Source organism: Malaclemys terrapin, chromosome 2 (genome assembly GCF_027887155.1).
Source record: "Malaclemys terrapin pileata isolate rMalTer1 chromosome 2, rMalTer1.hap1, whole genome shotgun sequence".
NCBI lineage: Eukaryota > Metazoa > Chordata > Testudines > Emydidae > Malaclemys > Malaclemys terrapin.
The window spans coordinates 158,817,334-158,888,856 of record NC_071506.1 but is presented as its reverse complement, the minus strand read 5'-3'; the positions used below and the strand labels follow the sequence as shown (position 1 = coordinate 158,888,856).

The 71,523-nt window shown below is 44.8% G+C and overlaps 2 protein-coding genes across 7 annotated transcripts; one reads left to right on the top strand and one right to left on the bottom strand.

The window, feature by feature from the left end:
- Positions 1-24,722: 24,722 nt before the first annotated feature.
- On the bottom strand, positions 24,723-45,520 carry ATPSCKMT (ATP synthase c subunit lysine N-methyltransferase). Of its 6 annotated transcripts, none has more exons than XM_054018089.1 (6): positions 44,782-45,092; positions 39,571-39,671; positions 36,214-36,511; positions 34,470-34,607; positions 32,420-32,470; positions 24,723-25,307 (listed from the first exon to the last, which is right to left on the bottom strand). In XM_054018089.1, exons 2-6 carry the CDS (start codon positions 39,582-39,584, stop codon positions 25,107-25,109), a joined length of 702 nt encoding a protein of 233 aa, XP_053874064.1. In that variant the 5' UTR covers positions 39,585-39,671; positions 44,782-45,092; the 3' UTR covers positions 24,723-25,106. The 6 variants fall into 6 exon arrangements, with proteins under 6 accessions (XP_053874064.1, XP_053874067.1, XP_053874063.1 ...); XM_054018092.1 differs by lacking the exon at positions 39,571-39,671 and adding an exon at positions 36,937-37,078 and having other exon boundaries at positions 44,782-45,091; XM_054018088.1 differs by lacking the exons at positions 39,571-39,671; positions 44,782-45,092 and adding an exon at positions 45,219-45,520.
- On the top strand, positions 45,459-57,661 carry CCT5 (chaperonin containing TCP1 subunit 5). The gene is made up of 11 exons (XM_054018087.1): positions 45,459-45,648; positions 47,852-47,912; positions 48,020-48,184; positions 48,638-48,836; positions 51,196-51,388; positions 51,609-51,758; positions 52,095-52,214; positions 52,691-52,876; positions 53,470-53,607; positions 54,498-54,678; positions 57,011-57,661. Exons 1-11 carry the CDS (start codon positions 45,544-45,546, stop codon positions 57,136-57,138), a joined length of 1,626 nt encoding a protein of 541 aa, XP_053874062.1. The 5' UTR covers positions 45,459-45,543; the 3' UTR covers positions 57,139-57,661.
- Positions 57,662-71,523: the final 13,862 nt, after the last annotated feature.

Here is a 71,523-nt window from a genome sequence, read left to right as displayed (position 1 = left end):
TTATTTAAGATGTAGCAGTATACAGAATGTGGTTTACTTTAAAAGTTTGATGAGTCCAAACACAATCCACTGGATTGTATTACAGTGACTAGATGGTGTTACACAGGCTGCATAGCACATCACTATGCTAAACCTGAAACATCAACACTGCACTGCACTTCAACAGGAAGTCTCTAAATAGACAGCTCCAAATTATATTTAAAAGGAAAATCAGCAAAAATCCACCTGAACAAATAAACCCACAAAACTACTAAATGGATAAAAATCCTGGATGAATTTGCCAACTGGTAAAATATAATAATAATAAAGTAAATTCATTAGGTACTTAAATTTCCAAAACACTCAGAATTGCTGTAGTCTGAAACTATTTTTTAGTCTAAATACTATGTGGGTGGATGTGTTTTTCTTTCATTTTCTGGAAACAAAGTGGTGCTGCATCAGCATATAGAATGCTAAATAAAACAGGGAGACAAGTTAAATACATGCTAAAATATAAAAAGGGACATTTCTAAAAATGTATTTTAACCTGTAAAAATTGCAAAGAAGTTAGTTGGCAGAAGGAGGCAGTTGCTTTATAGGAAAAAATAAAAGGGAATGAAAATGAGGGAGAGGAGGACCTGAGATGAGTCTATGAAGGAAAAGGACCAGTTCATAGACAAAGGAGTCCGAGAATCCAAATGAGATCCAAGTCAGAAACCAAATGCTGAAATAGGAGTGAGAGAATTCAGACAACAAAGGATGACATTGAAAAAAAGAAAGGTAGAAGTGGTAACTGTAGTTGTAAAATAATGGAATGTAATATAGATGAAGAGAATGAAAGAATGGACACAAAACTAATTTCTATTGAGAAAATAACTGTTTAATCTAAATATTAATTCTGCAGTTTTCACAACCCAGAAATAAAATCTCTCTAGGAAATTACTCATGTACCGGTATTATTATTCTTCCCGCACTTCACTCTAAAACACAAGAATCCTCTGTGCACTAAAACTGACCACTTTACTCAAAAAAACCCCATATAATGGCTGCAACATTAAACCACAGGCACAAAGCTTTCACGGGATTGGAAAATTCACACAGGGGAAACTAAGGAGCAGAATCGGTTCACTCAAATGGAAGATGGCAACACTAAACATTTTCAGTGGGAACTCCCAATATAGCAGAATTACTCAGGAAGGAAATTCAGAATCCTGAATTTCCATGGTTGGAGAGAGTAGAGGAAGAGTAGCCTGAATCAAAACATGAAGCTTCACATCCAACTGACCTACCCAGAATCAGGAACACACTGGAATTTAAGCAGATAGTCTGGAAATAAGAACTACTTTGAGTGGTTGCCTACACAGATTCCACTCTTGGTGCACATATGCCCTGTGCAAGCAAGATCCGAATTGTTTCGATAGCAGTGTCCGTTGGGGCCCCACCTACATCCCTGGATGCCTTGTGTTGCTCTCTGTAAGTGAACAAGGCATAGGCAGTCTGGCCTAGCAGTCACAGCAAGGCTGGGGTTCACACATCATAAAATATCAGGGTTGGAAGGGACCTCAGGAGGTCATCTAGTCCAACCCCCTACTCAAAGCAGGACCAATTCCCAACTAAATCATCCCAGCCAGGGCTTTGTCAAGCCGGGCCTTAAAAACCTCCAAGGAAGGAGATTCCACCACCTCCCTAGGTAACGCATTCCAGTGCTTCACCACCCTCCTGGTGAAATAGTGTTTCCTAATATCCAACCAAGACCTTCCCCCACTGCAACTTGAGACCATTACTCCTTGTTCTGTCATCTGCTACCACTGAGAACAGTCTAGATCCATCCTCTTTGGAACCCCCCCTTCAGGTAGTTGAAAGCAGCTATCAAATCCCCCCTCATTCTTCTCTTCTGCAGACTAAACAATCCCAGTTCCCTCAGCCTCTCCTCATAAGTCATGTGCTCCAGACCCCTAATCATTTTAGTTGCCCTCCGCTGGACTCTTTCCAATATTTCCACATCCTTCTTGTAATGTGGGGCCTAAAACTGGACACAGTACTCCAGATGAGGCCACACCAATGTCGAATAAAGGGGAATGATCACGTTCCTCGATCTGCTGGCAATGCCCCTACTTATACAGCCCCAAATGTCATTAGCCTTCTTGGCAACAAGAGCACACTGTTGACTCATATCTAGCTTCTCGTCAACTGTGACCCCTAGGTCCTTTTCTGCAGAACTGCTACCTAGCCATTCGGTCCCTAGTCTGTAGCAGTGCATGGGATTCTTCCGTCCTAAGTGCAGGACTCTGCACTTGTCCTTGTTGAACCTCATCAGGTTTTTTCTGGCCCAATCCTCTAATTTGTCTAGGTCCCTCTGTAGCCTATCCCTACCCTCCAGCGTATATACCATGCCTCCCAGTTTAGTGTCATCTGCAAACTTGCTGAGAGTGCAGTCCACACCATCCTCCAGATCATTAATAAAGATATTAAACAAAACTGGCCCCAGGACCGACCCTTGGGGCACTCCGCTTGAAACCGGCTGCCAACTAGACATGGAGCCATTGATCACTACCCGTTGAGCCCGACGATCTAGCCAGCTTTCTATCCACCTTACAGTCCATTCATCCAGCCCATACTACTTTAACTTGGCAGCAAGAATATTGTGGGAGACCGTATCAAAAGTCAAGGAATAACACATCCACTGCTTTCCCCTCATCCACAGAGCCAGTTATCTCATCATAGAAGGCAATCAGGTTGGTCAGGCACGACTTCCCCTTAGTGAATCCATGCTGACTGTTCTTGATCACTTTCCTCTCCTCTAAGTGTTTCATAATTGATTCTTTGAGGACCTGCTCCATGATTTTTCCCAGGGACTGAGGTGAGGCTGACTGACCTGTAGTTCCCCGGATATTCCTTCTTCCTATTTTTAAAGATGGGCACTAAATTAGCCTTTTTCCAGTCATCCGGGACCTCCCCCGATCGTCCTGAGTTTTCAAAGATGATGGCCAATGGTTCTGCAATCACATCCACCAACTCCTTTAGCACCCTCTGATGCAGCACATCCAGCCCCTTGGATTTGTGCTCATCCAGTTTTTCTAAATAGTCCCGAACCACTTCTTTCTCTACGAAGGGCTGGTCACCTCCTCCCCATACTGTGCTGCCCAGTCCAGCAGTCTGGGAGCTGACCTTGTTTGTGAAGACAGAGGCAAAAAAAGCATTGAGTACATTAGCTTTTTCCACATCCTCGGTCACTAGGTTGCCTCCCTCATTCAGTAAGGGGCCCACACTTTCCTTGACTTTCTTCTTGTTGCTAACATACCTGAAGAAACCCTTCTTGTTACGCTTAACATCTCTTGCTAGCTGCAACTCCAAGTGCAATTTGGCCTTCCTGATTTCACTCTTGCATGCCTGAGCGATATTTTTATACTCCTCCCTGGTCATTTGTCCAATCTTCCACTTCTTGTAAGCTTCTTTTTTGCGTTTAAGGTCAGCAAGGATTTCACTGTTAAGCCAAGATGGTCGCCTGCCATATTTACTATTCTTTCTACACATCGGGATGGTTTGTTCCTGCAACCGCAATAAGGATTCTTTAAAATACAGCCAGCTCTCCTGGACCCTTTTGCCCTTCATGTTATTCTCCCAGGGGATCCTGCCCATCAGTTCCCTGAGGGAGTCAAAGTCTGCTTTTCTGAAGTCCAGGGTCCGTATTCTGCTGCTCTCCTTTCTTCCTTGTGTCAGGATCCTGAACTCGACCATCTCATGAGCACTGCCTCCCAGGTTCCCATCCATTTTCGCTTCCCCTACTAATTCTTCCCTGTTTGTGAGCAGCAGGTCAAGAAAAGCTCTGCCCCTAGTTGGTTCCTCCAGCACTTGCACCAGGAAATTGTCCCCTAACTTTCCAAAAAGTTCCTGGATTGTCTGTGCACCACTGTATCACTCTCCCAACAGATATCAGGGAGATTAAAGTCTCCCATGAGAACCAGGGCTTGAGATCTAGCAACTTCTGTTAGTTGCCGGAAGAAAGCCTCATCCACCTCATCCCCCTGGTCTGGTGGTCTATAGCAGACTCCCACCACGACATCACCCTTGTTGCTCACATTTCTCAACTTTATCCAGAGACTCAGGTTTTTCTGCAGTTTCATACCGGAGCTTTGAGCAGTCATACTCCTCTCTTACATACAGCGCAACTCCCCCACCTTTTCTGCCCTGCCTGTCCTTCCTGAACAGTTTATATCCATCCATGACAGTACTCCAGTCATGTGAGTTATCCCACCAAGTCTCTGTTATTCCAATCGCATCATAGTTCCCTGACTGTGCCAGGACTTCCAGTTCTCCCTGCTTGTTTCCCAGGCTTCTTGCATTTGTGTATAGGCACTTAAGATAACTCACTGATTGTCCCTCTTTCTCAGTATGAGACAGGAGTCCTCCCCTCTTGTGCTCTCCTGCTCGTGCTTCCTCCCCAGATCCCATTTCCACACTTACCTCAGAGTTTTGGTCTCCATCCTCCAGTGAACCTAATTTAAAGCCCTCCTCACTAGGTTAGCCAGCCTGCTTGCGAAGATGCTCTTCTCTCTCTTCGTTAGGTGGAGCCCGTCTCTGCCTCGCACTCCTCCTTCTTGGAACACCATCCCATGGTCGAAGAATCCAAAGCCTTCTCTCCGACACCACCTGCGTAGCCATTCGTTGACTTCCACGATTCGATGGTCTCTACCCAGGCCTTTTCCTTGCACAGGGAGGATGGACGAGAACACCACTTGCGCCTCAAACTCCTTTATCCTTCTTCCCAGAGCCACGTAGTCTGCAGTGATCCGCTCAAGGTCATTCTTGGTAGTATCATTGGTTCCCACGTGGAGAAGCAGGAAGGGGTAGCGATCTGAGGGCTTGATGAGTCTCGGCAGTCTCTCCGTCACATCGTGTATCCTAGCTCCTGGCAAGCAGCAGACCTCTCGGTTTTCCTGGTCGGGGCAGCAGATAGATGACTCAGTCCCCCTAAGGAGGGAGTCCCCGACCACCACCACCACCACCCTCCTCCTCCTCTTGTGGAACCCTCATCCCTAGGATAGTGCATCTTTTGCCTTCCAATTGGTGGAGTCTCCTTCTGCTCCCTTCCTTCAGATGGGACATCTAGTCCACTCTCCGCATTAGTACCCATAGAGAGAACATGGAAACGATTGCTCACCTGTATCTCCATTGCTGGTACATGGACGCTCCTCTTTCTCCTTCTGGAGGTCATATGCTGCCAAACTTCTTCACCATCCTTCTGTCCCTGCTGCGCCTGCTCTGAATCTTCAGAACATTGTGGCCGTAGAAGCATCTTCTGACGTCTGTCCAGGAAATCTTCATTTTCCCTTATGCAACGCAGAGTCGATACTCGTTTCTCCAGACCTCAAACCTTCTCTTCCAATATGGAGACCAGCTTGCACTTGGTACAGACAAAGTCGCTTCAATATTAAGATGCAAAATGTAACCTTGTACCGAAATCACATGTGCTATGTAATGCAAATAGTGTTGTTCACAGTGAAAGAGTATAAGCATTGTTCTGTAAAATGTATCTTTTTAAATACTTCTCTCCTTTTTTCCTCCTGCAGCTGCAAATATTTCAAGCCTCCCTCCTTCGTCCCAAAGGCTATCTCAGATAAGGCAGCGAAAAAAAATGCACATGTGATGAAATGTTCTGAGCTCATGCAGGCGTCCCACACTGAAAGAGCTGAGTACAAAGGGTGGAGGGGCACAATAGCACAGGACAGGAAACCGGCCAGTGAACGTGAGGCGAGGTGGCGGCAGGAAGATCAGAGGATGCACGAAGCAACGCTGGGGCTACTGTGAGAACGGACATGATCCGCCGTCTGTGGAGGTTCAGGAATGTCAGCTGGAGAGACTGCTGCTGCAGCCCGTTTAACTGCCCTCCCTCCTCCCCATGTTCCATAGCTGCCTCCTCACCCAGATGCCCAAGAACGCAGGGGGGTAGGCTCCAGGCACCACTCCACCCCAGTGGACAGAAGGCTGCCATTCAACAAGTATTGAAGTGGCCTCTTCCTTCCCTCCTCCCCCACCCCACCCAGGCCACCTTGTGAGTTATCTCCCTGTTTTTATAATTAATAAAGAATACATGTTTTTTAAACAATAGTGACTTTATTTCCAATCTGTAATCGAAGGGGGGACGGGGGTTAGCTTACAGGGAATTTTAGAGTCAACCAAGGGGGCGGGTTTTCATCAAGGAGAAACAAATAGAACTGTCACACCGTAGCCTGGCCAGTCATGAAACTGGTTTTCAAAGCTTCTCTGATGTGCAGCACTTCCTGATGTGCTCTTCTAATCGCCCTGGTGTCTGGCTGAGCGTAATCGGCGATTTGCCTCAACCTCTCACCCGCCATAAACGTCTCCCCCTTACTCTCACAGAGATTGTGGAGCACACAGCAAGCAGCAATAACATTGGGGATATTGGTTTCGCTGAGGTCTGAGCGAGTCAGTAAATTGCGCCAGTGACCCTTCAAACATCCAAATGCATACTCTACCACCATTCTGCGCTTGCTCAGCCTATAGTTGAACAGCTCCTTACTACTGTCCAGGCTGCCTGTGTATGGCTTCATGAACCAGGGCATTAAGGGGTAGGCAGGGTTCCCAAGGATAACTATAGGCATTTCAACATCCCCAATGGTTATTTTCTGGTCTGGGAAGTAAATCCCTTCCTGCAGCCGTTTAAACAGACCAGAGTTCCTGAAGACGTGAGCGTCATGAACCGTTCCCGGCCATCCCACGTTGATGTTGGTGAAACGTCCCTTGTGATCCACCAGTGCTTGCAGCACCATTGAAAAGTACCCCTTGCGGTTTATGTACTGGCTGCCTTAGTGGTCTGGTCCCAAGATAGGGATATGCGTTCCATCTATCGCCCCACCACAGTTAGGGAATCCCATTGCAGCAAAGCCATCTGCTATGACCTGCACATTTTCCAGGGTCACTACCCTTGATAGCTGCAGCTCAGTGATTGCATTGGCTACTTGGATCACAGCAGCCCCCATGGTAGATTTACCCATTCTAAATTGATCCCCGACTGACCGGTAGCTATCTGGAATTGCAAGCTTCCAGAGGGCTATCACCACTCTCTTGTGAGCTGTAAGGGCTGTTCTCATCCTGGTATTCTTGCACTTCAGGGCAGGGGAAAGCAAGTCACAAAGTTCCATGAAAGTGTCCTTATGCACGCGAAAGTTTTGGAGCCACTGGAAATCATCCCAGACCTGCAACACTATGTGATCCCAACAGTCTGTGTTTGTTTCCTGGGCCCAGAATCGGCGTTCCACGGCATGAACCTGCCCCATTAACACCATGATGTCCACATTGCCAGGGCCCACACTTTGAGATAAGTCTGTGTCCATGTCCTCATCACTATCGTGATCACGCTGTCATCGCCTCCTCGCCTGCTTTTGCGAGTTCTTCACATACTATAGGATAATGCGTGAGGTGTTTACAATGCTCATAACTGCTGCCATGAGCTGAACGGGCTCCATGCTTGCTGTGCTATGGCGTCTGCGTGGAAAAAAGGTGCGAAACGATTGTCTGCAATTGCTCTCACAGAGGGAGGGGCGACTGACAACTAGCTATCCCACAGTTCCCGCCAACCATTAGAATTCTGGGTTGAGCTCCCAATGCCTGATGTGGCAAAAACATTGTCGTGGGTGGTTCTAGGTACATGTCGTCAGGCCCCCCCTCCCCTCCGTGAAAGCAACAGGAAAAATTTGTTTCTCATCTTTTTTCACTGTCACTGTATTTCTACTGGATGCTGCTGGCAGACGCGGTACTGCAGCGCTAAACAGCAGCATCCCCTTGCCTTGCCTTGCGGACAGCAGACGGTGCTGTATGACTGCTATCCATCATTGTCATCCTGTGGGTGCTCCTGGCCGGCCTCGGTGAGGTCGGTCGGGGGTGCCTGGAAAAAAAAAAAAAGGGAATGACTTTAGGTCATTCTCTCTTTAAGTTCTGTATAATGGAGATTCAGTCCTGCCTAAAATATCATGCCAACTGGAGGCTTCTGCCTAAGGCTGCTCTCCCAGTTGGCAGCACCACGTGGGCGCAGCTTACCCCTTGCTCCCATGGCTCATGAAGCCTGGACAGTAGTAAGGAGCAGTTCAACTATAGGCTGAGCAAGTGCAGAATGGTGGTTCACTCTACTTCCCTGTAAGCCAACCGCCCTCCCCTCCCCCCTTTGATCTCTGCTTGCAGAGGCAATAAAGTCAGTGTTGTTTCCAATTCATGCATTCTTTATTACAGGGGTAGGCAACCTTTCAGAAGTGGTGTGCCAATTCTTCATTTATTCACTCTAATTTAAGGTTTTGCATGCCGGTAATACATTAACAGTTTTAGAAGGTCTCTTTCTATAAGTCTATATTATATAACTAAACTATTGTATGTAAAGTAAACAAGGTTTTCAAAAATGTTTAAGAAGCGTCATTTAAGATTAAATTAAAATGCTGATCTTACGCCACCAGCCTGCTTAGCTCGCTGCCAGCCTGGGGTTCTGTTCACCTAGGCCGGCAGCTCGCCTCGTGGGGGTGCTCCCAGCCCCCTGCCCTGAGTGGCTCATGGCATGGGGCTGGAAGGGATATGCCCTGTTCCACCCCCTTCCCCCAGGCTCCATCCCTACCTCTCTCTGCCTCCTCTATGGAGCTGTGTGCATGCTGCTGCTCTTCCCCCTCCCCCTCGCTAGGGCCATCAGCTGATTGGCGCAGGGAAGGAGGGGCAGGGAAGAAGCGGGGGTTTGGGGGAAGCTTGGCTGCCACAGAACCAAGCTTCTGCCTCCTACCCCCGCAGGGGAGAGCAGTGGGCGGGGGGGGCTGAGGGCCAAGACTACGGCAGGGAGCTGCGTGCCACTCAAAATCGGCTCGCGTGCTGTGTTTGGCACGCGTTCCGTAGATTGCCGACCCCTGCTTTATTACTTCACACAAATGGGGGGATAACTGCCAAAGTAGCCCAGGAGGAGTAGGGGAGCAGGGAAGCAATGGGTGGGGTTGTTGTATAGGCACCCCCTAGAATGGCATGCAGCTCATCATTTCTGTGGGATGTTTGAGGCTCTGACACAGAGCAGTCATTTGCATCTGTGGTTCTTTAGTAGGCTTGCCTGATATTCTAGGCAGCACTGAATCTCCATTAGACAAAATGTAAAGAGAATGACCTGGGGAGTCATTTCCATTTTTGTCCAGGTGCCCCCGACTGACCTCACTGAGGCCGGCCAGGAGTACCCATGACAGCAGCAGATGGTACAGTATGACTGGTAACCGTCTTTGCTAACTTGCAAAGGCAAGGAGCTGAGCTGCTGCTGTGTAGCACTGGAGTACCGCATCTGTCAGCAGCATCCAGTAAACATATGAGGACAGTGAAAAAAGGCTGAACGGGCTTCATGCTTGCCGTGCTATGGTGTCTGCTCAGGCAATCCAGGGAAAAGGGCGCGAAATGATTGTCTGCCATTGCTTTCACGGAGGGAGGGTTGACTGATGACATTTACCCATAAGCACTCGTGACAAATTTTGGCCCCATCAGGCATTGGGAGCTCAACCCAGAATTCCAATGGGCAGTGGGGACTGCGGGAACTGTGGGATAGCTACCACAGAGCACTGCTCCAAAAGTCAACGCTTGACACGGTACTATGGATGCACACCGCCGCATTAATGTGCTTAGTGTGGATGCATGCACTCGACTTTATATAATCTGTTCCCAAAAATCGACTTCTGTAAAATCAGAGTAATTTCGTAGTGTAGACATACCACAAGAGTGGAATCTGAGTGGGCAATCACTTAAACAAGAAAGAGCAGTTAGAATAGCTGTGATTCTTCAAAATGCGTTGTCCACAAATATTCCACAACCTACCCTCCTTCCCCATTTATTCAGGGTCCTGCTCCTATGGGACACTATTAGTGAAGGAACTGAGTGGTGATTGAGCACACTCTGCCCTTTATGCCCTTAATCATGGGGTTGCCAAGACATCCAATGCACAGGGCAGAGTCATAAGAATCCAGGAGCCAGTATAGAAACACAGGGTCTCCCCAGAGGAAGGCATCTGTGCCTGCAGAGGTTCTCAAGGGCTCTGCAGTGTGTAGAGGCTGAGAACCAATGTTCCCTCTAATTTTTCCCCAATGTGGGGAATGAATTTTGTTATGTGCACCAATACCGAGGTACGTGCAGATGTGCGCCACAAGTCAAAACAAAAAAACCTAGACATCATATATATATTTTTAAAAGTTACCATTGGGATAATTACCCCAGTTTAGGCATTTTAGAACTCACTAGTCAAAGAATTAAATTTAAGTGTAAGAGAGAAATAAAAATTATGAAACGCATAGACCAGTCAAAACACTAAAATAACACACTTTAAAGAATAAAATTACAGAGAATATATGTACATTGCAGGAAGTACCAAGAAGTAAAAGCAACAATACAAGTATATGTTGGGAGGTGAGCGTGAAAGACAGTGTGTGTGAGAGAGATACAGTGACAGTGTGTATATGTGTGTGTGAGACAGTGTGTGCGCACACTGGCTGTTGGGGAAGTCTATGAGAGACTGTGCGCTGTCTCTTTAAGGTACTCACTCACCACCAGAAGGCTCGTTCAGACCTTAGACCACAGCAGCTCTCCTGCTCCTGAGCCCTGTTCCCCCTCCCCAACTCTGCAGAAATGGGGTACTTAGGGAAGGTAGCGGGGGAGAGGGACACCCTGACATCAGCACCTCCCTTCTCTCTCCACTCTGCACAGCAAGCAGGAGGCTCCTGGGAGCAGCTGGCCAAGGGTTCCAAGGCATAGGGCAGGAGCAACATGGCTGCAAAGCAGCGGGGGAAGGAGCACCTGAACACATGCTGCTGGATGTGTGCGGCTCTGCTAATGAAATATACGGCACTTGATTCACTCCTGGGTGGCTGGGCAACCACGCAGATTAGAGCAGGGGTGGGCAAACTACGGCCCAGGGGCTGCATCCAGCCCTCCAGATGTTTTAATCCGGGGGAGTGAGGTCTGGGGCTTGACCCGCTCCAGCCGGGGAGTGGAGTAGGGGGCTTGCCCCACTCCACATGGCTCCCAGAAGCAGTGGCATGACCCGCTCCAGCTACACGTAGGAGCAGTCAAGGGGCTCCACATGCTGCCCCTGCAGTGCCCACTGGCTGGGAACCATGGCCCATGAGAGCTGCAGGGGCGGTGCCTGCAGTCAGGGTGGCATGCAGAGCCGCCTGGCCGTGCCTCCATGTAGAAGCCAGAGGTGGAATATGCTGCTGCTTCTTGGAGGTACTTGAGGTAAGCGTCGCCCAGAACCTGCACCCCTGAGCCATTCCTGCATCCCAACCCCCTGCCCCAGCCCTGATCTCCATCCCTCCCTCTGAACCCCTCAGTCCCAGCCCGGAGCACACTCCTGCACCCCCAACTCCTCATCCCCAGCCAGAGCCCTCACCCCCACCGCACCCAACCCCAATTTCGTGAGCAGTCATGGCCCGCCATAAAACTTCCATACCCAGTTGTGGCCCTCGGGCCAAAAGATTTGCCCACTCCTGGCTTATAGGGAATCCCTGGTTCTTCCATGCGCTACCCACACAGATTTTCACATGGAAAAGTACTATTGGAGCCTGTTTCATCAGTGTGGGGGGGAATGTCTAGCAATAGCAGAAGCAACTTTACCAAGGTTATATAATCAATTAATCTAATTACTGAAGCTATTTACATTCAGATGGCTTTCTTTGCAATCATACTCCTGCCTTGCTCCTTCTGTAGCCAATAGCCCTGTGCAACATGAGCGTAAAACACTGCCAAATCAGAATGGTAGCATTTTGTACACACTTTGCACAGGAGTAAATGATGCCACAAGGAGCAAGGCAGTGGAGAATCAGACCCATACTTTATTTTTGTTGTAGTCTGGTATTAATCTAGGTTGCAAAGTGCATCTGCTGTTCTTTTTCAGGCAGCAAATTACAGTTAATTAAGGGCACGTCTTCACTACCCGCCAGATCGGTGGGTAGCAATCGATCTATTGGGGATCAACTTATCGCGTCTAGTGAAGACATGATAAAAATCGATCCCCGCTGGCTCTGCCATCAACTCCGGAAATCCACCACGGCAAGAGGCGGAAGCGGAGTTGACGGCGGCGCAGCAGCGGTCGACTCGCCGCCATCCTCACAGCCAGGTAAGTCGACCTAAAATATGCAACTTCAGCTACGCTATTCACTTAGCTGAAGTTGCGTATCTTAGGTCGACCCCCCCCCCCCATAGTGTAGACCTAGCCTAAGATGATGAAATTGATGAAGCACACAGTTAATGAAGTACAATTGAAGTCATAGGAAAAAAACAATATATGTAAGTGTAAGAATAAGATAGGTATAGGAAAGCGGTTTCCTGCATTGTTCAGACTTATAGTCTTAGATTCTGCATACTTCACAACCTTATAGGGACCATTAGAAGCAAAGATGGAGAAAAGTACATAAGCTCACCCCAAAAGAAAAACTTCCTACCCAGTTGTCCCATGTCATAGTCTTGGCATCCCAACAGATTGGATAGCCACATTTTTTTTATACACCTTTTCCTATTCCACTTATATGTCCAGGATCATATTTGATAAGGTTTCAGCTGCTGCCCAAAGAAGTGTGGTTTTCCCTCCATACCCACAGGAAAACTCAGTCTATGGGGAAACCCCTATAGTTGGCAGGTCTGTGAACATGGTATTCAACCCCCTCAAGAACATATAAACTTATGCTGACCATGCAGAGCAACTGAATCTGTGACATTTGCAAACTCCACCATCTGAAGTTTGGGTCACAGGAGTTCCCAAACTCTGCAGTGCAATTTAGTACCTATGCAAATTCCACCGGCTACACTGGCTGGATTGGAGGATTTTTTTTTTTTTTTTAAATTACACCATGCTTATTTCCTGACTTTCAGTCATTTGTTTTCTATATTACTATAACGTTCTAGTAAAGTTATTGCAAGTTAATGAGTTTCTATCTACAACCAGCCGTCTGTCAGGGTGATTTGCTTTTGTCTGTGCTATAGACATAGCAAGGGTTTCTCCATCATCCAGATACAGCATGGATTTCACTGCTGTTCCTCTAGAGAAATGCTTTTGTATACAACAGACACATGTGTGTGTTAAACTGTATTGGCATTTGAGTCTACAATTGACATAATGTATGATCTAATTGTGGCTGTCCCTGATGTGAGAGTAACATAAATGACTTGTATTCTTTTTAGTTAGTGAAAGCCAAAACATTGTTCATTACAATAACAGAGCACGTCTCAATGGATTTAATAGTTGATGAACAATTCCCCCCCCCCCCAAAAAAAAAAAATGAATAAAAAGCTGCTATAACTGGCTCTATTATTCTTCAATCCTGCAGCAACTAGATATTTCGTATTTGAATACCTTTACTTGGTTTAGTGTGGAAAATACTTTTCCCCTAGTATATCCACCAGTCACAGAAAAACATCATTATCTTTCCAGCTACTCTGCTCAGGAGTTGGGGGAGGGTACCTCAACACCCTCATCAAGGTCTCCAAACATTAGGCCTTGCTGTTAAGAAATTCTTACATATTTTGAGCATAGGAGGGGCATACTGGGTCAGACCAATGGTTCATCTAGCCTAACATCCTGTCTTCTGATAAAAAGAACAGGAGTACTTGTGGCACCTTAGAGACTAACATTTATTGGAACATAAGCTTTCATGGGCTAAAGCCCACTTGATCAGATGCATGCAGTGGAAAATACAGTAGGAAGATATATCTATCTATCTATACACACACACACACACACAGAGCATGAAAAAAAATGGGTGTTGCTATACCAGCTCTAATGAGACTAATTGATTAAGGTGGGCTATTATCAGCAGGAGAAAAAAAACTTTTGTAGTAATAAAACAAAAGTTTTTTTCTCCTGCTGATAAAACAAAAGTTTTTTTTCTCCTGCTGATAATAGCCCACCTTAATCAATTAGTCTCATTAGAGCTGGTATGGCAACACCCATTTTTTCATGCTCTCTCTCTATTTTATATATATATATATACACACACACACATATATATATAGTGGCAGAGCTGTGACCTTGTCCCCAAGAGTCCTGCACTTCTAGGCGGTTTATGCTAGCCTCAGTGGCTCACTGTAACCCTCCATGTAGCCCCCCTCTCTCTCTCTAGGGCCAGGGTTACAGTCTCCTGAGCCCTTTTCATCATAAGCCAGCAAGGAGGTTGGGGAGAGAACTCCCACAGTCTCTGTTGTCTCTAGGGCTTATTTCAGAACAGTTTAGCCTCCTGTCCTGACAGAGGACAGTCTTCCCTTCCCAGAAGATGTTTCTGTAGTGGCAGGTTGGGGGGAACCCAGGCCCACCCTCTACTCCAGGTTCCAGTCCAGGGACCCTAATGGTAGCAGCTGTTGGCAGCCAACCTTTCAGTGCCAGAGTTGCTACATTTCCCTGGGCCATCTCCTCCCCCCCCTCCCCCGCTCTCCAGCTTCTCCCTTCTTCACCCTTACCTTAGGGGCTCCCTTACCAGTGATTTGAGGGTGTCTTCATTAACCAGCCATACTTCCTCTCCTCTAGCTCCCTGGCTCTCCCCACTGTGACTTAAGTGAGCCCTTTTATAGTATCAAAAGGGCCTTAACTAGAGTCAGGTGTTCACATTACCTTAATGGACTCACTTGACTCTTTGTAGGTTAATTGGAGTCAGGTGTTCTCATTAGTCTGGAGCAGCCCCTGCTCTGGTCAGTCAGGGAACAGATGCCTTCTTCTCTAGTGGCCAGTAGAGTATCTCTTTTCGACTCCTCTGCTGTAGAGAGAAGGAGGGAGAGGGCTGCTGTTGCTGTTCCTGTTGGGCACTGGGCCCTCACTACTGCTGTTGTTGCTGCTCCAGCTTCTCCCCTGGCTGGGCTAGACACCTCTACCTTTCTCTGTTACCTGCTTGCTGGCTGGCTAGTGGACTCCCCGCCTCGGTTGCTGTCACTCTAACTACAGCTCCTTGGGGATGGGGGGGCTGCTGGCTTGCTCCCCAGAGGAGGGGAGTGAGGGACCCCAGCTCCAGCCCCAGCCTTTGTTGCTGAGGACACCATCACAACCACCACCATCTGAGTGGGGTCCCTCCTGCCTGGCCACCAGACCACCACCACCTGGAGCTGCTGTTTTTGCTGCTGGAACCCTGAGGAGGAGTAGAAGAGGAGCACCCACTGTTGAGGGAACACATGGAGGCTTTGGAGACCACTGTGGAGGGGGCATTTCTGGACTGAGTATTTTTCGAACTGTGCTCTTGTGGTGGGGGTCTAGACTGTGTTTGTGGGGACACTGGGGGTGTGGCGTGGAGCCTGCCCCTGGTCTATCCGTGTCCCCCTTTGCCCCCACCACCATCATTTGCCCCCTCCACCACCCCCACTAGCTGTTTTCCATCTGCCTCATCCTCCTGCCTCTGGGACTGAACTGCTCGCCTGGCTTGCCATGCCCACTTCCACCATTTGGGCCTGCAACAGCAGCCTGCATAACATTGACTTTGCGTACAAGGGCTCGTGGGCGCACATCCCCACCACCCCCCGGACTGACCCCCTCTCCTTTGCAACAAGCCCCCTGCTCATCTTATCTTGCTGCCTACCCCATTTACCCCTACAGCCTTTGCCCCTCCCCCGCCTCAGCTTCAGTTGGTTTGTCTGCCCCGCCCATTTCCCTCTGTAGCCCTCATTGTCCTGCCCCAGCCCCGAAACTAGCCCCTTGGTCCCTCCGCCCCATTCCAAGCTCGATTCTTGTTCCCCCTACCCCGTAGTTCCCCCAGCCCTGATTAGCTCCTCCCCTCGTGTGCCCATGCCCCCTCCCATGCACTTGTACCCTCCCCTATTTGAGTTTGCCCTTGTTCACTGCATTCCCTTATGCCGTTATCACCCCCAAACCCCTAGTGCAGCTAGAGGAGCCGGAATTCCACTCTGAGTCAGTGACTGACACCCTCCCCCCCCAAGTCCTTGATAGCTCCCCAAAACCCATTTAGCCCTCCCTTTCTGGCGCCCTCCTCCCCCTGCCCGCAGCCTAGCGGGGAGGAGTGGTTGCATCCTCCTTATGGCAGGGGACACGGTGGGGGAGACCCCCTCACGATGATCCTACCACCCCTCCTCCACCTGCCCGTGTGTCCATTCCCCAAGCCTCTACCTCAACCGCCACTGCCGACCCACCTGCTACCACCGCCCCCCTCCCCTGCTGGGGCAGCGGCGAGTACCAGGAAGACCTCCGCTGCTGCCTCACCCCTTCCAATTTGGGGGGAGCCCCCCCCAGCCAGCGGGAAAGGTCAGGGAAGAAAGAAGGGTAAGGGCCTCGCTAAAAAAATGGGGCCCTCCATGGCAGGGGCTACCCCCGCTGCCGCAGCCCCGCTACCGGCCGTGGCATCCCTCCCCGCTGCTCCCTCCACCAGCTCTGCGGCTGCCCCTCCCCCGGCCCCCAGGGCATACGCCCAGGTGGCGGCGGCCCCCCCGCCTGTTGCTACTCCTCTGACCACCACCTCCACTACCATCTATAGCGGCTGGGGCCCCTTCCCCACCTTGACCAGGAAGCATGGCGTCCGTTGCCTCCTGGTGCCCGCCTTGCCCCACATGGAGACCTATGTGCAGGCGTTGGCGAGGGTGGTGGGGCCCACGGTCATCGTGGCGGCCTCCAAAATGTACGGAAGGGTAGTCTTCTTCCTAGCATCAGAGGCCGCCACCCAGGAGGCGGTAGAGACAGGCCTGGCGGTGGGGTGTGTGTTCGTCCCCCTGGAGCCGTTGGAAGACCTGGGGGTCTGGTTAATCTTGACCTCCGTCCCTCCCTTCCTACCCAATGCTGCCCGCCCTTTCTACCCTGGGGCGACCTATCTCTGTTATCAACCCTCTTCCGTTGGGCTGCAAAGACCCCGCCCCCTGCCTTTGTTTGATCCCGCATCTGCCTCCTTGGGGAGATGGATCGCGGCTCCCACTTCTTCTACGCCCTGGAGAAACGGAGGGGGGCCAAACAGCATGTCACCTGCCTCCTGGCGGAGGACGGCGCCCCCCTCATGGATCTGGGGGAGATGCGTGGCAGGGCCAGGGCCTTCTACGCCGCTCTTTTCTCCCCGGATCCGACTGACGCCGAGGCCCGCAGGGTGCTCTGGACCGAGCTCCCGACGGTCAGCGCGGGCGGCCGAGACCGGCTGGAGCTGCCTCTCGCTCTGGCCGAGTTCTCGGAAGCTCTCCATCGCATGCCCACCAATAAGTCTCCGGGCATGGATGGGCTGACTGTGGAGTTCTACCGCGTGTTCTGGGACGTCCTCGGCCCAGACCTAGTCACCATCTGGGCCGAGTCTTTGCAGAGCAAGGTCCTCCCTCTTTCGTGCAGGCGAGCCGTGCTCGCTTTATTGCCGAAGAAGGGGGACCTCCGCAACTTACAGAATTGGCGTCCCGTCTCGCTCCTCAGCACGGACTACAAAATTGTGGCAAAGGCCATCTCGATGCGGCTAGGCTCCGTGCTGGCGGACGTGGTCCACCCAGACCAGACCTACACCATCCCGGGCCGCATAATGTTTGATAACCTGTATCTGGTCCCGGACCTCCTGGAACTAGGGTGTAGAGATGGTCTGTCGTTCGGTCTGTCGTTCGCCCTCCTGTCCCTGGATCAGGAGAAGGCATTCGACAGGGTGGACCACGGGTATCGCCTGAGCACTCTGCAAGTGTTCAGCTTCGGACCCCAGGTTGTGGGTTTTCTCCAGGTGCTGTACGCTTCTGCAGAGTGTCTGGTCAGGCTCAACTGGACCCTGACCGAGGCAGTCAGCTTCGGGCAAGGAGTACGGCAGGGGTGTCCCCTCTCGGGTCAGCTGTACGCTCTGGCGATCGAGCCCTTCCTCTGTCGCAGGCTGATGGGGTTGGTGCTCCAAGAGCCAGAGCTGCAGCTGGTCCTGTCGGCATATGCCGATGTGCTTCTCGTGGTCCAGGACCTGGGCGACTTGGCACGGGTGGATGCTTGCCAGGCCATCTACTCGGCCGCCTCCTCTGCCCGGGTCAACTGGGTCAAGAGCTCTGGCCTGTTGGTCGGTGACGGGTGGCAGGCGAGCTCCCTCCCACCTGCGCTTCAGGCCATCTGGTGGAGCGCAGGTCTGCTGCTCTATCTTGGCGTTTACCTTTCTGCCATGCATCCGTCTCTGCCGGAGAACTGGCACGGCTTAGAGGGCAGGGTGACTGAGCAGCTCCGGAAATGGACAAGACTACTCCGGTGCCTCTCTCTTCGAGGGACAGCACTGGTGCTCAATCAACTAGTCCTGTCCATGCTCTGGTACCGGCTCAACACCCTGGTCCTGGCCCTGGGTTTCCTGACCTGAATCGCTGTCCGGAGGTTGGAGTTCTTTTGGCCAGGAATGCACTGGGTCTCTCCAGGGGTCCTCCACCTGCCCCTGGAGGAGGGAGGACAGGGCCTGAAGTGCCTATACAGTCAGGTCCATGTCTTCCGCCTCCAGGCCCTGCAGAGGCTCCTGTATGGTACAGGTAGTCCGACGTGGAAAGTACTGGCGCACACCTTCCTGCGCCGCTTCCGAGGGCTCTGATATGACCTTCAGCTCCTTTATTTCCATCCGAGAGGTCTTCCGCGAGACCTCTCCGAGCTGCCGGTCTTCTACCACGACCTCCTCTGGACCTGGAAGCTGTTTTCAACGACCAGGTCCGTGGCGGCCACCAGAGCCCCTGCTACACAACCCTCAGCTTCGTGTGCAGGTGGCAGAGTCCCCTGCGGTGCACCAGAGGCTGGTCTTGGCAGAAGTCACCAGGGTCAGAGACCTCCTGGACTATGACTGGGGAGACTGGCTGGATCCCGACGCTCGCTCAGCGCATGGGGAATCTCCAGACCTCGCACTCCCCCGTGCACACTTTCAGGAGGTGAAGGCTGCTTTGCTGTCCGCTGCTCAGGCCTACCTCAATGGGGTCCTGCAAGAGGGCACGCCCCACCCACCCCAGGCCCAGTGGATCTTTTCATTTGGCCCCTGCCCTGTGGACCCAACCACCCCCCCCCCCTCGCCCTTCCACTGTGAGCTGGCTGCACAATCTGCAGCCAGTTCTGTTCCAGACTGTACCAAAGAAGCATCTGTACACGCTCGTGCTCCACACTCTTCACTTCCTCACTCTTGCATCCTGCCCCGACACAAAGTGGTGGGATCTCCTGCCACCTCTCGAGGGTGAGAAGCCCCAGTGGGTCAGCCTATACTCCACCCGGGTTCCAAGGCCCGCTGGGGATATCAGTTGGCGGCTCCTTCACGGGGCCGTGAGCACGGGCGTGTACTTGGCACAGTTTACCCCATCCCAAACACCTGCCCCTTTTGCAGCAAGAAGGAAACCCTGGCGCACATTTTTCTGGAGTGTGCCAGATTGCACCCCCTATTCTGGCTCCTCTTAGATATATTATGTTTTTGGTTGCACTTTTCCCCTCACCTGTTCATCTATGCACTCCAGCCGCACTCCTCTACACCAGAGGCTGCAAGTGGCTGGTGTGAAAACCAGCTAGGGAAGCTCTACTCTAGCTGGGGACTCCTCCATGCCAGAGCACCCCACTGGGAGAGTTCAGTGGCCTTTTCAGTGCATTTGTGCCACCAGATGGATGCACAGAGGTTGCAATGAAGAAAATAACCTGGTTCAAAAGAGATGCCCTAGTTATGAGCACCAGCCTATAGATTAGCCACCAGACGGAATCTAACATTCATTCCTGGACAGCAACTGCACATTTATCTTCCAGCAGCCTGAAAACAGGAGCCCTAAGTCTGCTCCTGTAACCAAATTTCCCACATAGTAAGAGTCATGCATTATATTTTATGAAGCTAGCTGACATAGGAATTGCAGGGGTGCATACAAGTAGACTTTGGTTCAAACATCAAAAGTAGAGATCAAGGGCTATCACAAAACTTGATGTGAAGAATAAAAGGTGAAGTGCTAAGTAAATATTGCACATTTATTAAGAGATTAGATAATCTGTAAAATCATATTTGATTAGAATATTAAGAATGAATTTTTAAAAATTATATAAGCTTTGTCTCTTTAAAAATAGTCTAAGATAACACTTTCATCCCAAATAATTAACATACGAAAGCATGGTCCTGAAGGTCAGCAGAAAACGCAGTCATCTTTGGGTAGTATTTTTATTTTATTTTATATGGACAGGAGGAACAAGAAAACAGAACTGAAACTCTTTATCCAAAGCCATGAGATAAAAAGAGACAAAGGCTTTTATTCTATTTCAACTAAACCAAAGGCAAATCTATCTGGCTTAGTTTTTGCTCAGTACTGTGATCTGACAGACACAGGTGGAAATAGGACCATAGATGAGAATCATGTTTAAGGAGCATAGTGTCTGATATACAAAGAAAGCCTGAATATTTTTGTGGGGGAAGAGTGGGAAGGGCTTCTGCTTGGTTTTTTGCAGTAGAAATACCAGGTCTTGTGCTCCCTTCCCTGACCTTGAAGGACAAGGAAACTAGTTTTTTGGGCCTCAAACATGCAGCAGTGCTGAGTCTTCCCCCCCCAAAAAAGCTCTTCTCTCAAATGTTTGCCAAGAGTTTAAGTTAAATAGGTGTTTTAGTTTGGTTTTATTATCGGTAGGGGGGGGGGGGGGGTAGCCGTGTTAGTCTGTATCCACAAAAACAATGAGGAGTCTGGTGGCACCTTAAAGATTAAGGGATTTATTTGGGCATAAGCTTTCGTGGGTAAAAAAAACCCACTTCAGATGCATGGAGTGAAAATGACAGATACAGGCAAATATAAGAGAATAAGTGAAAATTACAGATAGTAACATAAATTACATATATAATATGCCTGTATCTGTCATTTTCACTCCATGCATCTGAAGAAGTGGGTTTTTTACCCACGAAATCTTATGCCCAAATTCATAGATTCATAGATTCATAGATTCTAGGACTGGAAGGGACCTCGAGAGGTCATCGAGTCCAGTCCCCTGCCCGCATGGCAGGACCAAATACTGCCTAGACCATCCCTAGTAGACATTTATCTAACCTACCCTTAAATATCTCCAGAGACGGAGATTCCACAACCTCCCTAGGCAATTTGTTCCAGTGTTTAACCACCCTGACAGTTAGGAACTTTTTCCTAATGTCCAATCTAGACCTCCCTTGCTGCAGTTTAAACCCATTGTTTCTGGTTCTATCCTTAGAGGCTAAGGTGAACAAGTTCTCTCCCTCCTCCTTATGACACCCTTTTATATACCTGAAAACTGCTATCATGTCCCCTCTCAGTCTTCTCTTTTCCAAACTAAACAAACCCAATTCTTTCAGCCTTCCTTCATAGGTCATGTTCTCAAGACCTTTAATCATTCTTGTTGCTCTTCTTTGGACCCTTTCCAGTTTCTCCACATCTTTTTTAAAATGCGGCGCCCAGAACTGGACACAATACTCCAGCTGAGGCCTAACCAGAGCAGAGTAGAGCGGAAGAATGACTTCTCGTGTCTTGCTCACAACACACCTGTTAATGCATCCCAGAATCATGTTTGCTTTGTTTGCAACAGCATCACACTGTTGACTCATATTTAGCTTGTGGTCCACTATAACCCCTAGATCCCTTTCTGCCGTACTCCTTCCTAGACAGTCTTTTCCCATTCTGTATGTGTGAAATTGATTTTTCCTTCCTAAGTGGAGCACTTTGCATTTGTCTTTGTTAAACTTCATCCTGTTTAACTCAGACCATTTCTCCAATTTGTCCAGATCATTTTGAATTATGACCCTGTCCTCCAAAGTAGTTGCAATCCCTCCCAGTTTGGTATCATCCGCAAACTTAATAAGCGTACTTTCTATGCCAATATCTAAGTCGTTGATGAAGATATTGAACAGAGCCGGTCCCAAAACAGACCCCTGCGGTACCCCACTCGTTACGCCTTTCCAGCAGGATTGGGAACCATTAATAACAACTCTCTGAGTACGATTATCCAGCCAGTTATGCACCCACCTTATAGTAGCCCCATCTAATTTGTATTTGCCTAGTTTATCGATAAGAATATCATGCGAGACCGTATCAAATGCCTTACTAAAGTCTAGGTATACCACATCCACCGCTTCACCCTTATCCACAAGGCTCGTTATCCTATCAAAGAAAGCTATCAGATTGGTTTGACATGATTTGTTCTTCACAAATCCATGCTGGCTATTCCCTATCACCTTACCACCTTCCAAGTGTTGGCAGATGATTTCCTTAATTACTTGCTCCATTATCTTCCCTGGCACAGAAGTTAAACTAACTGGTCTGTAGTTACCTGGGTTGTTTTTAGTTCCCTTTTTATAGATGGGCACTATATTTGCCCTTTTCCAGTCTTCTGGAATCTCTCCCGTCTCCCATGACTTTCCAAAGATAATAGCTAGAGGCTCAGATACCTCCTCTATTAGCTCCTTGAGTATTCTAGGATGCATTTCATCAGGCCCGGGTGACTTGCAGGCATCTAACTTTTCTAAGTGATTTTTAACTTGTTCTTTTTTTATTTTATCCGCTAAACCTACCCCCTTCCCATTAGCATTCACTATGTTAGGCATTCCTTCAGACTTCTCGGTGAAGACCGAAACAAAGAAGTCATTAAGCATCTCTGCCATTTCCAAGTTTCCTGTTACTGTTTCTCCCTCTTCACTAAGCAGTGGGCCTACCCTGTCTTTGGTCTTCCTCTTGCTTCTAATGTATTGATAAAAAGTCTTCTTGTTTCCTTTTATTCCCGTAGCTAGTTTGAGCTCATTTTGTGCCTTTGCCTTTCTAATCTTGCCCCTGCATTCCTGTGTTGTTTGCCTATATTCATCCTTTGTAATCTGTCCTAGTTTCCATTTTTTATATGACTCCTTTTTATTTTTTAGATCGTGCAAGATCTCGTGGTTAAGCCAAGGTGGTCTTTTGCCACATTTTCTATCTTTCCTAACCAGCGGAATAGCTTGCTTTTGGGCCCTTAATAGTGTCCCTTTGAAAAACTGCCAACTCTCCTCAGTTGTTTTTCCCCTCAGTCTTGATTCCCATGGGACCTTACCTATCAGCTCTCTGAGCTTCCCAAAATCTGCCTTCCTGAAATCCATTGTCTCTATTTTGCTGTTCTCCCTTCTACCCTTCCTTAGAATTGCAAAGTCTATGATTTCATGATCACTTTCACCCAGGCTGCCTTCTACTTTCACATTCTCAACGAGTTCCTCCCTATTTGTTAAAATCAAGTCTAGAACAGCTTCCCCCCTAGTAGCTTTTTCAACCTTCTGAAATAAAAAGTTGTCTCCAATGCAGTCCAAGAATTTGTTGGATAGTCTGTTCCCCGCTGTGTTATTTTCCCAACATATATCCGGATAGTTGAAGTCCCCCATCACCACCAAGTCTTGGGCTTTGGATGATTTTGTTAGTTGCTTGAAAAAAGCCTCATCCACCTCTTCCACCTGGTTAGGTGGCCTGTAGTAGACGCCTAGCATGACATCTCCCTTGTTTTTTGCCCCTTTAAGCCTAACCCAGAGACTCTCAACACTTCCGTCTCCTATGTCCATCTCTACCTCTGTCCAAGTGTGTACATTTTTAATATATAAGGCAACACCTCCTCCCTTTTTCCCCTGTCTATCCTTCCTGAGCAAGCTGTACCCATCCACACCAACATTCCAATCATGTGTATTATCCCACCAAGTTTCAGTGATGCCAACAATGTCATAGTTGTATTTATTTATTAGCACTTCCAGTTCTTCCTGCTTATTCCCCATACTTCTCGCATTTGTATATAGGCATCTAAAATACTGGTTTGATCTTTCCTCCCAGTTTTTTCCTGACTCTCCTTTCTCTCTGCCAATATAGCCCACACTCCCTCTTGTTTCCGACTCATTTCCCCGGTCTCCATGTTCCCCACTTACCTGTGGGCTTTGCTCACCTGTCCCCGTCGAACCTAGTTTAAAGCCCTCCTCACTAGGTTAGCCAGTCTGTGTCCGAATAGGGTCTTCCCTCTCCTCGAAAGGTGAACGCCATCTCTGCCTAGCAGTCCTTCCTCGAATAGCATCCCGTGGTCTAGGAAGCCAAAGCCCTCCTGGCGACACCATCTTCGCCCTTAATCTTTAAGGTGCCACCAAACTAAATTCAAAGAGTTTTAAATACTGTGAAAAAAATTCTCTATCTCCTCTGATCTCACACTAGCTCTCCAGTCTTCCAAAATGCCCTTCGACAAAAAATGGAAGGGGTGTGTGTGGATTTTCAGGCCTTTTTGATATATGAAAGCAGCAGAAAGGACACATTTTTTCTCCCCAGGTCACCTTGAAGTCCTTTGTTTTGTCGCATTTGTAAACAGAGAGTGACTCTAGTGTAAGGAAAGTCTTGATAATTTGCAAACACCTATACCAGTAGAAGTCTCTCCTAAATCATCATTTCTGCAATTTAGCCTAAAATGATTCAATTTAACGAGGCTATCAGGAGGTGTATATGCCCTACTGAGTAGCTGGGTTAGCTTGATATTGTAACCCAGGTCCTTCCTCTTCCCTCTGACCCTCACTTGTTTGTCAATCTGAATTTAGAATGTAAGCTACTCAGGTGCAGGGCTATGGGCCTGATTCTGCACTGCCTTGCACAATTAAGTTCAGTGAGAGTAAGGTAGCTGCAACTTGCCATCAAATCAGAGTGCTAACATTTTACACTAATTTTATAGATGTGTTAATGATTCCACTGCTTTGCATTTTGAGTTTCAGACTCCAAGTCATTACTTGTTTCTGCAAAGCAGCTTGCCAACCACTTCTGGATACCCAAAAGTAATAAATAAGCTTATGAGCACCAATGATGAGAGCTCAAAAGAGGGCCAGACCAAAAACAGTTGAAAATAACTTTATTAGTAGAGCATTTAGTTTATACGTGTGTCCTTACCACTGAACCCTTTCTGCATCCTACCACTTTTCATGTAAAAGATAGATTTTAAAAAAAAAATACTAACTTTCTTTAATTTCTTCTTGTAATCAATGCATACAAGTCTTTTGCATTTTTCCATGGTATACCTTGTTTATTTTACTGGTCTTTGCTTTGCTGTCATAAAATAAGACTACAGTGCAGTTTTGCTTAACACCACAAGACATTCTGACAATGAAATGGGTTTGAGAAACATTCAGAGTTACTTATTGTTATCCTCCCACCACTTTCAGAACCAAATCAGACAGTCACCATTTAAAGTTAGCTCCAACATTTTTTAACCAGAAATCTTACAAAAGATGCATCTTTTGCACAGTTTCTGAGAGTGTCTTTTCATTTCCTTTGAAAGCTTTTGAATCATAGGCCCACACCACGTCTATTCCTTCTCCAGTAGTATGATCCGGCATCCAATGTGGGAAAGGAAAACGGCAGGCAACAACTCTGGCATTGTGATCAAGTTCTTCTTCAAGCTTCTTCTCCAACTGTGGCATCTGTGGAGCAACAACAAAAGCCCTTCAGATGGTGTGCAAGACAGAAGCGTTCCCACTTGAAACTACTTCAGGCACTCAAAACTAATCCAAGGCTTGAAGATCCCTGTTTTAGTCTTAGAAAGCTTCCATGATGCAGGGTCATATGAGAACTTTGATGTGCAGGTACATAGTATATGAAGCCAGATCACGGACTTTAATTTATTCTGATTAATGGTAAGATCAAGAAAGTTTTAAGTTTACATAACTTTTTAGAACTTATATATCACATTTATTGGGAGCTATATCATCCTCTACAGTGAAAAACTTCTGTAGGGGGACAGGATACTCCGCAAATTTTGACTCAATTTAATCCAGCTCACTGAACTGGGGGTGGGGTTTGACCCTCTATGGAACATCCATGTGGTTTCAGACCCCTAAAGTTTTATTATGTTCCAGGATCCATACACATCTTGGAGAGTGCCTCTAAGCTGCTTCATGCCCCTATGGCAGCTTTTGGAGAAGTCAACAGATCCCTGATGGCTAATGATCAAATCAACAGGAGTGGGGGTTGGAAGGTGGAGTTACTGAATAATATTGTGATTGAAGAGGAAACAATGCTACAGAAAGGCCAGTCCCCTTGGGTCTACCCTCTCACCTTGTGCAGGTTAATCCCTCCCACAATAGCACAGGGCCAATATGCACAACTCCCCTTACACCTACAACCCTCTGGCCCAAGATCCACTCAATCCAGCTTCCCTCCACTTGCAGAAGGCTGAGTATATAGTCAGGACAAAGAAAATAGGATTTGCCTGACCAGAACAGACCAATGGTTTGTCTAATTGGTCATTTTACCTCCAACAATAACTTATACCAGATGCTCAGAGGAAAGTGAAAAAGATCCAAAATGTACCTAGACCTAAAAGGAATTCCTTCCTAACCCCAGATGCTCACCACTTTATGACCTGAAGCAAGAATCATAGAATCATAGAATATCAGGGTTGGAAGGGTCCCCAGGAGGTCATCTGGTCCAACCCCCTGCTCAAAGCAGGACCAATTCCCAACTAAATCATCCCAGCCAGGGCTTTGTCGAGCTGGGCCTTAAAAACCTCCAAGGAAGGAGATTCCACCACCTCCCTAGGTAACGCATTCCAGTGCTTCACCACCCTACTAGTGAAATAGTGTTTCCTAATATCCAACCTAGACCTCCCCCACTGCAACTTGAGACCATTGCTCTTTGTTCTGTCATCTGCCACCACTGAGAACAGCCGAGCTCCACCCTCTTTGGAACCCCCACTCAGGTAGTTGAAAGCAGCTATCAAATCCCCCCTCATTCTTCTCTTCTGGAGACTAAACAATCCCAGTTCCCTCAGCCTCTCCTCATAAGTCATGTGCTCCAGACCCCTAATCATTTTGGTTGCCCTCCGCTGGGCTCTTTCCAATTTTTCCACATCCTTCTTGTAGTGTGGGGCCCAAAACTGGACACAGTACTCCAGATGAGGCCTCACCAATGTCAAATAAAGGGGAATGATCACGTTCCTCGATCTGCTGGCAATGCCCCTACTTATACAGCCCTAAATGCCGTTAGCCTTCTTGGCAACAAGAGCACACTGTTGACTCATATCCAGCTTCTCGTCCACTGTGACCCCTAGGTCCTTTTCTGCAGAACTGCTACCTAGCCATTTCGTCCCTAGTCTGTAGCAGTGCATGGGATTCTTCTGTCCTAAGTGCAGGACTCTGCACTTGTCCTTGTTGAACCTTATCAGGTTTTTTTTGGCCCAATCCTCTAATTTGTCTAGGCCCCTCTGTATCCGATCCCTACCCTCTAGTGTATCTACCACGCCTCCCAGTTTAGTAGAGAACAGCCCCACAATGGATAACCTACTATCATTTAGATTGTAAGCTGTTTGGGTCACGGGCCATCTCTCACCTTAAGTTAGCAAAGTGCCTAGTACAGGAGGGCCCCAGTCTTGGTTACCAAAAATCAAAAAATAATAAACTAGGTCTCTGACATCTCTAACATCTATCATTCAGTTTGCTCCTCCATAGCTATATTTCCTCTCCAGTGCTGACTATTAAAAACTTATTTCCTCAGTGAAGTAAATGGAAACAACAGAAAACCACCAAGGCAGCAGATCTGTTGAGTAAGAAAGGTCCATTTCTCTATCATAACTTTCCTGACTTTCTATATCTCTTTAAATTGTGGCCCAGGTCACAGAGGTGATACTAGCCAGTTGTGGCCTATTATGAAAGATTGGATCCTGACTTTGGCATACCAGAATTTATCAGGCTGACAGACCTTCTAATTTGTATCCTAGCTCAGAAAAGGGCTCATGGTATGCATATACCTATCCAAGTTTAACTGTTTAGATTTTTGCCTCAAAATCTGCTTGTAGTAGTGAGTTATACAGACTAGCTGTAGTGCTGTGTGGAAAAGTATTTCTTTTTATCTACTATAAATTCTTTTTATTTTTTAAAAAAATGACCATGTGTCAAAGAAGAAAAGACTAATTTATGCATATAAATAAGTTTAAAAAGCCACAAATCACAAATACAAATTCTGTTAAAAGGAACCAAAGTTCCTCAAAAATACAAAAAATGTTTTATATGGGATTCTCGATGTCATCAGTGGCCTCAGTCAGACAATAAAAGACATTCTTTCACTAGGATCAGAAGACAAATTTAGGGAAATGTTATCAAAGGTTGTAAATAGCGTCCACTATCAAAAACTTTTCTACAGCTGCAGAATACCTGTTATAATAATTCTATTAATAGCTAAATTAAAGTTTCAAATGGATCATTTCCTTTGAGGCAATGACATTAATAAATTTAAATGTACCAAAGAGAACTTTAAAATAATGTACTGTCCCATACTCTGATTTTGTCCATACAGAGAATGATTGTGAACATTCACGTTGATATTTCTTAGTTTCCATTATTTTAAAATGACATTAGAATCTCAGACTGAGCCAAGATAAACCTGAAAATAAAGGAGCCAATTCTGTATAGAAATTAAATCACTAAAGCATGCATAAATATGCAACTAATCTAATTCTTAATATACAGAATACGAAGTGGTTGTGTGTCATGTCTGCATATCAGGCATAATTATGTTTGACAGTTATATAAATTCATTAATTGTAACCCAGTTATAACTTTTATCCCTCAACTGACAAAGTACAGATATAAAAGAAATCGTAAAATAAACTGGAATTTACCCATAAAATTATTAGTAACAAATGTCTCAGACATTGATTGTTTAGATCAGGGGTCGGCAACCGATGGCACGCGAGCGGATTTTGAGTGGTACACTGCGCTGCCTGCCCGGTGAGAGGAGGAGGAGGGGCAGGAATGCACCATGCTGGGGGGGGGGGGGGAGGAGGGGGAAGCTTGGCTGCCACAGGACCAAGCTCCTGCCTCCTGCCCCCGCAGGGGAGAGCGGGGGGGGGGGAACCCGGCCCCCAGCCCCACTCAGTCCCGCGCCCACCGCTCTCCCCTGCGGGGGCAGGAGACAGAAGCTTGGTCCTGTGGCAGCCAAGCTTCCCCCCTCCCCTGCTTCTTCCCACAGCTTGGTGCATTCCGGCCCCTGCCCCTCCCCGCGCTGATGGCCCTTGCAAAGGGGAGCAGAGCCGAGCGGCAGTGTGCTTGCTGCTCCGTAGAGCAGGCAGAGAGAGGTAGGGATGGGCCTTGGGGAAGGGGGTGGAACAGAGCATATCCCTCCCAGGCCCCTGCCATGAGCCGCTCAGGGCAGGGGGCTGGGAGCACCCCCACGAGCCGAGCACCCCAGCCCTCTACCCTGAACCCCCCCACACACACACCCAGTCTTCTGCCCTGCACCTCCACACGCACCCCACACCCAGCCTTCTGCCCTGACTGCGAGTCCTCTCCACACCCTGCCTTCTACCCTGCACTTCCACACACACCCCAGCCCTCTGCCCGGACCTCCCCCCAACACCCAGCCTTCTGCCCTGAACTTCCATACACACACCAGTCCTCTGCCCTGAACCCACCCACACCCCCAGCCTTCTGCCCTTGCACCCCCCAGCCCTGACCCCTGAACCCCCCACCCCCCCAGCCTTCTGCCCTGCACCCCCCCCACACACCCAGCCTTCTGCCCTGAAGCCCCCACATCCCCACTGCCCTCTGCCCTGACCCCCCACACACACAAACAGCCTTCTGCCCTGACCCCTGAAACCCCCCCTCCCCCTCCAGGTCTGGGGTCCCGGCTGCCAGCCCTTTGCCAGCCGGCATCCCGGCTGCAGGCCCCGGTTAGCCCGCTGCCAGCCTAGGTGAACAGAACCCCAGGCTGGAAGTGGGCTGAGCAGGCTGGCAGCATAATATCAGCATTTTAATTTAATTTTAAATGAAGCTTCTTAAACATTTTGAAAACCTTGTTTACTTTACATACAACAATAGTTTAGTTATATAACAGACTTAGAGAGAGACACCTTCTAAAAAACGTTAAAATGTATTACCGGCACGCCAAACCTTAAATTAAAGTGAATAAATGAAGACTCGGCACACCACTTCTGAAAAATTGCCTACCCCTGGTTTAGATCATTGGGTTTTTATAGAAGGATGCTGATTTTTATTTTGTGCCAGCACATGCTTATAGATTTATTTACTTCAGCTTAACAGACACTATAGCAATAGGCACTATACAAATATATTATAAAAATATATACAAAATTTTCACTGGATTAACATGTTTAAAAAAATTTCCCCAACCCATCCCAAAGTTCTCTTTCAGTTCACCCAATATCACAAAACATCTCCATCCACCACAGATAAGACCCTCTCCCTTCAATCCACCCACACGCATATACTGATCGACCCTCTCCTTCAAAGAAAGCATGTGGGAACAAAGGTCTTGCTGTGTGGCCTGTGGATCACTAAATCCAGGCCCTGTCTTTGTAAGTTAGTCTTAGACATTAAATAGAAAAAAAGTAATATGCTCATGGCTTCAAACTAGGCCAACATTGTAACTGACCTTTCTATAAGTAATAAGATATATTCATCCACAGAAAAAATGATAGAGAAAATGTGTTACAAAGCATCCTGAGGCTGGGCTCTCACAACCACGATACTCAAGTCAATGGGGGCATTCCACAACCATAAGAAAGCCCTCAGCATTTACTTCAGACATTTGGGCCCATTGCATTTATGGCAACATTTGTGATCATACCAAAAAGTATTTTATTACTGGAGGGATTAAGAAAAAAAACAAAAACAAAAAAAAACTACACCACAATATTGGATGAAAGAAGTAAAATACTCTTTTCTTCGCAAATGTTGTGGCTCTTCCTTCTACCTTATTAAGCCAGATAGCAACAATGACTAATTTACCTCATCTTAGGCTGCTACTAATTCTGAAGTTTGTTCCAAACACGTATGTCTAATCAATTTGTTCACATTTGTTTTTCTGTGCAACTGTTAACTTCTTATTTGCCAAATAGTCTTCCTGCCTCTGCACCTTTGCCCTTAGAGATTCTGCAATGCGGCTACAGAATTTCTAATTGCAAATTCATATCTGTACTAGCAAGTGAACCAGAGTGTGATCATAATATCACTCAGTTCAGAAAGGGTGGTCTAATTTCCTCACAAATTAACTGCTTCAAAGAACAATTACTACATGACAGTCTTGTCAAAATCATGCAACTGAACACTTTGTTTGGTAATTACAGATAACCCTGTAACAAAGGCATCTGCTGCCCTCTCCTGGAACAAAGATTGCTACGCTGCAGTAAATCAACCAAAATGGCTGGGTTATTACCCAGTCTCTTGGGAATGCATACAATAAAACTGCTGGAACACTTGATAATGCAGACTTTCCTTCAATATGCCAACTACAGAAGTAGAAATAAAACTACATTTTAAAATACACAGTTCTCAAAATGAGAGTGCTGTGGTTGGTGTCTGAATAAGATAAGCTTTTAGTCCTACTCCCTACAAGAAAAAAAAAAAAAAAAAAGACAGAAAACAAAACAGAATGTAGGTATTATTATGCTTCCTACTGTGACTCCCTGTTTATGTTACAACAATATTTCATCACACGCTGTTCCCATTTTACACTATGACCATATAACACACTGTTCTGGCATAAACTCTTTACACATTCCATCCCACACAGTCGCCTGCCCTAAGGAATGAAACTACTTACAACCGTTAATGGGGGAGTGAAAGGGAGATCTCTCAGTGCATTCATAACACATACAAAGCAAGTGCTCTTATAATACTACTGTCATAAAAGTATGTAAATGGAATAAAGAAACCTTATTTTTACATTTTCCTTCAAAGGGAAAGAAAATACAACCAAATAGCACTTGAAAAAACACAAAAATGAATTTTAAAGTTTGAATAAGTCCATCTACTGTACCATAAAAGTGGTCTTTCTAGAAATACCATTTTCACAGTAATTTTAAAAAGCCATACAATTTCATCTGGAACTTGACATTTTATGGGTGATACACAGCTTTCTCAAAGTGAAAAAATTTCCCTGTATGCTCTACAAACTAGCAATTATATTAAAAGCAGCCCATCTTACTAATCTTTACAAAGGCAACTGAAGACTATTGCAGAACTACGAACTGATACACCACTGAGGTGCTTTCAGTTTTTGAAAAGTGCATAATCAAAGTTCAATACTCTGTTCTTTACCATATAAGTCCACAGAAGTGAGTTGAAACTAGTCAATACTCATCCTCCCTGAAAACTATTTTACTGAAAATCTGGAGAATGATCAATTTCAATGATCAAAAGGAAATTGGAATTTCAAAATGGAATTTTGAACATTCCATTAACTTTTCAAGCAGTTTAAGCTGTTTGCAAGAGTTCACAGAACTATGTTTCTGAACTATATTGGAATTTGGACTTCATGAGGCAGTGCACAAATTGGAATTTCAGAACAGATAGACAATTGAGATTTATATCATCTGCACAAGTTTCAAGTTGTAACAACAGGTTGTATTATTTAAATGTCTATAAACTATAATCAGCATTTTGTCAAACCAAAGACTTGAATGTCAAAGGTCCTGATAAGTGGACTCACTTTATCGATCAATATCTCTATGCTGAATGCCTTGCTATTATGGTCATAAAACACAACAAATACAATGAAAGAATGAAAAAAGACTTACCATTTGAGGTACCCCAAAAACAACAACATTTGTATACTGGGAAAAGCTAACCTATTAAAAAAAAATTATATATTACCGTCATTGTGGACAATTAATATTTATAATATGAGTGGATACTGGGGGGAATGTTAGTAATAATAGTCTTCCCTTTATTCACACCCTTTTTCACAGCCAGGCCTCCTACACCAGGGATGAGGACAGGAAATGATACAGAAGCCACTACGCCAGCTTAACATAGCCAAGGATTCCCCAACACAGGGTAGCTTTGCACCAATTGAGTAGCACAAAACTGCTTCAATGTCACCAAGGCTCTGGCCCTAAGTTCCAGAATATTAATCAATTCAGAGAAGTTGCACAAGTTTACTCATTTTTACTGCAGTTCTTATCCCTAAGGAAAACACTTATCATTTAACATCCTAACTTTGCCACCTGTCAATTAAGTCTTTAGCAATATATCTAGAGTTAAAACTGACTAACCATTTCTATTCCAAGTCTGTGTTTTGAGTCCCTCACAACTTTCTGCAGTTTTTAATTATTGGGAAGGAATTATCTGGGTCAGTTCTCTGCCTTAAGGTGAATTTTTTTTAAAAAACTCATTCAAAAATAGTTGATCTGGTTTTGAACATGGGGGGAGGGCGGAGATACACTTTTCCCATTCTATAAAATTCTTGCCATTCTTTTTCTTTATCACTCAATGGCTGAAATAGCAAGGGGTAGGTAAACTGAAATCTTGCAGACAATTAATTACTAAGAAGTGTTCGATAGAAAATTATTCTGATTCATCTGAATTATGAGGTTTTTGAAAAAAATCAAACCGTACTACTTTGCTTTAAAACAGCTCTGTTCAAAAATGGATTGAGTGCGCGCGCATGCGCACATATTATATACACATATAAAATGAAAGATAGTGCTACATGACATATATGCACAATAAGGAAGCTGCATATGAACACGCACTTCTTATTCAGTGCCCACTGAGGCCTGATCCTGCACTATTACAGAGAATAGCCTTGCCACTGATTTCAATGAATGCAGGATTAAGATCTGTCTAAGGCAGGACTTTGTAGCACCCAGCCTCATTCAGTAAGTACTTAAATGTGAGCAAAATATTCAATGAATCAGGGCTCCAAAAGAGCCCTTGCAAAGGGCTGAGGACAAAAAAAACAGCAAAGCATCTAAGCTAGTGAGTAGTCATAGTTAACATGTGCTTGTGTACTTTGCTGTATCAGGACTTGAAAGAGCACATTATGGGGGACAACATTCCAGTGGTGTCTAATAAAATAATTCCAGATTACGAAATTTTTTCTTTCCTTTTCTTTACAAGAAATACCTGAGACTTCCATTATTTAAAAAAAAAAAAAAAAAAAATACTGCAATAAGAGAATGTTGAGGCTGCACAGTAGCATACTCAAGTCAGTAAATGCTAAAGTTGAACTTGCCAGTGGAACCATAACTCTTTTCCCTTGTGCACATGAATCAGTTACATAATACTACACTATTCTCAAATAATACAAAATCATCTAGTTAAAGTTGTAGAAACTACATATTTTTATACATTAGCATAATTAAAGTTGTAGAAAATATTATATGGTATAGGGTATTATTTGAGAAACAGTATGATTATCTAATTAATATCTGCATCATAATGCATGAGCACATTAGCTTTGCATCTTTACCTTTGGTATTTCCTGACTTTTGAATGCCTATATGTATAACAACAACATTATTTTAGCATAGTTGGTTTTTTTAATAATTATACTATCTGCAGCGGTGTGTTTTCAAATTGATCACTTGTAATTCACCAGTGAAATTATTATTACATACACCTCTATCTCGATATAACGGTGTCCTCGGGAGCCAAAAAAATCTTACAGCGTTATAGGTGAAACTACGTTATATTGAATTTGCTTTGATCCACCGGAGTGCACAGCCCCGCCCCCCCGGAGCACTGCTTTACTGCGTTATATCCGAATTCATGTTATATCGGGTCGCATTATATCGAGATAGCGGTGTACTTTGATTTCTATAGGGTTTTTCACAAAACACATACCTTCCACAAATCTGAAATATAAAATTTGGCATTATGATGCATCCCTTCTCTCCAAGCACGATATCTGGAGTACCAGACTAGCCAGGGATTTAATTCATAACCAACAGCTTTGAATCCTTCTTTTGCAGCTGCTATCACCTACAAAAAGACGAAGTACTCTTCATTCAGGGCCAGAACAAACTACAGTAGGACACTATTTATGATAGAATTGTGCTTGCAGGAAACATAATAAAATTATACTATTCTCTTAACAGCAGAACCCCTCCCCCCCACACACACACACACAAAAGAGTGCTATATGTCTTTATTAGTTGTGTTTATCCACCTTTGGCTGCTTGAATACTAAAGCCCCAATCTGCAAACAAACACTTACACATGTGCTTAACTTGAGTATCATGAGAAGCCCCATTGAAATCAACAGAACTACTCATGATAGTGAAGTTAAGCACAGGAGTATTTGCTGGATCAGAGCATAAGGCCCCCATACTGCCATGACATATCCATATGCTCAATTTTAAGCATGCAAGTAGTTTAATTTACAGGTAAGTCACTGAAATGTACAATTGGCCAGGGGCATAGCAGTAAACACTATACACGTACATGCACTCACCTAAGATCAAAAATACAAAGTGACCTACCAACACAGAAAGTTCCACAGTGAACGTTTTTTGAATATATAATCTTTCTTTGACACAGGCAGTTATAACGTATTTTCCTAATTCATAGTATAGCACTCTGCAATGCCAGATGGATATGCAATTTTAAAAGTTAATTTTATCATAACTTCAAGCACACGCTAGCTGATGTTCAAACAGGTTGCTTTTTTTTTAAAAATAAATAAAATTTAGACAATACATTTTCAAGATTTAAAATTGCCTGATAATTTAGCAAATGTCTTTCAATGAGTTAAATTCTCCTTGGTGTACTGATATGAGTAATCCCATTGAACTCAGTTGGGCAAACTAATCTAGTAAGGAAAATACGTTTTGTTCCCAAGTCTGCTGTATTTATTGATCTGTAGCATGAATCACTCTCACTCTCCATCTAATTTTTTAAATAAAGAAAATATACTGTAAATCTCACACATAAATAAAGTCGTGCATCCATGCCCTCATTTTTCAGAGGGGGATAATTAAAAACAATATAGATTAATCAGGGGAATATATGGTAACAAAATTAGCAACTTTCAAGATATGCAATATGTAGGATTTAAACTACTTGACAAGTATCTTTAAATAATAAAATGACTCAAATCATGTAAAAATAAAATTCTGTATTAGAAACATATGGAAAAGTAGAAAAGAGTAAGAAAGTAAATATTTTGTTCCTGAATAAAACTAGTCAAATATTCAAATAGTTTATTCCACACATTTTGAAGTTTCCCATATCAATTAGTTAATGCAATTTTTTTCCATTATGCACTATAAAAAAAAAATCACAAACATATTCAAATAACCTGACACTTTCATATTATTTGAAGAATACTATTTTCATTATTTGCCCAAAGATATTCCTGAATAAGTGTCAAACATTCTGAAGCCTGTAATATATACTCTTAAAAACAGTCCAATTAATTTTGTCTGAATTTTTGTGGGATGGGGAGGAAAACTTAACACAGGGTACAGAACCTTCACAAATACCAGGAAAAAGGGGTGCATAATGGAAAATATCTACTACAGTAGCTCACTTCTTTAATGCTGTTTGATGTACATGAATTTAGAGGAGCCAGAGTTTTATAACTTACAATACGTCCATCGCCGCTACCTATGTCAACCAGAGATCCACTTCTGTACTGTAACATTTTCAAAACATTTTCAATCTGAGTTGAAGTTGCAGGTACAAAAGGAAGGCAAATTTTTCTCAGTGCTGGAGTTATGAATGGAGTGGCAACAGCATACAGTACCACCAATGTCCCACCAACAATGCCAGTGACCAACAATCCCCAATTTCTTTTTCTTGAGCTGTCATTATCAAGATTCATATGCAAAATGTCTTGGGTATGGCTTTCTCCTTGAAGTACTTTTGACATCGACAAAGTGTACCTGAAGAAAGGGAAAAACATATGTAACATGACTCCTTTGAAATGCCAAGTGCATATCTATTTATTTCTACAGACAAAATCTTGCTGGTAAACAGCATACAATAATAGAATCACATACTAAACTCTAAGGCTTAAGCTACACTTTATATAAAGCTTACCTCCTTTTGAGCTGGGATGTACTCACAAATCTTATTAACAAAATATTAAATGGCCTTGGAGAAAATCATCAGAAAATAATTGAATTTTAAAATCTGTTCTTTCTACCATAATTGACTTTTTTGCTCACCTAGGGCCCTCATAAATGTATTGGAGAGCAAGGAATACATACTAAGAAGCACACAGCCTATTTTCATCCAGACGACAGGGAAATTACATATTTACCTCCCATTAATGCAAATAGAAGTTAAGTACATAAATCCCACTTACACAGAAAAGAAAACAACACCTCCACTCAAAAAACCTGTTCTTGTGCATACTGATTGCAAAGTTTTTATTTTAAAGTATCAGTAGCGGTTTTCTCATCAAAATAGAACGGTTTTCAGTCATGAAAGGAGCAGGTTTTCTTCCACTTAGAACAGAGAAAAATAGGTAAAAAAATCAAGTCGTTAAGAAAGCACAGTGCCCAGCCTGCTAATAAACCTATGGTTCAACGTAAAGTGTACAACACATTCTTCATGTACTGTATTTAATATCCAAAGCTAGCCAAGCATTCTTTGGAATACTATGTTAGCACCCTGGTCCTTAAGGAACACAGATACATTATTTCTGTACAACTGTTTAAGCCTGATTATTTTTCTTTCAACTCATTGTAATAGCATATTAACACTCCAGAAACAATATGCCTTTAAAATCTTAGAGGGAATCTGAATATTGTATTTTTTGTGTGACATAAATATAGTGCTCATGAAAGGTGTTGACCTGACAACCCTGTCTTATATTTTGCTATATAATATAGCAAAGTCAGTGAAAGTACAGGCTTCCCCACATTGTCCCACTGGTGTGCTTCCATCTTGACCAATTTCTTTGAGAACATCAAAACAGTTCATACAATGTTGCTAAACTTACATACACAGGAGAGCCCCCCATATCATAAGGCATTGTCCATAAAAGTGTGACATTTACCACTCATGATCCAGTACCACATGGTGTTGAGAGCAAGCTGCTTTGTGCCAAAAGAGCTATGGCATGATAGAAATTCGAGTCCTTCACAGAATCAGTGGCCAAGACTTTTAAAAATGAGTTCCCAAAGTGCCTAAGCTCTATTTTCAGGCACCTAAATAACTGTCCTAATTTTCAAAAGTGATGAACAATTAACAGCTATTGTTGACTTAAAATAAGAACAGTCATACTGGGTCAGACCAAAGGTCCATCTAGCCCAGTATCCTGTCTTCCAACAGTGGCCAGTGCCAGGTACCCCAGAGGGACTGAAAAGAACAGGTAATCATCAAGTGATCCATTCCCTGTCGCTCATTCCCAGCTTCTGGCAAACACAGGCTAAGGACACCATCCCTGCCCATCCTGGCTAATAGCCATTGATGGACCTATTCTCCATGAATGTATCTAGTTCTTTTTTGAACCCTGTTAAAGTCTTGGCCTTCATAACATTCTCTGACAACGAATTCCACAAGTTGACTGTGAGTTGTGTGAAGAAATACTTCCTTTTGTTTGTTTTAAATTGCTGCCTATTAATTTCATTTGGTGACCCCTAGTTCTTGTGTTATGAGAAGGAGTAAATAGCACTTCCTTATTTACTTTCTCCACACCAGTCATGATTTTACAGACCTCTATCATATCTCCCCTTAGTCGTCTCTTTTCCAAGCTGAAAAGTCCCAGTCTTCTTAATCTCTCCTCATATGGAAGTCGTTCCATACCTCTAATAATTTCTGTTGCCCTTTTCTGAACCTTTTCCAATTCCAATATATCTTTTTCAAGATGGGGCGACCATATCTGCACACAGTATTCAGGATGTGGGCATACAATGGATTTATATAGAAGCAATATCATATTTTCTGTCTTATTATCTATCCCTTTCTTAATGATTCCCAACATTCTGTTAGCTTTTTTGACTGCAGCTGCACATTGAGTGGATGTTTTCAGAGAACTATCCACAATGACTTCAATGGAAATTAATGTAAAGTACTTTGAGATCCTCAGATGGAAGACCCTACAGAAGTGAAAAGCAGTGTTACTACAAATATGTTTTATAAACTTGACTGTAAAAATATTTCTCATGATGACCTGCTCAACAGTCTTCTGGCAATGCAATGAGAGATACCTGAGGATTGCAGAAGGGGCAAATTTAGTACCTATCTTTAAAAAGGGGGGGAAAGAAGAGAACTTAATGATTGACTGACGGGGCAGCCTAACTTTGATACCTGGAAAGATACAGGAACAAATTGCTAGACAATCCATTTGTAAGCACCTAGAACAGTGGTTTTCAAACTGCGGGTCGTGACCCAGTACTGGGTCACGGAAGGTAAGGCACTGGGTCACGGCGGCTCTGGTCAGCACCACCAACCAGGCCGTTAAAAGTCCCGTTGGTGGTGCTGCCCAGCTAAGCCAGGCTAGTGCCTACCAGTTCTGACATCGTGCTGCGCCCTGGAAGCAGCCAGCAGCATGTCTGGCTCCTAGCAGGAGGGTCACGGGGCTCCGCACACTGCCCCCGCCCCGAGCACTGGCTCCGCACTCCCACAGGCCAGGAACCAGCCAATGGGAGTTGGGGGGTGGGGGGGAAGCGGCGGCGCAGCACCTGTGGGCCAGAGTCACGCTCCTCCGCCTACCAGCCAGACCTGCTGCTGGCTGCTTCGGGGGCACAGCACGGTCCGCAGTGCCAGGACAGGCAGGAAACCTGCTTTAACACCTCTGCTGCGCTGCTGACTGGGAGCTCCACGAGGTAATCACATGCCTCAATCGACTGCCCCAGCCCAGCCCCCCCAAACCCAGAGCCCCTCCCTGCATACCAAACCCCTCATCACCAGCTCCATCCCAGAGCCTGCACCCCCAGCCCAGATCCCCTCCCACACCCCAACTCTCTGCCCCAGCCCAGAGCCCCCCACACACCTCAAACCCTTCATCCTCAGCTCTGTTGGGTCACGGGCATCAACAATTTTCTTCAACTGGGCCAAGCCAGCCTAATTTCTTTCTTTGACTGGGTTACTGGCCTAGTGGATTGGGGGGGGGGGGGGGGAGAAGAACAGTAGGTATGATGTATCTTGATTTTAGAAAAGCTTTAGGCAGTCTCATGAGACTCTCATGAGCAAACTGAAGAAATACAGTCTAGATGAAATTATGAAGTAGGTGTGCAACTGACTGAAAAATAATACTGAGTTATCAATGCACAGATACAAAATGAGGAATAACTAGCTAGACAGAAGTACTGCTGAAAAGAATCTGAGATTTATAGTGGATAACAAATAAGAGTCAACAATGTGATGCAAATGCAAAAAAGGCTAATATTTTGGAGTGTATTAAGAGGAGTATTTTAGGGGAGGGATAGCTCAGTGGTTTGAGCATTGGCCTGCTAAACCCAGGGTTCTGAGTTCAATCCTTGAGGGAGCCACTTAGGGATCTGGGGCAAAATCAGTACTTGGTCCTGCTAGTGAAGGCAGGGGGCTGGACTCGATGACCTTTCAGTTCTAGGAGATAGGATATCTCCATTAATTTAATTTTAATTTAAGACCTGGGAAGTAATTGTCACACTGTATTCAGCACTGGCGAGGCCTCATCTGAAGTATTCTATCCAGTTCTGGGCACCACACTTTAGAATACATGTGGATAAATTGGAGAGAGTCCAAAGGAGAGAAACAAAAATAATAAAAGGTTTCAAAAACCTGACCTATAAGGAATGGTTAAAAAAACAGGCATGTAAAGTCTTAAGAAAAGACGACGGGGGGGTGGAGAATCTGATAACAGTCATCAAATATGTTAAAGGCTATCATAAAGAGGATGGTGATCAATTTTTCTCAAAGTCCACCAAGGATCAGACAAGAGGAAATGGGCTTAATCTGCAAGACGACAGATTTAGGTTAGATACACCTCTACCCCGATACAACGCTGTCCTCGGGAGCCAAAAAATCTTACCACGTTATAGGTGAAACCGTGTTATATCAAACTTGCTTTGATCCGCCAGAGTGCGCAGCCCTGCCCCCCCGTAGCGCTGCTTTACCGCGTTATATCCGAATTCGTGTTATATCGGGGTAGAGGTGTATTAGGAAAAACTTTTTAACTATAAGGGTAGTTAAGTTCTGGAATAGGCTTTTAAGGAATGTTATGGAATTCCCATTAGTGGAGGTTTTTAAGAAGAGGGGAGACAAACACCCATGAGGGACAGTCTAGGTCAGTGGTTCTCAAACTTTTTTTTCGCAGTCCACTTGAAAATTGCCGAGGATCTTGGCAGACCACTTAATGAGCTTTCCAAATGTTGTTTGTATTGTTAGCTAATTATGGTAAAGCGCTTTGGATAAACGCACTATATAAAAAAACCTCTATAATAATTAATGTTTTTTGTTCTACAAATAAAAGCACACAACTCATCTTTTAATATCAGTAGTCTTACCTTTCTAATGCAATGGATATGCCCTCTCTCCCCTGCCACGGCAGCCCCCGAGCTGGGGCTGGGAAGGGGGCGGGTCACTCACCTACAACAGCCACAGAGCTGAGGCTGGGAAGGAGAGCCATCTCTCCCTGGCAGCCACAGCCCTGGAGCTGGGGAAAGTCACCTCTTTCTCTGGCCGCCACAGCCCTGCACATCCCAAATTCCCCCCATCCCTCTTCTCACCTTACTGTCCCCTCCCACCTACCCCTATTCCTCCCAAGGCCACCAACTCAGCTTAAATATGCATCTTTCTCCAGGGTCCAGGCACCTAATTAGTGGAGCCATGCCTGCGCCATGCCACTAATTAGGTGGGTGGCCCTTCATTCTCTTGTGTGCAGCTGCCCAGGTGCGCACCTTAGAAGGAACTGTCCACAGACCACTTGAATCGAGCTCATGAACCACAGTTTGAGAACCTCTGGTCTAGGTTTACTTGGTCCTGCCTCAGTGTAGGTAGCTGGACTTAATGACCTCTCAAGGTCCCTTCTAGCCCTACATTTCTATGATTCTATAATTTAAAACTACAGTAGAACCTCAGAGTAACCAACACCAGAGTTACGAACTGACCACTCAACCACACACCTCATTTGGAACAGGGAGCACAACATCAGGCAGTAGCAGAGACAAAACTTAAAAAGAAAAGAGTAAATACAGTACAGTATTGTATTAAACTACTAACCAAAAAAAAAAAGCATAGTAAAGTTTCAAAGCTGTATTAAGTCAATGTTCAGTTGGAAACTTTTGAAAGACCTACCATAATGTTTTGTTCAGAGTTACGAAAATTTCAGAGTTATGAACAACCTCCATTCCCGTAACTCGGAGGTTCTAGTGTATTTTTAGAGAGAAATTATGTGCGGATAATCATTTTGCAGGATTCAAGGTTTTAAAAAATATGCAAAGACAGTTATTTAAAGCTATAGATCTCAATACTAAAACCCCAACCAATTCAAAATCCTATCACAAACAAAAGTATGACGTAATCCCACAAATACAAATGAGCTGGCTTTGTCCAAGTTTAGAACCCTACCTATACCTAACAAAGCATATATTAAAGATATGGAGGCGCAAGTGATCTTCAGTAGGATACTACCTGTCCCTAGAGGAGAAGAGAGAAGGCAAGACAATTATGATTAGGGCCCTACCAAATCCATGACCATTTTGGTCAATTTCATGGCCAGAGGGTTTTAAAATTGGTCAATTTCATCATTTCAGATGTTTACATCTGAAATTTCACCTTGTTGTAACTGCGGGGGTCCCCTCCCAGAAGGGGGATCATGGGGAGGGTCCCAAAGCTGTTGTGGGATGGTCACAGGATTGACACCGTCACTTCTGTGCTGCCTTCAGAGATGGGCTCTGAAGGCAGCAGCTGCAGTTTCCTGCAGCTGGAGGAGGCTCCAGAGTTGGAAGTGGGTCCCATCTCCGCAATGCTGCTGGGAGCACCCCAGCCCAGGGCTCCTAGCTGCTAGTCACAGCCAGTGGCGGACTAACACAGGGGCTCCAGGCAGTACCCCGAGCCCTGGCAAGAACCGCACGGGGGTGGGCGGAAGCCCCAAACCCAGGTGTCCCGAACCCCGATAGGAGCCGTGTACCACCCTCACTTCTGTGCTGTCTGTGGAGGAGGGTCTGGGGAAGGATTTTGGGGAGATCAGATTTCACGGGGTAAGACTTTTTTCACAGTCCGTAACACGTTTTTCATGGCCATGAAATTGGTAGGGCCCTAATTATGATGATCAACAGATGGCTCTGGCAACGGTGCTATAAGGAGGGGTTTTAGATGTCTGAACATTCACTGGCCGATGGGTGTTCTCATGGGATGGACTCCACCTAAGTAGGGAAGGAAATAGACTTCTGAGATAGAGGGAAGTAGTTAGGGAAGTGGGCTGGACGGAAGAACTCAAGGATCTGAATGTGTACGAGGTTTGGAATTACTTTAAGTCAAACATGTTTTTACAAAATGGTAGATTATGCCAGACCAACCTGAATTCTTTCTTTAAAAAGATAACTGATTTTTTAAACAAAGGAAATGCAGTAGATCTAATCTACCTGGATTTTAGTAAAGCATTTGATATGGTTCCACATGGAAAATTATTAAACTGGAGAAGATGGAGATTAATATGAGAACTGAAAGGTGGGTAAGGAACTGGTTAAAGGGAAGACTACAACGGATCATATTAAAAGGGGAACTGTAAGGCTGGAGAGAGGTTACCAGAGGAGTTCCTCAGGGATCAGTCATGGGACAAATCTTATTTAACCTTTTCATTAATGACCTTGGCACAAAAAGTGAGTGTGCCCTAATAAAATCTGCAGATGACACAAAGTTGGAAATAATGCCAATAGTTCATTCTGGCCTTAAAATCTGAGTCTATGAGTACTGGTTATAAGAGATGGAAGACTCCGTTACCACTGCAACGACATAGAAGACTGGCTATCAGCTACTATTAACTAGCTACTTGCAACTTTCTTTACTTCACCTGAAGTAAAGTATACAGGCCACTATAATTTTAAAAAGTGACTTTTAGGTTTTCAGACTTTAAATAATCAATTTTAATCTTGTTTTACATTTGTACTTTTATATGTTCCCAAAGAAAGGTTGATTTGCACTGAAACATAGATTCATAGAAATGTAGGGGCTGAAAGGGACCTTGAGAGATCATTCATCCCAGCCCCCTGCACTTAGGTAGTAAACCTAGAACATCCCTGAGAGGTGTTTGTCCCACCACTCCTTCAAAACCTCCACTAAAGGGGAATTCCACAACCACGCTTTGAAGCTTATTCCAAAGCCTAACTACCCATATAGTTATAAAGCTTTTCCTAAACATCTACCCTGAATCTCTCTTGCTGCATGTTAAGCCCATAACTTTTTGTCCTTTCAGTGGACATGCAGAATTGAGCACCATCCTCTTTATACATGCCTGAAATTGGATGACTGTTATACCAGGTCCGCCCTCAGTCTTCTTTTCTCAAGACTAAACAACCCCAGTTTTTTAAAATCTTTCCTCAGAGGTCAGGTTTTTAGAACCTTTTATTTTTGTTGCTCTTCTCTGTACTCTATCCAATTTATCCACATCTGTCCTAAAGAGTGGCACCCAGAATTGGACAAAGGACTCCAGCTCAGGCCTCACCAGTGCCAAGCAGAGTAAAATAATTATCTTCTAATGTTTGATATATGACACGCCTGTTAATATGCTCCAGAATATTAGCTTTTGGCAACTGCATCGCACTGCTGACTCATTCAATTTGTGATACACTATAACTTCCAGATCCTTTTCAACACTACTACCACCTAGTTAGTTATTCTCCATTTTGTAGTTGTTAATTTGACTTTTTCTTCCTAGTGTAGTACTTTGCACTTGTCTTTATTTAAGTTTATTTTGTTAATTTCAGACCAATTCTCTAATTCAGGGGTGGGTAAACTGCGGCCCGCGCGCCGCACCAGCAGCTTCGCCCTGCTCCAGTGCTCCAGCCGGGGTGCTGGCTCAGGGGCTGCACCACAAGGCCAGGACAAGTAATTGGCTAAAACTGCAGCAAAGGTATATGCTACACATCAGAAGAAAAAGAACTTCCTGTCAGGGTGGTTAAGCACTGCCACAAATTGCCTAGGGAGGTTATGGAATCTGTCACGGGAGGATTTTAAGAGCAGGTTAGACAAGCACGTGTCAGGGTCACTCTCTAGAGAATACCTGATCCTGCCTCAGTGCAGGGGACAGGACTGGATGATCTACCAAGGTCCCTTCCACTCCTGCACCTCTCTGGCAGCAACTTCCACTCTTAGGACTTCAATAGACGTAATAAAGGAAAAAACCAGCAGCCGGAGCCGGCTTCTCCCAGCGCGTCGCTTCAGGGGCTGGCGGGCGGGTCCCTGTCCAACGCGCTGGGGCAGCTCCACCACTAGCCAAGCCGGAGCAGACAGGCCCTGCCCCCTGGAGGGGGGGGGTGGCACGGACCCGGTCGCGCATGGAGGGACCGTCTACGCTCACCGAGGGGCCGATATCGCGAGACTCAGAGGAGCAGGCGGGAACTCCGACCGACGCAGGCGCAGCGGAGTGGACGATACCACCTGAAACGCGGGGGGAGGGCTCACTTGTGGCAGGCTGTATAGCCCTATAGAGTAACGTACCCTGCCTCGCAGCGCGCATTTGCGCCGTCTTTTTTTGCTCTCACTGTAGTGCCGTGGACCCTGAGAATATGATGTGTGTCGGAGTTCCGCTTAGTGGTCTCTCCCACTCTGACTTGCGCCCTTCTTTCCGTCAGACGCTTCCAGAAGGGCTCAGTGGGGGCGCCACATTGGTCCCAGCTAAGAAATCCTTCCGGTAGTAACCCGCTGCGCATGCGCGGCGCAGAATCGCCCGCCCGTCACGTTACGTTGCGTTGGGCGTGGTGGGCAGCGGCCGCGGCTCGTGCTCCATCGGTTGGTGTCAGAGCGGCTCTGGTGCGGCAGGACCATGTCGGCGATGGGGACTCTCGCGTTCGATGAGTACGGGCGGCCCTTCCTGATCCTCAAGGACCAGGATCGCAAGAGCCGCCTCATGGGGTTGGAGGCGCTCAAGGTATTTGCGCATGCGCCACCGGGGATCCGCCGGTTCCTAGCCCCGGATCCATGTGCTTGCCCCTCCCCCACTCCGGGATCAGAGCCCCCCCGTGGTTGGTCGCTGGTCCCCTTCCCCCTGTCGGGTCTGGAGCCGCCGGACCTTTGTGTGTCTCTCCCCCCTCCCCCCGGGCTTCGGGCCGGTGCGGGCAAAGCCGTGACCGGTGCGCGGAGCTCGTAGCCCCGCCCCCATCGGGGCCGCCCGGCCGCGGCCCGAGCGAAGGCTTTGATGACGCGCGTTAGGCCGCCCAGAGCTGCCGCCTCGTGCGGGTGGAGCGGGGCGGCTGGATCCGCCGGGCGCCTTGTTAAGCGCCAGGGCCGGGCCCTGTGGTCGCTCAGTCACTAAACTAATGTTAAGCTGCAGCTTCCCCTTGAATCTCACACACACTGAACCAGGCTCTTCTCCCCCAGTGCAAACGTGCGCTAGTCTCTCCTGTCCTAACCCCCCGTCCCGGTTCTGGTCCCATCCTATAACCGCATTGAGCACATTGTTTACAGCCCGTTTCCTCCAGTCCGCGTTTCTCTGCCTTGCACTCAACTGAAACCACTCAAAGTCTCTAATGATCTCAGAGCTCACAACCTGGATGTTATCCTCATTTTCTTTGACTTGCCAGCTGCTTTTGATACAGTTAACCACACTCCTCCTCTTGAAACGTTGTTCTCCCTTGGCATCCTTCTCTTGGTTTTTCTCCTACCTCTCTAAGGCCTGGTCCACACTAACCCCCCACTTCGAACTAAGGTACACAAATTCAGCTACGTTAATAACATAGCTGAATTCGAAGTACCTTAGTTCGAACTTACTGCAGGTCCAGATGCGGCAGGCAGGCTCCCCCGTCGATGCCGCGCACTCCTCTCACCGAGCTGGAGTACCGGCGTCGACGGCGAGCACTTCCGGGATCGATCCCAGAAGATCGATATCTTACCTCCGGGTCCGGAGGTAAGTGTAGACCTACCCTAAGGGTATGTCTTCACTACCCGCCATATCAGCGGGTAGCAATCGATTTATCCAGGATCGATATATCGCATCTCGTTAAGACACGATATATCGATCCCCGAACGTGCTCACCGTCGACTCCGGAACTCCACCAGAGCGAGCGGCGGTAGCGCAGTCGACGGGGGAGCTACGGCCATCGATCCCGCGCTGTCTGGACCCCAGGTAATTCGATCCAAGATACTTCGACTTCAGTGTAGCTGAAGTTGCGTATCTTGGATCGATTTCCTCCCCCCCCCCCCCCCCCCCCCGGTGAAGTTTTCAGTGTAGACCAGTCCTTAGGTTATAAATGATTGAGAGGGACCATATTTTTTTGTTCCATGTTTGTACAGTATATAGCTCAATGGGGTCCTGGTCCATTATTAGGACTCCTAAGCACTTTGGTAACACAGATAATAAATGTGATACATTTCAATCATTCACCTGTTACATCGCTGAAGGAGACGAAAAGTATAATTTTAAAAACCCAGGATTTTTGGTGTTTTGCGCCTGCAGAGGTGGGGTGCTCTTGTTGTATCCTAGTGGATAATCTGAGCAGTTTGACTATACTAGCAATGCAATGGTCTATTGAAAGGCCAACGGATTTTTAAAGAATGACTGAATGTTCACAATCCTTTATCTGGTGAAAGTCCTTCCCAGATCATCACTTTTGTATGAGAGAGTTAGAGTTCACAGGCAAAGGTCCAGCCCACTAGTCAGATGCCTTTAATGCATCTGCTAGCGGGAGGGCAGAAGGAAAAGTTTGGGTATATCAGTTATATATCAACACACACAATTTGCCTGATCTAGGTATAATTATAATATAAATTTTCACTTAGTTTAACTTCTGCTTGAAATAGAGCAAAATCATCTGTAGCAGTTGTTTTGTATCTCACCCCCACTTAATGCTGTTTTAAAAAGGAGGGGGGGGCTACTATGCCTTTTTTTATTGCCAGTGCAAGTTTTATTCATATTTGCACCGATGGAAAACATTGGAGATGGGAATTGCTACTGGCTAAGCGAGGCCCTGAAAATACTGACACCTAATTTTCTCTGACACATAAGTTTACCTGCAAACAACTAGAATCAAAGGACTTTCTTTTTCACTATTTATTTGCATAGCATTACTAACAAAGCATTGTATTTTTAAGGATGTCATAATGATTGAATTTATGTTTGCATTTTTGTTTCATAGTCTCATATAATGGCAGCAAAGGCTGTGGCAAATACACTGAGAACATCACTGGGGCCCAATGGTAAGTATGAGAATGTACGTTTAAACACTTTTTTTGTTTGTTTGTTTGTTTTGGTAAGGTTTCTTTGATTATTTATAACTTGTATACTTTTTGAACACTTGTTTTAGGTCTTGATAAAATGATGGTGGACAAGGATGGTGAGGTGACAGTCACGAATGATGGGGCCACCATTCTGAGTATGATGGATGTGGATCATCAGATAGCTAAACTTATGGTAGAGTTGTCTAAATCGCAGGATGATGAGATTGGGGATGGAACTACAGGGGTTGTTGGTAAGAGACTTTTCAAACCTATCACCTTTGAAATCAGGTTATTTAAAGAGTTATTTAAATAAACAATTAGCATCTCAAACAAACCTAGTAGAGTAGCTAGCATTAAGGGGCTGTTTGTTTTTGTTTTTAAAAGGGTAGGCTTAATTTGCAGGCAGTATTGACACTCCATCCCTTGTATTAAATGCATCCATGTATTATTTTTTCACATATCTTAAATAGTTTTCTTCCAATTCCATCTTCACTCCTTAAGAAAAAGCAATAATTGAGTAGTTTCCTCACTAAGATTGGTCAACAGCTGTTGATGAATTTTAGAAACTTGTGTCTGGCATAGTGTAAGCCTGCAAGGGCAAGTCTGTTACACACACTTTCTGTGCTCTAACAACGAATTGCAAGATTAAAATAACTTAGTAAATTGATGGAGGAAAGTAAATTCTTGGTTTTTTTGTTTTGTAGTTCTGGCTGGTGCATTACTGGAACAGGCTGAGCAGTTGTTAGATCGCGGTATTCACCCTATGAGAATAGCAGATGGTTATGAGCAGGCTGCGCGCATTGCCATTGAGAATCTAGACAAAATCAGCGACAGTTTTCCAGTCGATCCACAGAACAGTGAACCTCTCATCCAGACTGCAAAGACAACTCTAGGTTCTAAAGTGTAAGTTTATACTGGGAAAACCTAACTAATGAAGTTTCATATTTGGGAAAAAAAAATTGGGAAGTTTCATTTTTGGGAAAAATCATTGACAGTTGTTTGGCTTTTTTAGCTGGAATATAAAATTCGTTACATTCCTCAATGAAATTTTTCCTTAAAGTTAAACGTCACTTTTTATTTTTATTTGGGCATAAGCTTTTTACCCACGAAAGCTTATGCCCAAATAAATCTGTTAGTCTTTAAGGTGCCACCGGCCTCCTTTGTTGTTTTTGTGAATACAGACTAACACGGCTACCCCCGATACTTTTTATTATCAGTTAATTTCTCTACTGTAACTCCCTGATGTGGCAGGTTTAGGAGGAGACATTAGTAAGCCATTCTCTTTACACATTTGATGAGATGTGACAAGCAGCTGCAACAGAAATTCCTCTATGCTATCTGTCTAATTCCCTTTTCCACTTCCATGCTTCCTAACTTCCCTTTATATATTTCTGTGTGGTTGTTTCCCCTCACTTTTAAAAGGTGATAGTTTGCTTAAAGAAAAGATGACACTAGATGGATTTCACATGTGACAAATAGCTAATATTATTATAGCCTTATCTGCTACCTTTACTTCTATTAAGAGTAGTGACAGAGCAGATTATATTTTTGGCTATAGTAAAATGGTATTTAGATAGTTAATTTGATACTCATCATGGGTTAATTAATGAAATGTGGCTCTTTAATTTGCCGGGATAGTGATTTGATGGCATAATATGGTTTTCTGCTGACAAATGCGGATCAGCCCAAAGTGGTGCATGCATTTTAGGTGAGAGTCTCACAATCTTTTCAGGTTTGCAGCCCCTTCTTTGAAGTCAAAGGTTTTCACTACCTCCTTTCATTTAATTTATATCAGTGATGATGATAATAAGCCTATATAATTTGTGTGTATATTGAGAGGCCGACAAATAATATTTAACCTTGAAAGGTTATGGGGAGAGGAGAGAGATACACCTCTACCTCGATATAACGCTGTCCTTGGGAGCCAAAAAATCTTACTGCGTTATAGGTGAAACCGCATTATATCGAACTTGCTTTGATCCACCGGAGTGCACAGCCCCGCCCGCCCAGAGCACTGCTTTCCCGCGGTATATCCGAATTCGTGTTATATCGGGTCGCGTTATTTCGAGGTAGAGCTGTATGTCCTTTGCTTTAGACTGTTAATAAATGTTCGTGGCCCCTTGATTGATGTTCATGACCCACTAGTTAAGAAACACAGTGTAGGGTAACCCAGCATGATGCATAAACAAGTATTCAACAAATCAATTGACCATTGACTGTTCTCAGTTCCCTTCTCAGGTGTGAGTTATCTTTTTGTGCTGGGCTGCCAGACACTTTAAAACAAAAGTTATTTTTCCTCCTTTGGTATCCTGCTGTTAATTGATTCGTCTGGTTAGACTGACCTCACACTTGGTAAAGCAACCCCCATCCTTTCATGTATTTATACCTCCTCCTGTATTTTTCACTTCGTGCATCTGATGAAATGGGTTCTAGCCCACGAAAGCTTATGCCCAAATAAATTTGTTAGTCTCTAAGGTGCCACAAGGACTCCTCGTTGTTGGTTTTTTTAAAAACAAAAATAATCCTGTTGTTCCTTCCTGTCGCTATTGGAACAAAGGAAAAGCTGCTAGTGATGCTTGACTTAACTGTAAATCTGATCAACACTATTTTGTTTGTTCTTAATGTAGGGCAGTTAAGTCTGTGACATTTGCTGCTTGTCTTACATTAACGAACATTTCAGGTCTCTCAGTATACTGTTCAAGTTAGTGTCGGAGCTGGAGACAACTTTCCCCTTCCCCTGTCTTTGGCTATATTAAAGTGGATATATCAAACCATTTTGCTTTAATCTTAAAGAATTTAATCTAGAGTTTAACTTGTTCTGTGCAGCGAGAAATCTACATATGGTCCAGCACCAGTTGTCTGTACCATGCTCCAATATATCAAGTATATGTAATTACATTAAAAGAGGTCCTTTCCCAGATGTACCTTGCATGTTGTTTGGCATGCACCTTATAGGTCCCTTATTGGTTATAACTCACTTGTAATCAGTTAAGTGTGAGAGCCCAAATCTGCCTCTTGGTAAGATATTCAAGAAGAGATGTCCATCTCCACTTCACAGGCAGACAAATTCAATTCTTTATCTCCTGTTTTGTAGTTTAACTACCTTTTTCTCCTCTTCTCTTCTGTTCTCTCATCTTCCTACAATGAATAAACATTCAAAGCTCAAATAACATTTGTTCTCTATTAGGACAATAGTTCTCTTGGGGAGGGGGGACGTTTTGAACAATCTTAACTAACTTCATTACATTTTGCTTAAATTTAGAATTAATCGTTGCAACAGACAAATGGCAGAAATTGCTGTAAATGCTGTACTGACAGTGGCTGATATGGAACGCAAAGATGTTGATTTTGAGCTAATCAAAGTACAAGGCAAAGTGGGAGGGAGACTGGAAGATACCCAGTTGGTTAAAGGAGTGATTGTGGATAAAGATTTCAGCCATCCACAGATGCCTAAAGTGAGTCAGTCTTTTTTGGTAGTTATTTAAACCATCAAGGAACTTTTCTTTGCCCCTCTAACTGCTGTATCTGAACACCTCTCATGTACTCTAATATAGAAATTTCTCTTTCCTAGCTTGTAGAAAAAATAGCTTTATTAGTATGGGGTGGGGGAGTGGGGAGAGTGCAGATATTATTGAGGTCAAAATAATTAATCTTAATCTTTATTTTAACATGTAGGAAGTTAAAGATGCTAAAATTGCAATTCTCACTTGTCCATTTGAGCCACCTAAGCCTAAAACCAAGCACAAGCTTGATGTAACATCCGTGGAAGATTACAAGGCGCTGCAGAAGTATGAAAAGGAGAAATTTGAAGAGATGGTGAAACAGGTTAGAGTTTATAAACGTATTTATCCCTGATGACTTTTCCCCGGTGTATACAAGAGTGAAATATTTTGCTTTTCATGTATGATTTGACTAGTAGTCTCATAAGAAGCAGACCTGCTTGCATACTTATACTTTTAAAAAATTACAACTGAATTACAAACTAACAACAATAAAATAGCTGTAATTAATTAATTAACAGATTGCAGTTTGAAATTCAGTTCCATGGTTAGTGTCTTTACAGGTCATCCTTTGTATCCACTGTATTTTGGTACTTGTGAGTTCAAATTAAATCCATTGTATTGCTTTTAATTTAGCAACATATATTGGAATTGCTTTCAGATTAAAGACACTGGTGCAAACCTAGCTATTTGCCAGTGGGGTTTTGATGACGAGGCAAATCACTTACTGCTTCAGAATGAGCTGCCTGCTGTTCGTTGGGTTGGTGGACCTGAAATAGAAGTAAGTAAACTTATTTCCGACTTCATTTTGCATCTGCCTTGACTGGCTGACAAAGGATTTAACACATGATCACTGCAGAAGCTCTGGCTTTCAGGAGGAGAGCAGCACAACTAATATACATGAGTCTAAATCACTGAGTGTAAAATAGCACTTGTGAGAAGGGCCCACTGTCAATGGGGCCATGATCCACAATTTAATCCTCTAGACACTGTCCCAGTACAAATAATAACTAATGGATGGAAGTTAAAATTGAGCTTAAAAAGTGTGATGGGTAATAGGTGACCTAAGACTCCATGTTTAAAATTTCATTCCTTGCTCCACAGAAGCAACTCATTCCCTGAAATACTCTGAAGGAGGGGAAGCATCCATTTCAGAGTCTAGTCCATAAGCTGGCCTTCTTCCACCTATGTCCCACATTTAAAAAAAACCCTTGAGAAAAAATTCTTTTCAAAATGACTTTGTTTTCTTACTTGTAGTTGATTGCCATTGCAACCGGAGGGCGCATCGTTCCTCGTTTCTGCGAACTCACGTCTGAGAAACTAGGCTTTGCTGGCATTGTCAGGGAGATCTCATTTGGAACAACAAAGGATAAAATGCTTGTTATTGAGCAGTGTCAGAATTCCAGAGCTGTTACCATCTTCATTAGAGGAGGAAATAAGATGGTGAGATGCTCAATATGTAAATGAGAGTTTGAACATGTCTTCTGCTAATTTCTATCAGCTTGCAAAATCAGCAGGTGCATCCAAAAGAAGCCTCAATGTTGTACTGTCTTATCTGAAGTGTGGCTAGAGGGAGTGAACAAGTCAGTAGTCCACTTGACTGGGACAGTCAACAGTGATTGCTTGTTAAGAGTGGCAACTCGCTGTGCAAAGTACCACTAGATTCACATTGTGTAAAACTGATGATCCTTTGTTATCATGCATAAATATTTTAGTGTAAAAACTCTTGTTTTTCTCTTGGAAATACCCCAGGCTTGAAAAGCGATTTGGTCATCCAAGTGAAGGGTTGAAAATCTTTTAAACTGTGCATGTGTAATTTCTAAGTATTGAAAAGCTGATTATTTCCAAATGTAAAGTTTCATGAAAACAGTGAATTAAAAAAATCTAGGTCATTACAACAATAGATTTCTATTCAGATGTTACTTGGCTATGTGGAGTTTCTGATTCTGTATTAGGAAACCTTGACGAAGTAAGATTTTCGGGACTCTCCTAACTTTACATACTGTAACATAACTTGTTATATTCTAAAATTCAAGATTATCGAAGAAGCAAAACGGTCTCTTCATGATGCGTTGTGTGTAATCCGGAACCTGGTTCGTGATAACCGCATTGTGTATGGAGGAGGTGCTGCTGAGATCTCTTGTGCTTTGGCAGTTAGTGAAACAGCAGATAAGGTAAAAAAAAAAAAAAAAAAACCTTTTTCATCATTCTCCTGCTCAAGGAAAACATCAACCTTTAGTATCTGTAACTGAAAAACAAGTGTCTGTTAAGGAATTTCATGCTTTCACTTATGCACAGCATCATGTAGTTTGTTTTTCACAAAGTAACTGCTTCACCATAAAAAAGCAAAGTAGAAGAAAAGCTGTTGTGCTTTTAAAAAATAAAATAAAAAAAAAGCTGTTGTGCTTTAATAAACTACTTTGTGGTTACTGATTAAATGATAGCGTGAAATTTTCTATTGGGCTGCTAGCTGTCTTTCCAGACTGATATACTGTTATCAGTGATGTTCCTTTTGCAATACTGATATTGTCTTTTGACAGATGAAATAGGACAACTTAAATTTATCAATCATGTCTGAATTCAAGTACAGATCTTAAGGTTTGGTTTTAAAAGGTTGTAACCTTAGCCAGGTCAAAATGTACAGCTCCTGGAATGGAGACTATGGTTGTAGATGGGGCATTCAGTGGCACATGACTCCATCCCCTACCCCTAGACCCTCATTTCAATATGATAAGATTTCAGTCGCTCCCGCCATTCATGCCAGGACTTTCATCACATGGACCCTGCTACAATGCAGTAAGTTACTGAGCGGCCAGCTGATGCATTGTAGAGTCACACAGTGAAATGGCTTGCCATGTAAACAAGCCGTTTGTTCTTAAGACTGATGTAGGATGTATTATGCATATAAGTATGTGGGCACCACATATAAACATCCTGTTGGGTAGGATGTTTTTAAGGAACACTTGTATACTTATATACTATAGTATATGGATAAATTCTTTCACTGTTTCAATGTGGTAACTTAGTTTTGCCAACCGTCTAATATAAGCCTGTACTCTCCTAGTGCCCCTCTTTGGAACAGTATGCTATGAGGGCTTTTGCTGATGCCCTAGAAGTCATTCCCATGGCGCTTTCTGAAAACAGTGGAATGAATCCCATACAGACTATGACTGAAGTGCGAGCTAGACAAGTGAAAGAAAACAATCCTGCTCTTGGGATCGATTGTTTGCGCAAAGGAACAAATGGTAAGAAATCCTTAATACGCTGTGAATATTGTGGAGAGGAGCTAAATGGAAGGCATTTCTCAACAAATGTAAAAAGCTGTAATAGACTTACCGTGAGTACTACAGAGACTTCAGAAAATGTCCTATGAAAAATTTAACTTTGTTAGGTTACTATGTATAATGAAGTTCTTGTTTGCAACTACTTATTGGACTAATGTGGCTCCTAAATTTTCTGGTAATTTTTGTAATGAGTTAAAAACACCTGTTGTATCTAATAGTAAACTATGGTTCTAACTTTTTCTTCATTCTTTTCTCTTAAAACACTTGTGTAGAAATTGTTGTCCTCTCTCTAAGAAAATAGTGTTATTTATCCCATCAAATGTCCAGTTCTGGTTACTAGAACAGAGTTAAGAATTTTTATAATCTGAACACTGGATCCCAGAATTGTTTTGGTACAGAACATTATAAAAGTAATGATTTTTTTGTCAGAACAGTATTATAGTTTAAAACTTTTTTTAAATGATGTTGTGAAAAAAATATCAGTCCAATATTACCTATTTTATATTAATACCAAGGCTAGGTCTGTGCTATGAGCTAGGGATGGGATTCCCCTGCTCGCGTACATGTGCTTGTGGCAGCTTGATGAGAGCTAGCAGTAGCATAAATAGCAGTGTAGCTTAGGCAGCTGCAGTGGAGACACAATCGAGCTATTCTGAGTACAAACCCGCCTGAAACTGGTATGTATGTACCATCCTAGCTCCGCCACGCCTCCGTTGCCACTACCTATGCGACTGCATCTGCACTACAACATTGTTTCACCCATGCTGTTTTCCTACTTAAGACATGTTTTTCAGAGAAGAAAGTAGTAACTTGTACAAGTGAGTTTAAGGCACAGTGGGAAGTTTTTCATAATATGATATTGGCACGTTTATCCATACAAAATATACTGTGTAATTTTCTTTATGCCTGGTTGACTTCCTTGTGATGAAAGTACTTAAGCTTCTACATAAAGGACTGTTGTCCGTGTGCCTTATGGTAGTCTATCACTGGCACATGGAAGCTGCATTTATTCTTTTCTATGAAGTTAAAAATCATGCTAGAGGGGAAAGAGATGGGAATATTCAGGGGGCGGAATGTTAGAAAAGAGAATCTGGATCCTCTTATTTAAGATCACTGTGAAAGGTCTAAAAGTTACTCACTTTGTAAATAAATGTGTAGCTTGATGAGATTTTTAAAAATATCAGCAGTCACCTTTTGACCGTCAAGGTTGAAAGCACTAATCAAAATACATTGTAGGGGATCACATAGTAAATTACTTACTTTAATCCAAGAAATTTAAGAGTATTTTATGACATGTAAACAATAAAAAGTAAAAATGTTTTGAATCAGATGCCTTCAGGAGACCGTAAGTTCTTTATTGCTCTGCTGAGCATTTTTGTTTTGTTTTAATTTAACCCCAAATAATTATTTGTAATGCTTGTTAAACTCACTTGTATGTGTGGTCACCCACAACATGTAAAAAATCAAGGCTGCAACAAACAGGTGAGTGTCCAAATGTATGTTTATGTCCTCCAAATTTGGGTGCCTATTGACAGATTTTTCTAAATGAGCTCCTAACTGGGATTGATTATTTGGATTTTCTGGGTGATTGACTTTATTTTGAAAAACGCTTATCTACCAACCATTGTCTATTACAACATGAATTTCTGAATTCAAGCTCTTGAAACATCAATTAATCACTTAGTACTTCTTCATATTTGAAGAATTTGGAATAAAAACCTTAATTTTATACCACATGAGCAAAATGTTTGGGCATAAGTAGAATGAGTTCAGATGAGGACTTGGAACTGTCTTTACTTTTGTAAGTATAACGTTCCCGTCATTGTTTTCCTGCTGTGCCTTATTATCATGATTAATGTAATGCGTTGCCCTAGTGAATATAGAGAAGTTTAAAAAAAAATAAAAATACTGTGCTCCAAGTTGGGAACTTTCAGCTCAAAGCAATTTTTGAGACTGAGATGTAAACCTGAAGTTTTCTTTTTTCAAGAAATGTCTCCGCTGTAGCATGAGCACTTGACTGGCCAAACAAAGTGTACAGTGTCAGAGAAATAAGTCAGCTGCTCGTACCTGCATGTTTTTCTTCACTATACCTCACTGTGATCTCTAAACAGCTGAAAGGGAATAATATGCATGTAGAATAAAATTCTGAATTTTGGTAGAAGGGCGTGATTGTACGGTAGTTTAATTTTAAATCTGAAATGTGATTTGCTCTCTGCGGGCTCTTTTAATGTGTCTTTAATTTGGTGGGTTTTGACTTTTGGGGGATGTCTAATTATTTCCCCTCTTTTGACAGATATGAAGAAACAACATGTCATAGAAACCTTAATTGGTAAAAAGCAACAGATTGCTCTGGCTACTCAGATGGTTAGAATGATTCTAAAGATTGATGATATTCGTAGGCCAGGAGAATCTGAAGAATGAAGGCTGAAAAACAAGGAATAAAATGTAATGGAGCCACTGCACTAAGAAAAATCAGTGGGATCTCAACAGTTCATCTTCAGCTATTTATTTCTTGACAACTTTTCTTTTTGCTTTTAGATACTGTAACTGCTAGTTGTTGAAGACAATAAAGTACCATTTAGCAGTTGTGGCTTCGAGTTGTTTGAGGCATCATTGTATGTTCTTACGTGTTTCCTAGCAAATATTCACATCCTTTTATATTGATATGTGTCAAGAAAGATAGCTCAGATGTTCTGTTGTTCAAATTATTTATGGCCCTTCATCTATTGTCCCTGCAGCAGACTCCTCCTGTTGCCTGTAGGCTGAATCTCTTACCATTGAATGTCCAGTGGTCTGGATTCTCTAGCTCTTCAGTGCAGCAGACTGGAAATTCTGTGTCAATTTACATAAACTTTAAAAATGGAGTCTTGTATGGAATTAAATATGCACATGAATAATGCAGTATTCTTTGTTCACATGATAATAAATTTGATTTTACACTGTCCATCCTCCCTAATTTTCAGTTTGTTGCGGAATTTTGTATTAGTCATAGCTGCATTTTAGAAATGTAGAAAGTCCAGCCCTTTCATTGTCCTCTAAAATTGGACTATATCATTTGTTCTTATCTTTATTTTGGCTCAGTTTCAGCAAATCACTTAAATCTGCGCTTAACTTTAGTAACTGGGACTACTCGTGCTGAAAATTACGTATGTTAAAGTGCTTTGCTCAATAAAACTACTTATATGCTTCAGTGTTTTGCAGAATTAGGGGTCTTTGTAGCTGGTCTGTTTTAAAGCTTCCATTTCCCTTATGTGAGCATTTAATTTTTATTGTTCTCTAAACGAGTAGTCTTAGCTGCTTTTACTTAACAGTATTTCATTTTAAAATGAAAATTTGTGATCATCTTAATAATGATTAGTGCTACTCTCTATTGTTGCCACTTGGGGTACAGCTACACAGGGATAAAAGACCCACAGCATGGCCGTGGTTGACGTGGGTCAGCTGACTTGGGCTTTTGGGCTAAAAGTTGTTGTGTAGGTGGTTGAGCTCAGGCTGGAGTCAGCTCTGGGACCCTCCACCCTCACAGGGTCCCAAAGCTCAAGCTCCAGCCTGGGCCCAAATATCTACATAGCAGTTTTTCAGCCTGAGCCTGTCAGCTGACTGGCCAGCCATGGGTTTTTATACCTTGTAGACATACCCTTGAATGCTGACACATGATGAAACACCACCTCACAGGAGAAACTAAAGCATAACATGATAAAACTCAATGGAGACCCAACGGCAGTGTTTTACTGCAGTTTAAGAAGGGGAAAAATTAAATTCTTTCACTTGGGAAATTTAAATCACAAAGTTCAAAAGCTATTTTCCTAATAATTAAGCATGTCACCCCTTTCTAATAAATGAAGTAAAACTGAACTTCAACTTCCATGTGCTCCAACTGCACAGAGGAGCTTTCTACTATGGAAAGTGAAGAATAATCTACACTATGTTTCAATAATGGCTATTTATAGTGTAAACATTGAGAGGTGTGGATTCTGGGTAGTTTCAAAAATAAATTATCAATCATGCCAACAGCTCCAGTATTGTTTTCCAGAAATATTGTAGCTGTCATTTCAAGATATACTTGTTTCAAAAGTGCTCCAATACTGCATAGTATATTGGGAATGGTACAATAAAATTGCTCAGAAGACCTTAAATAAGAAATGGCTGGCAAGTTACTATTCCACTGTAAGTTATTTGTGTGTTAAATCTCAAAAGGTGTAAGCTAATATCTAAAAGACCTTTTCATTGGTGCCTACCTGTTAAATAGATCTTTAAATGTGCAATTCTATAGGAAGAATTGAGGAGTTGTTGACTCAAGTCCAAACATTAGATTAACATCAAATTATATTTTTTTTAAAAATCAAATGCCCTAAAGTTTTAGTTGAGACTTTAATATGGAAATTCAGTTTATGGTTTCCTAACTCACCTGTGTTAACTGCATGCATCCATTTCAATAGTTACCATATAATTGTGCTGTGGGGGGCCACCACAATCTGCCTGAGCATTAGGGCTGCCAAAAGTTATGGGATCCTTCATGGGCCTTGCCCTGCTACCGTGTTTCCAGAGTTGCATGCAAAGTGCTAGCTTGCTGCTTCCAAGGAAGCCTCTTCCAGATTCTGAGGCAGCAGATAGATATAGGAGCAGCTGCCTTGTATAGTGTTTGAGGTTACAACTTCAAGCTCCCCTTTTTTGCTACAGAACTTACATCAGCTCCCATAAATGGGTAACATGTTTATTTTGGGGGGAATGCTGAGATGATTAGCCAGGAAGTAGGGGAGGAAGAAGATAAAAGAAATTAAAGCCCTCAAATCTTTCCTCCCAAAATATTAAATTAACAAGTGAGAGAAAATAAGAGTGGAGCTAGTTCACATATGTGTGTCACCCATCTACGCAGCCTTTGGAAGGTAGGGATCGAGAGGGCTCCAACAAAATGGGTTGTGAATTATAAGATTAAAGTGGAGTTTCTTTTATGTTGTATTACTGGCAGGAGATTGTCTCCCTGCTTACTGTGTGATTCTGTACTCAAAAGCTATTATAGGCAGGGCTGATACTACTTCCTCTTAAGGCTGCCTGATACTTCCTATTATAAGATCCTGTGTTCAGTTGCTTAAACTTTGCCAAACTTCAACTCTTCAGAGTGAAATTTTCCAAGGCAGGTGTCAGCCTCAGGCTGAATATCTTTGGAAAATGTCAGACAAAACTGTTCTGTTTCCAAGAAGAAGGTTAGAGATTAGTACAATTTGCCCATATTAAATTGTGGAAACCTTTTCTTTGAGATGGTCTAGCACCTCCAGGCCATAGAGTTGGGCTTTTGCCATGCCTGTGAAAATTCACCTAAATTTGGCCAAGCGTTTGAAAAAATGCAGTTTGCACATTCTTGGGGTGATGTGGGAGCTTGGCAGCTAAATTCCCTAAAGTTTCCATTTGTGCTGAGCAGGACTTTCCCTGCAGTTGTAGCTGTGGACTCTCGCTTGTGCTGTCAGTACCTTCCCTGATGACACAGCCACCATGGAGGAGGAAGTTAACTGCTTTGAATGTAAAAGGGGAAAGAGCCACAGGTTTTTTTGGAGATGGGGGAGATTTGGAAAAGGATCCTTTGTGAAGGGGAGAGTGACAGGCTGGATTAGGACCCTGGGACTATGAAAAGAATTCTGAGGAGTGGAAACTAATTGGGTAGGCAAGATGGGACTGGCATGAGGAGTCAGGGGTATGGAAGTGATAGGATGGGGTATGTCTACACTATGAGAGTAGTTCGATTTTACTTAAAACGAATTTGTGGAACGAATATTACAAAGTTGAACGTGTGTATCCACACTAAGGACAGTAATTCGACTTTCTGAGTCCACAATAACGGGGCAAGCGTCGACATTGGAAGCGGTGCTCTGTGGGCAGCTATCCCGCAGTCCCTGCTGCCCATTGGAATTCTGGGTCGAGCCCCCAATGCCTGCTGGGGCAAAAAATGTGTCGAGGGTGGTTTTGGGTAACTCGTCATTCAGCCGTCACTCCCGCCTTCCCTCCGTGAAAGCGCCGGCGGGCAATCAGTTCGCGCACTTTTCTAGTGACTGACAGCGCGGACGCCACAGCACTACGAGCATGGAGCCTGCTGCGATCATCGCTGCAGTTATGGCCGTTGTCAACACCTTGCACCTTATCATCCACCTTTTTCAGAGGCAGATGCTGAGAAATTGGGTGAGGAGGCTACGGCAGCGCGGTGAGGACATGAAGTCTGAGAGGGGCACAGACCTTTCACAAAGCACGGGACCCCGCACCATGGACATCATGGTGGCAATGGGTCATGTTGATGCTGTGGAATGGCGATTCTGGGCCTGGGAAACAAGCACAGACTGGTGGGACCGCATAGTGCTGCAGGTCTGGGATGAATCACAGTGGCTGCGAAACTTTCGGATGCGTAAGGGAACTTTCTTGGAAGTTTGTGAATTGCTGTCCCCTGCCCTGAAGCACAATGACACCCGGATGCGAGCAGCCCTGACTGTCCAGAAGTGAGTGCCCATAGCCCTCTGGAAGCTTGCAACGCCAGACAGCTACCGGTCAGTCCCAAATCACTTTGGAGTGGGCAAATCTACCGTGGGGGTTGCTATGATGCAAGTAGCCAACGCAATCATTGAGCTACTGCTCTCAAAGGTAGTGACCCTGGGAAACGCGCAGGTGATCATAGATGGCTTCGCTATGATGGGATTCGCTATAGATGGAACTCACATCCCTATCCTGGGGCTGGCCCACCAGGCCAGCCAGTACATTAACCGAAAGGGCTACTTTTCAATGGTGCTGCAAGCACTGGTGGACCATAGGGGACATTTTACCAATATCAAGGTCGGATGGCCGGGCAAGGTTCATGATGCTCGCGTTTTCAGGAACTCTGGTCTGTTTAGACTGCTGCAGGAAGGTATTTACTTCCTGGACCACAAAATAACTGTTGGGGATGTGGAGATGCCTATAGTCATCCTCAGGGACCCAGCCTACCCACTAATGCCCTGGCTCATGAAGCCCTATACAGGCGCCCTGGACAGTGAAAAAGAACTCTTCAACTACCGGCTGAGCAAGTGCAGAATGGTGGTGGAGTGTGCTTTTGGACATGTGAAGGGGAGATGGAAAAGCTTACTGACTCGCTCTGATCTCAGCGAAACCAATATCCCCATTGTTATTGCAGCTTGCTGTGTGCTCCATAATCTCTGTGAGACCAAGGGGGAGACGTTTATGGCGGGGTGGGAGGTTGAGGCAAATCGCCTGGCTGTTGATTACGCCCAGCCAGACAGCCGGGCGATTAGAAGAGCCCAGCAGGACGCGCTGTGCATCCGGGAGGCTTTGAAAGCTAGGTTCCAGAGTGAGCAGGGTAACCTGTGACTATTAAGTTCATTTAAACAGAAGCTGAACCTGCCCCCGTTTCTTTACTCAGTTAATGTTGACTATCCTCTCCAGTTACCAACCCCTTTCCCCCCCCCTTCCAACACACCTTTAAAAATAAAATAAATGAAACTTTGTTCATTAACACCGTTTTCTTTAATAAGGATTTTGCGGTAAAAGGTTGAAACTGGGATGCAGACTGTGGTGGGGAGCGGGTGTAGTGATGGAAAAGACGCTTCTAAACTTGAGGAATGACAGGCTCCTGCTCCTAGAGCGGTCCGCGGTGGTGGACTGTTTGTTTCAACGGAGCCTGCCACCCCTCCTTTTCGGGACTCTGTGTGTGGGGGCTATGTGACTTTGTGGCGGGGGAGGGCGGTTACAGATCCCCTGCTGCGTGGCTCTGTCATTCAGGCTAAGGACCACTGCATAAGATCTGTAACCGCCCTCCCCCGCCACCTACTCACATAGCCCCCCCCACACAGAACATGAAAACCACCTCCCAGACTGACCAGGGTGCCTAGTGCCTGCAATGTGTGTGTGACCTTCTGCTGAACCTGGTAAAGGTGACTGTCCTCTCCAATTACCAACCCCCTTCCCCCCCTTCAAACACACTCTCCTCTAAAAGAACATGACGGAAACAGTAATTAACAGAAACGTATTTTTTATTAACAACTACACGGGATGAAACTGGGATGGGGGCTTGGGTGAGGTGCTTTTGGAGTGAAGGAAAGGACTTATCAAATCTTTGGGAATGAGAGCCTTCTGTTACTTGAGCAGTCTGCAGAGGTGGAGTGACTGTTTTCACGGCCCCTGCCGCCCCTCCTTCTTGGGACTTTTGGTGAGGGGGGGATGGGACTTTGTGGCGGGGGAGGGCAGTTAGAGAGAGAATGCAGCGGGGCTCTGTCCTCCTGCCTCCAGTCCTGCAGAACATCTACAAGGCACCGGAGCATCACTGTTTGCTCCCTCATTAGTCCAAGCAGCGTTTGAGTCGCCTGCTGGTCTTCCTGCCACCACCTGTCCTCCCGTTTGCTGTGTGATCGCTGGTATTGCGACATATTCTCCCTCCACTGGGTCTGCTGTGCCGCCTCGGCTCGGGAGCAGCCCATAAGTTCTGAGAACATCTCGTCCCGTGTCCTCTTTCGTCGCCTGATCTGTGCCAGCCTTTGGGAGGGGGATGCCGGGGTAGCTCGGGAGACACTCGCAGCTGTGGGATGGGAAAAAGGGAGTGAATTCCTCAGAAAGATACAGTTTTGTGAACAATGAATATAGTCTTTCTCTATGAACAAGACCATGCACAGCACCTATCACATGTGCACTCAGTACAAGGTCAAATTTTCGGCCTTCCCATTGAGTGCCTGGGGTCTTGCTATACAGATCACACAAGCGGGGCCGGACAATGGAATTCGGCTAGCAGGCGGACATGGTAAGCCGTAGACTTTTGGCTGCTTAAAGTTTAATTTATAGCAGTGCCCTCCTTTCACGTTCCAAGCAATGCTCCTACCGTTGGCCAGTTCCTGCTGCCGGCAATCCGGCCAGCATGAACTCTGCCCCTGTCCCACCTCCCTTGCGGCTGTCCCCGGGAAAGATCCCTCCATGCTGCCCCTGTCACGCCTCCACCGCATGGCTGTAAACGGCCAGTTACAGTTATGTAAAGGAACAGGCAATCAGTCCCAATACTAACATTCCCCTAATTCAAAGCAGGTCACCATGAGTGATATCACTCTGATGAGGATTTCGGAGACAGAGAAAGATCGCATGCTGTGTGAATGCCAGCAAGCACCAGGGCCGTATGCTGCCATGCTTTGCGAGGCAATGATCCCGGAGTACTTGCTGCTAGCCTGGCGCGGAAAAGTTTCCTACCATGAAGGACGCAATACGGCCACTCTCCCCAGGAACCTGATGCAAAGGCTTTCACAATACTTCCAGGAGACCATCGTGGAGATGTCCCAGGAGGATTTCTGCTCTATCCCCGGACATATTGACAGAATTTTCCAGTAGCTGCACTGGAAAGGACTAAAAACTAAAGCGCCTAGGTCAAACTAATCATGAAAAACCCATTGTTAAGATACCATTCCTATTCTGTTCAAAATAAATGTTTAAAACACTTACCTACTGATGTTTCCCCTGATTCATGGTCTGGGTTACCGCCTTGGGAGGGTTGGTAGGGGATCTCTGTGAGGGTGATGAAGAGATCCTGGCTGTCGGAGAAATCAGCGTTGAAAGCGCTGTCGACTGCCTCGTCCTCCTCATCTCCTTCCTCATCTTCCCCGTCCGCGAACATCTCCAAGGAAGTGGCCGTCGACAATACCCCATTCCTCAGAGTCCACGGACAGTGATGGGGTAGTGATGGCGGCCGCACCTAGAATGGAATGCAGTGCCTTGCAGAAACGGCATGTCTGGGGCTGGGATCCGGAGTGTCCGTTTGACTCTTTGGTCTTCTGGTACCCTTGTCTCAGCTCCTTAATTTTCATGCGGCACTGCGTTGCATCCCGGCTGTATCCTCTCTCCGTCATGGCTTTGGAGATCTTCTCGTAGATCTTCGCATTCCGTTTTTTCGATCGCAGCTCTAAAAGCACAGACTCATCACCCCACACAGCGATCAGATCCAAGACTTCCCGATCAGTCCATGCTGGGGCCCTCTTTCTATTCAGCAATTGCATGGTCACCTCTGCTGGAGAGCTCTGCATCGTTGCCAGTGCTGCTGAGCTCGCCACGATGTCCAAACAGGAAATGAGATTCAAACTGGCCAGACTGGAAAAGGAATTCAAATTTTCCCGGGGCTTTTCCTATGTGGCTGGTCAGAGCATCCGAGTTCGGACTGCTGTCCAGAGCGTCAATAGAGTGGTGCACTGTGGGATAGCTCCAGGAGCTATTAGCATCGAATTACATCCGCACCTACCCTAATTCGACGTGGCCATGTCGAATTTAGCGCTACTCCCCTCATCGGGGAGGAGTACAAAAATCGATTTAAAGAGACCTCTATGTTGAAATAAATAGCTTCGTTGTGTGGATTTGTGCAGGTTTAATTCGAGTTAGCGCTGCTAAATTCGACATAACCTCCTAGTGTAGACCAGGCCAGGGACAGATTGGAGGGAATAGAGCAGAAGTGTCTGTTCCCCGCTACGCTACAGAGCCTAGAACTGAACCAAAGATTCCTGCATCTCATCATTCCGCTGCTGTCAGCAAATATCTGTGAAACCCACAGACAGCGTCTGTCTCTCTCTCTTGTAATGCTGGTCTATGTGGAGGATGACAACCTACCGGTACTATCAATTATTCCTTTAGTTCAACTGGCAGAGGTCTGTGCAGTGAATCTAAAGGTTCCAACCTTTCTGAAAACACACAGGGGCTCAATATGGTTCCACAAGACAGAATTTGATTTTTATTTTGTTTTTTTAATTTAGAAAATTACATTACAAATATATTTAAAATGTTGCAAAGTCAAGCACTCAAAAGTTAGGAAATGCCAGAGTTAAGGTTACCAGTGTGTGTACAGTATGACAGTATTTAATTACATGATCACATACGATTTTTCCACAAGACCATTGCCTCATTCAGTGCACAGACTGGACTCTGCTCTGGGAATGAATCAGGGTTAAATACTATGTAAAGTACTGGTACAGGCGAGTCTGGGCCTACCCAAAACTAAAGGTCCTTCCCTTCAACTAAGGGAGAAGAACCACTAAGTCCAGGCGCCAGTTGATTATGGAGGACAACAAAGGAGAAAACAGGAACACCAGGGAGGTCAAAGTTTAAAAATCAAGAAACCAGAAGGGAATACCAACAAGAGAACCCCAGACAGAGCCCACTGTCCCTCAGGCTTTTAGGGAATCAGTGGGCACTGCCCAGAGGACCTCTGCCAGGAGATGTGATAGGGTAAAGGAATGGAACAGGCCCCACAGTTGCAAAGTACCCACCCCCATCCTGCTTCCTCCCCCTGGTACGGTAGATGGCTACCATGGCCAGTGTCAGGAGGAAGTTGATGAGGAGGTCCCATGATTTTGTGGGGCCACGGATGGGATCTGTAGAAATCAGACAATGCAGGGAAAGTGAAGCCAGAACCTTAGCAAGAGATGCTGCAACCTGATACACCATACCGAGATCTCCCTCTTCCTCCAAAAGGGACAGGTGTCCGGTGAGTACGAACCACAGCAGGTACACACACCTGTGCTCAAGTTCCATGAAGGTGCTGCCAGTTAATATTCCTGGAGGGCCCACCAGGGTTCCTCACCCTCCTTAGGTGACAACAGGCCCTGCCATTTTATGTCAGGGTGGGACACAAGGGCAAGAAAGTGGATGGTGTGAAACACGAGCGCATACAGATGTTGGGTGCAGTTCAGAGACGGACCAGCTAAATGTCATGCAGTCAGCTGAGGTGGCATGTTGGGGACACACAGGGAGAGTCGTTGGGCAGGGTACCAAGGGGGAATTCTGGAGGGCCAGAAGTGAGGCATGGGTGGGGATCACCCTCCCACAGGACCCACTTTTGGAAAGAGAGAGAAACAGGAGACAAGGCTGCCCTCATTTCCTGGAGTACACAATTTGTGGGAGTGTTGAGCATCGACAGCTGCAATTAATGTCAATGGGAGCTGTGCTTTGTACATTTGAAGTTCTATATAATGCTGAGTGTCCACATGCTCAGTTATGTTGCTGTGGGAACCTTACATTCTGAAGTCTTTGACTAGTGATTAAAATCTCAACCTTAACCTTGCATATACGTAGTGATGTGCATGTACCAATTTTTTCAGTGTGAACATGAAAAAAAATACTAGAGCTACAGTTAGAACTGCAGGGGGCAGTATAACTCCATGACTCCCCTCTGGGTGGAACCATCATACACACTATAAAACAGAAATACATTTACAACAACTTTTGTCTTGTTTCCTACCAGAATCAAACTCTACTTTAAAAAGTTCATTTCACAACCAGAATTGGGTTATAGCTCCTAATCATGCTTTACCAACAAGTATAATCCTAACAGTCAAACCTGTTAAGGTTATGGACATGTAAGCTCCATGTGTGCCTATCAGCAATGTTCTGACAAACTTTTCTTGATCATTATGCTCCTGGTTGCCTGACCTTCCTGCCCCTACTTGCATGCACTTCCCATTAAGAATTTTGTGTGCACAATGACTGCAGGATTAAACTTGGAAGAACACCAGCCTGATAATTAGTTGCAGGTCTACCTTTATTTCATCACAATACAACTTAATCATTTTTTCAACTAAATTGGAAGTTGTGTAATGTTTTTAAATTAGTTTGTAATATTCCAAAACCACCACCTTTAAAAATACTATTAGAATACTGTTTTAATAATGGAATGGTGTCAGATTCAGGTCAGTATTAAAGTGAAAAATTAAAGTAATTTCTTTTCTATGATGCTGTGCATTTCATCTATCTTGGACAGTGAAAAGAGACAAGGCAGTTTAACATTTGTCTATACTCACTGTGGGTGGGACCCACAAAGGGATTTAGGCATTGCAATGCTGAGCATCACGGTGCCTAACTTTCAGGTGCCTAGGAAATCACAGGATCAGCACTGAGGTCCACAAGCCTAAGCTCCCTTTAGAAAGAATGGGATAAGATAGGCACCTTAGGTAAGGTCTACCCAAAAAAGTTAAGTTAACCCAGCTACATTGTTCAGGGGTGTGAAGAATACACATCCCTGAGTGACAGTTAAGCCGACCTAATCCCCAGTGTAGACAGCACTAGGTCTAAGGAAGAATTTTTCCATCGACCTAGCTACTGCAATGGGAGAACCCCAATTAGATCACTTTGGTGAATGGCTACTAAAACGCTACAGCTGCAGTGATGAAGCTGCGCCACTGTAGTGGTTTAAGAGTAGACATAGCATTAGATTGCAATCAACAAAGCCAGCAGGCACTTTAGGCAATCATCTAAGGTATCCAGTGGGAGATACCAACAAAAGAAGTGTGTGCTAAGCCCTACCCCTCTCTGATAGATAGGTGCCTCCCAGCTTTAGGCATCTATCTCTGCTTAGCAATCTACAAAGAGGAACCCACCACCTGGAATCAGGTGTTTCTTGTAGGAATGAATTAGATGCCTGACTTGCTCCATGCAAAAAGTCCAGAGAAGCAGGTGCTGATCTTGTAACTTTTAGGCCCCATGATCAGAACATGCTCCTGGGTTGTGGGAGACCCAGGTTCAATTCCCCCTTCCCTGCTAGATGGGGAGAAAGGATTTGAACAGGAGGCTTTAAGCAATGAGCTATAGGGTATTGTGATGTTGGGCTCCCTCAGATTCTCCTGTTGCAGCAGTTCCATTCAGGAATCTTGGGTTCCTTTTCGGGCTCTGGAGGGGAGTGTTCTTTAGTGGTCATAAATTTTGAATATTGAGCCAACAGAAGTTTTTCTTAAGCCTTGCATATGTCCTCTCCATTTCCAGCAAAATGACAGTTGTGAATTAGTAGCATTAACTGGACACAATGCTTTGTGAGCACAATTGTTTGTAGAGCTCCCTGGACTTTTATTTTTCCCAACTAGGGCCTCTCTTTGGAGGTAAATCCTTCCTTCTTCTGTAAAGAGCTTCTCCATGGCCTTACAAAGGACGGTTTCCCCCATTCTCTCCAGGGAGGTATCTGCACTTAGTTCTCCGGCAAACTTTATTTGGCTTTTGCTTGTACTGAGAGCTGTCTCAGCTAAGGGTGGTGAATCCTCACTCCCCTCCCTTAGAGACTCATAACTACTTTCTGCTGATAAGGGTGCACAAGACTCCTCTCCCTTCTCAACTACCTCTTTCTCCTCAAAGCTTACCTCTGGGAACCTGGGGACATATTCCCTCTTGCTACAGGTCACAATAGTAACAGCTTTGTGGAGTAAGATATTATGGAGTAAGATACTCTGCGATGCAATCCTTCTCCCTCTAACTCGGGCACAGTGTGTCCCAGCTGCGCAATCCCTGTGAGGAGTACACAGGGGCTGAGGGCTCTGTCCTTGTAATTCCAGGTTTTTAAGCTCATACTGCCTTTTTCTTCTTTTTTTCTTGGGCTGCCATTTCCCCTCCTCCTTTTTTTTTTTTTTTTTTTTTTTACAGGCTTCTGCTACCCACTTTCACTCTTCTGCTTCCAGCTCTTTTGCTGGGGCCAGCATTTTCCTGTCCTGGGTTCTTTCCACTATTTCCAGTTTTATGACATGGCTTGGCCCATTCTCCCTTTCACAACAAGCTATTAACCCCCTCTCCCTGTCTCAGTAAACACCAGGCCCTATTGCAAACTAACAATCTAGCTCTGACAGTGGTGTTTTGCCAGCTTTTTAATATTGCCCCATAGGAAGAGGTGATTAAATTGTGGGAAAGCAGCGTGTTGATCCTCTGTCCTCTACATAGTCTCTCTCTGCATAGAAGTGCTTCTGCACTTCCGCTTTTGGAGGGGTTCCCAGAAACTCACCTGCTGCCAAGAGAACATTTCTCACCCTGTTAAAGAGCCAGTTAAATGGATTGACAGTGTTTGGATTAGAACTACCTCAACAAATCATCTCTGGTGCAACAGGCAGTGCACTGAGCTGGGTGGTGGTTTGAACCCATCCAGGGATGTAGCCACTTCCTCTGTTTGTAACTGATCGTCCTGGGATGGTTGCCTTCTGCAGGCGGGCACTGCCTCACACACTTATGCTGTCAGTGTGGGACCTCTGTGTGAGTGCTGCTAGAACTAACATTCACCAGCAACAGTTGGCTGGGAGTTCTTGCTGGGAAATGAAGTTGTTATTTAGTATACTTAAGAAGAGGTTACATGGTGAAAGAACTAATATGAAGACAGGTACACACTCTCTCTCTCTCTGACAGTGGCCCTCCTGAGTGGGGAAGGGTAGGTGAGGAATTGTTCCATTATTGAAGAAGACTGGGGCAGAAGTCTTTTCATTCACTCCATGCAGTGTGGTGTGACATTACAGCCCCCACCTCCAACTCTGTGCAGCAGCAACTACTCCAGGTCTTTCAAGGGAAGAGGTTAGGTTACATGAGAGTTTTAAGTGTGAAGCTGCAGCTTAACTCATTATCATGCTTTCTGCTCTTCAAGGGCTTCTACTCAGCTGTGTGTACAGGCTTTGGTCACATTAGGGGACATCCTTCTGGCTCTGTGTGAATGCCTCTTTGTCCTTCTTTCTATAGCTGGCCTGCTCCTTCTCTCCTCTCTGCTTTCTTCTTGTGCCAGGAAAACTTGCCTTCAACTCAGTCAAACTCAACCCTAGCTTGGGGGATAAAACACTCCCCCTATTTTTGCCCATCTGCAGATGGTTACAGGAAATGAGCTCACTTATTCACCGAAACCCTGCCGGGGAAAAAGAGAAAGCTTGTCATGCTTTTATTTCCCTAGTTTGTGCTTTTTCCCCAGTGAAGCCCCAGAATGCTGAACTGATCAGTGACTAGAAGAGAGCTCCGCTAAATGACAAGCCACAACTCCACTTTTATGTTCATTGTTCTATAGCCAGGTGTCATGTGCGCACTCCCCATATCCCCCAAAGTCTGGGATGGCCTTAGGGCCAAGCAATCAGGGAATCACCCTAGGTGCCAACTTCCAGGGTTGCCAAATCAACATCTGGCAGGAGTGCCACCCACCTACTCACTCACTCAGCTGTTTGTTTTATTTTTCTCAGGCACTTGGGGCACCAAAAATGTTTTCCTGGGCAGCAAAACACCTAGGGCTGGGCCTGCCCACTCTTCCTTTAATAACAACTCTTCCACCAAGCCAGGTGCTAATGGCTCTAACTTGCTCTGATCTAGCTCTGTCCAGTGCATTTTGGACCTGCCTTATATGAGACTAAGTGTGAGGAGTGGGTGCAGAGAGTCTTTAAAAGCCCTGGCTTAACTATCTCTCTAAAGAGCCAGCACAGCTTATCTCCCAGGTTCTATTACAAGGAAATGGAATGTACAATTGGAAGAGCGTCTAGTTTCATTCCCTCATAAAGGGCAATGAAAATGTGAGGGTGAGGTTTGGGGACACTGCTGGTTGATCTTCTGTCCTCTAAACTCCCCTCTCCCCCGCCACAGGCAAATAACTCCAATCTTCACATCATACAAGGCTGTCAATAAACTGACCTGGAGCAATAGTCTCCCATTGCCAGTTCCATCCCTCTAATTCTTCTTACTTTGGTAAAATATCGGTGGCACAAGAGATTGCATTTAGCTCTCAGCAGGTTGGTGGTTGAGCTCCTCCAAGCAATCTTGCCATGGCCTCTCTCATTGCAAGTTCTTGGTTTGTCCATGGGCATCGCCTCGCCACCAGCTTGCTGATCTCAGATGGGAGCTTGTGGATGCTAACAGTGACATTAACTGGCAACAATATTCTGAAAATGTATCATTACCCTAAATGACAACTTGTCTGAATCACCCAGATGAATAAAGAAAATGAACCTGAGGCCAAAGGGCAAGAATCAGAAATGAAAGATTCTGTCTGAGGGCAGTGAGATGCTCTTTGCTTCCCCACATCACATGGGAACCTGGAGAAAA

What these genes read in the sequence shown, in the direction of transcription:
- ATPSCKMT (XM_054018088.1), bottom strand. Translation starts at nt 45,430, where the DNA reads ATGCGCAGCGGGTTACTACCGGAAGGATTTCTTAGCTGGGACCAATGT. An exon ending in GTAGCGGCGATGGACGTATT is followed by an intron (nt 34,608 to 36,213) that starts GTAAGTTATAAA and finishes GTCTTTTTGTAG; the next exon opens with GTGATAGCAGCTGCAAAAGA. An exon ending in TTTTTGGGGTACCTCAAATG is followed by an intron (nt 25,308 to 32,419) that starts GTAAGTCTTTTT and finishes GTTGCTCCACAG; the next exon opens with ATGCCACAGTTGGAGAAGAA.
- CCT5 (XM_054018087.1), top strand. Translation starts at nt 45,544, where the DNA reads ATGTCGGCGATGGGGACTCTCGCGTTCGATGAGTACGGGCGGCCCTTC. An exon ending in TGGAACTACAGGGGTTGTTG is followed by an intron (nt 48,185 to 48,637) that starts GTAAGAGACTTT and finishes TTTGTTTTGTAG; the next exon opens with TTCTGGCTGGTGCATTACTG. An exon ending in TTGGTGGACCTGAAATAGAA is followed by an intron (nt 52,215 to 52,690) that starts GTAAGTAAACTT and finishes TCTTACTTGTAG; the next exon opens with TTGATTGCCATTGCAACCGG.